This window comes from Meleagris gallopavo, chromosome 2 (assembly GCF_000146605.3).
Source record: "Meleagris gallopavo isolate NT-WF06-2002-E0010 breed Aviagen turkey brand Nicholas breeding stock chromosome 2, Turkey_5.1, whole genome shotgun sequence".
NCBI lineage: Eukaryota > Metazoa > Chordata > Aves > Galliformes > Phasianidae > Meleagris > Meleagris gallopavo.
The window spans coordinates 35,263,805-35,335,893 of record NC_015012.2 but is presented as its reverse complement, the minus strand read 5'-3'; the positions used below and the strand labels follow the sequence as shown (position 1 = coordinate 35,335,893).

General features: G+C 44.8%; 1 protein-coding gene across 6 annotated transcripts; it reads right to left on the bottom strand.

Moving 5' to 3' along the window:
• Positions 1-22,510: 22,510 nt before the first annotated feature.
• On the bottom strand, positions 22,511-65,804 carry LOC100545312. 6 transcript variants are annotated; one of them, XM_031552412.1, is made up of 6 exons: positions 65,769-65,804; positions 58,497-58,572; positions 56,772-57,262; positions 52,868-52,964; positions 36,870-36,923; positions 24,171-24,302 (listed from the first exon to the last, which is right to left on the bottom strand). In XM_031552412.1, exons 1-5 carry the CDS (start codon positions 65,787-65,789, stop codon positions 36,886-36,888), a joined length of 723 nt encoding a protein of 240 aa, XP_031408272.1. In that variant the 5' UTR covers positions 65,790-65,804; the 3' UTR covers positions 24,171-24,302; positions 36,870-36,885. The 6 variants fall into 6 exon arrangements, with proteins under 6 accessions (XP_031408271.1, XP_010705278.1, XP_031408270.1 ...); XM_031552411.1 differs by lacking the exon at positions 36,870-36,923 and having other exon boundaries at positions 22,511-24,302; XM_010706976.3 differs by lacking the exon at positions 52,868-52,964 and having other exon boundaries at positions 22,511-24,302.
• Positions 65,805-72,089: the final 6,285 nt, after the last annotated feature.

Sequence of the window (72,089 nt, the reverse complement as noted above, 5' to 3'; positions counted from 1 at the left end):
TAGGGGACAGAAAGAGTGATATCTGGAGTAGCTCTCCCAGCGAGAGGATCGCCTTGCCTTCAGGCAGTTTCCTCATTTTGCCTTTATGCTGGAAGATAACTGGGCTTCACTGTTGGGCTGTAAGCCAAGATACAAGTGGCTGTGCCCAACTTTCAAAGCGTGGTGCCCAACAGCATTTTACAACAGGTAGAGTTGTTCTATGGTGGCTATACATAGCAAAGGTTGCAGTGTCTATAAACAATATTGTTGTCTTGTTTAAAAATGACATAAAATTTACAGCAAATCAGATTTCATTGTTCTGTCTTCTTTCCCCTCTGTAATTTGCTGACATCTGTAAGGGTAGTAGGGTTAACACTAACCAGTTAAATCCTCTAAGAATGCAGAGACTTGCTTAACATTCTGCTGTGCTTTATCCAGCATCGATGAGGCTTGACTAGAAGAACTTTTTAAACTACAGGTCTTGCTCCAATTTGTATTTTGTAATAGTCACCTTTAAAGAAGAAAGTAATATCATGTCCCAAGCCACGAGGGGGCATGTAGCTAAATAACACAAAGGAGCTGGAACTGTGCAAGAGCCAGGGAAAGAGGAAAATGTTGACTTTTCACAGCTGCTTGGAGCTCACTAGGAGTAAGAATAGCAGCACTGGGCCAAGGCTCTATTCAACTTACTGTCAGTTGGATGTACAGAGGAAGAAGCAGAAATTGTGTCTGTATGTATGCGTGTATGCATGTTTGCCCTCTGTAATCACCTGAAAGGAGATGTACCAAGGGATTAGTGGGGAAATATTGATGATAGGTGGATGGTTGGACTAGATGATACTGGAGGTCTTTTCCAACACTGGTGATTCTATGATTCTGTGTGTGCATAGGTGATGAGAACAGAAGCAGAAATCACAAGCTGCATGGTACATTCTCTCTTCAAACTCACATTCTCTGTGAAAAAGGGCAGCTTAACCTCTTGCTCTACTGACTTGTCTTTTCAGTGGAAAGAGAAAAGATCTCTCAATATGTTCAGATGTGCTTGTTCAGCACATTTTGCAAAATTCAGTAAAGAGCTCACTATTTCTGTGTTGGGTAGGGTTCCTAGCATGGGCACAGCTCATGGAAGTGTTCCCAATATCTGATTTGGAACTATAATTTGAAGTCAAACTAGAAAAAAAACACTACAAAACAGATTCCAAGGATCTTTCTTTCGTGAGTTCAAGTTAGTGTCTGGCCAATGGATGGAGATGGTTGTTGTGGAACCAGATGTTCAGATACTGGGGAAAATTACAACCTTTATTCTGAAAGGAATGGTAGTGTGGAATGAGGGCTGTGTGTGAGGGAGTGAATGGGCTGTTGTCAGTTAAGCTCTGTTTTTAGTTCCTGCTTTGGATCCTATTACCTTTTGCACAGAAATTGGGTTTATTTCTACATTCCCTTCAGCCTAAAGCAATTTATAGCTCTTGTTCTTCCCCTTGTGAGTGGGTGGGAAGCTCTTATTTCAGAGTCCTTTAAATAACCAGACTCAATTTCACCCTCATAAATTTGATCTCCAACACATATCCCTTAAGTAAATAAGCAAATATTTTTTCTTAAAACCAGTTTGGCTTATTCCTAGGTTGACCTTTTGTCAACAAAACATGAAGATATGATCATGATTGGAAACACTTCTCTCAGGCCCATAAACCGGGCAAACAAAAAAAGAAGGGAGGGGAGAAAGGCTAGGGCTTAAAAACTTCATTTTGGAAATGTCAGCTGGGCAACCAAACAGCATGAATCATAAAAAAACAGTGAAAGAGGCAAGGAAACAATGTGTGAACAATTATTGCACTGAAAGAGCTGGTAATTCATTGTATACATAACAAATCTGTCTGTTAAGCTGGGAAATGGTATTTCACTTAATCCTCTGGCATGGTTGGTGGTTTTCCACACAGAGAACTGAGCTTGGATGGCATCAGAGGATAGCTGGGTGAGCTAGGGCACGGGACAGTCTTGCAGAGGTCTACAGCTCACGCCCTGCCGCAAATGGTTCACAGCAGTTTTGCCAGGCAGTATACCAGGGACATAAAGGATCCTCCCCCATGCTGCAGTTGCCAGTCTGCTCAGCAATTTTTGTCTGCTGCAGGCCTGGGAACAGCTTCTGAGAGGTATCCATCTTTCTCCACCAGTGAAACTGAAGATGAGGGGTGTTTACTCTCCATTCCCTCCAGAGGAATTAGCATGGGCAAGAACACCAGTTGTGCTGCCTCCTCCAAAAGTCCTCCAGATCTTTCCCACCTCCACTGGTCCTTAGTGTATATGGGTTAGAGCCATGAAGTGGCAAAATGCCCCAAAGCTGCCAAGTACAGTTGTGGTGGACACAGCATTGCCTCAATTTTCTCTTCCCCAGCCCAAGCCTAGGCAAGCATCGAATGAGGCAAGCGGCAGCATCATAAAATTAAGATCTTTCCAAAAGCTGAGAAACACCGTTCCCTAAACTTTCATGGTTTCACTGGCAATGTAAGGAAAGGCTTAGGGTAAGCGAAGGAGAAATGTGTTGATGAACTCAAGAGTAGTGTAGGAGAAAGCTTGCTGCTGCCCATACAAGTCTTCAGCAGCAATAGTGCGGGGAAAGTGGCCTATCTGGCACCTGGTTCCAGCCTCTCATCACGGGAGACTTTGCTGGATGAGCTGCACCCTGTGCTAGCCCCTGCACATCACCACCAGTGATCAACTCCAACGCAAATTAGGGGTGTTGGTGGGAGAACTGGGCAGGGAGTGTATGATGCTGCACTAGTAGGTAAAGACATCATAAAAATAAACTCAGAATCATGCACGGGGCCTGAATATCCTATCATCTGCTATGGCCAGTAGAGTAAGAGTGTCTGTCGCATGTCCACGTTAGAGCTTACTATGCCTTTGTGGGCTGTCTTGGCTGTCTTCCTTCCATCATGAAGGATAAAGAGAAGGAGGAGTTGAGAACACAGTTCTTAACAGATTCAGGGAAAGGCTGAAGCTGTAAATCAAGATCCTCAATACATTTCATCTCGTTTCCTTTCAGTATTTAGCAAGAAAACAAATGCATACACAGGAAATAAGGAACAGATGCACAAGCGCATCTTGGGACAAATAAAATAACACGCAAAATAAGCAGGCAGGCAAGAGTAGTAATAAAGGGTAAATAGACCACACAGGCACCATCAACATGGGGTTGCAACTCCAAATGTTGCCAACACTTGCAAGGGCCACAGCAAAGTGGCCAATTCTACTTCCAATTTTGGCTGTGACTTTCCCAGGCCAGAACTTCGACTATCAGTACTGGATGCTTTGATGACTTGGATGTGCAGTGATTCTCCTCAAGAATAAGCAAACATTGAGGGATAGGGGAGAGAACCAGAGACAACTGAGCCTACTTTCCTCCTACTGGGGCAAATTCCTTTTCCACACTGAGTATGCAAACCAGACAGAACTTACAGCAGAGACTGGAAAGCCATTATATACTCTAGCTACCCATGGGTTTGAGTGTGGCCAACACCTTCCCTCTCCCACCCTCCAGACAGAAAGCCATTTTTATACTGGATCTATTGAGACTGAGACATTAATTCCCTGTCCCCAGCCTTCCATAAATTCTAACCCAGCAGTGTCCCAGGGCACCAGTCCACAGTATTGTGCGAAATACCAGCCTGCAGCACCCACAGAAATACAACACAGCCTTGACGAACTCCTCAAAGCCAACAGCAGCCCTCAGGCATCACACAGTCCTAGTTTTACAAGGCAGGGTTTGTATCTGAGCACATGGGTGACCACACATTTACCTCACTCCCAGTCCCTTCTGCACAGTTTCTGCAGTTCCTTGTGTGTATTAGACCACGGTCTGCAAGGTCCCCATCACCCTCCAGGATACCCCTTGGACTCAGGAAGGCTGGATGGAGATGCCCTCTGAGTCCACGTGAATTAGAGGACTGGTGAAAAATATCCATGTTCTCCCTGTTTCCAGCTTGCCTCAGTGGTAGGGATGTGCTGGTAGATCCTCACGTGCTCCAGATGACTGCGCTTTGCTTTCCAACTAGGCCAAAGCATTTGATTAATAACTGAGTTAATTCCTGTGTTCCCAGACAGGGCTATCCTGAGGCGTGCTAGAAGCACACAGCAGGCTGTCCTTCAGTGTCCGAGCACTTTGGTAGGGTGTTGGCATGAAGGTCTTTGCAAGCCACTGGCACAGGAGCAGTCTGGAGAATATGTGGCACCAAACACTGCCCATCTCAAGCAGAGCGCAGCGTTAAGGCAGGAGGGAGGTGGCACTTTATACTGCCAGAAGGACATTTTGCTTTGTGCTGTCCAACTTTTTACTGGGGAAATATTTCTTGTTTCCTCCTTGTCTTGGGATCAAAATGACTACTGCTCCTTCCAACCAAACATCCCACCACAAAAACAACAGTCAAAGCTTTTTGCTGCAATGTGGAGGATTCCCTAAGCAGCTCTCTCTGGTAAGTCTTGGTCTCTAACCACAAGATGATACAAATGGAATAGACCTGCTGGGCTGCATCTAGTCCTTTGCTGTCACAGAACACAATGTCATAAAAGCCCTTTCAGAGATATGTCCTTAGCTCTGTGTAACTACTCAGGGAAACTTTTGAACAGCAAGAGTAATATTTATGCTAAGTATGAACCACAATCTAACCTCAAGAACAGTTTTTGGTTCTGGTTTGGCATTTCCTGAGCCAAATCCTAAATGCACTTGAAATCTCTAAAACCTCAAGTCTGCATTTCACGCTGTCTTACATGAGTGCATGCCTCCAACAATCTATCTCAGTATTTTGGAACATAGAAAATCAAGCTTGCATTTAGATGAAAGGTTCTGCCCAAGACCCCTGTGTATTGCCCACATGGCAGGTCCCCAAGAGCATGATAGGCTATAGAAAGATTTCTGGACATCATTTGGGGTCCTGTTGAGAAGCAGCCACCTCTAAACACATTGCAGCACTTACTGAATGGCTTCCAACCATGTGAGAGCTTCATTTGTGAGGCTTCTAAGGAAATTGCATCCAGTTGTCATTGCAAAAGAGGGAATTTAAGGCATGTACAATGTAATTATTCCCACTGGGAACTGCCAAAACCAGCAAGGATGGCACCCTGTTGCTGTGAAAAAAAGAAAAGAAAAAAAAGAAGTTGTAGACTATCTACTGCTGTGTGTGGCCAGGATTTCGATGTCACATCTTCTCTGAGCACAGCCCTAACCCTCAGCCCCCCTGCCAGCCTGTGGCCCTTGGTGCTGCAGGGGAGCACAGACCAGCCCAGGGGTCTGGACCCAAATTTTCATGGAGGAACAGTAACCTCATCTGGTGAGGCAGGCAGCGTGGCCAGGTGCAGAAATGTAATCTGGAAGTGCTTTGGACTTCCACATCAGGAGCAAGGCATGGTACCATGGCCAGGAGATCTCAAGACAGGACCCCAGCAGAGCCACCATGCTGCTGCTGCTGCCCTGTGGTCCAGGGGTCTTCCGAAAAGACCTGGGAAGCAGAACAAGGATCAGATCTAGGTTTAATTAATCTTTTTTTTCTACAACCAGGATCTTTTCCTCTCAGCACAAGAAACAAAACATAGGAAAGAATGAGCTCTGGGGGAGGCTGGGCCTGGAAGAGGCTCAAAAGAGCCTAATCTCATTCCTCTGTGTATGTTTTTGCTTTGTATAGTCTTTTGTGTACGCTTTTACTCCAGATGTCACCAGCAGAGCTGAGCAACTAAGCTGTCAATGACAGAGCAGTGGGAGAGGCAGCAGGGCTGACTAGGGAAAGCAGGCCCAGCAGGGTGGACATCTCATGCAAAGCCAGCATCACCACTGTTCTGCCTTTACAGAGGGCCTGTGGCACCACCTCAGCTTCACTGCTGTTTGCAATGCTATTGAACATATGAAAGAGAGCCTGGCTCCATTGTTCCATAGAGCCTCATCTCATTTGGCCTCCAGATGAAGAGGACAGCTCAAGGGAAAACACTGGATGGGGCTGAAGCCAGGGCTGAAGACATAGGGCACAGTACTGTCCTGCCAGCTGCCAAATTGCATAAAACGCCCCACTGATAATCAGTTGTACACTGGGATGGCCAAAACCCAAGCTGATCCATCTCCAGCATCAGCTCTAGATTGCAGTAGTTGTTTTGATCTGTTTTAACTAACACAAGCATCTTACTGACAGTACATTCACAGACGTTTAACAGCAATTAAACTCAGATGTGTCTCTCGCATGGGAGCTTGGCTTCAGTGAGTATGGTTTCAATAACCAAGTGGTATTTTGTTTACATGCCATAATTACGATACTAAAATCCATACACAAACCTCACTGAAGGCAACTGCATCTTTTAGTGCCTGGTCTGCAGGCCCTGTGTGCCTGAGTCCGACATCTCTGCAGGACGCAGAGGTAAATAGTGACAGAATGGATGAGGTGCATGTTTCCATTCAGTTAACCAACACCACAGGCACAGGGGAGTGGGGATCTTGGAGGGTGGCAGGATAGGTATTGCTTCAGCTCATGTGCTGGAAGCTGCTGGAGAGCTAACTGATAGCTCTGAAAAATGAGCACTAGCAATAGGGCCATGCCCCGGGCTAACGCCTAATGTACACAACTGTGTTTTCCTCTGGTGCAAAGCATCCCAATCTGAAGTTGTTAACACCAGAGTCATAGTGCAGATGAAGCATTTATGTTCATAAGTGGTTGTGTCACAAAGCTAGGACTCACATCTAGCATGAGGATATGTTCCTCCCAAGCACAGAGCAAAAGGATGCAAGGTCCTTAAACCTTAGCCCTTTCAAAATTCCCCAGGACAGAAAGGACTCCAAGTTGCACAGGGGAATTTATCCTGTGGAATACACATTTGTGGATTACCAGGGAGAACTTCAAAGAACTAACAAAGACACTATGGTTCAGTGGCTGTGGCCATAAATGGGGTAAAGTAAGCTCAGTGCCAGTTCTGGTTCAAATCAGCACCTCACTTTGCCTCTCAGGACTTGTGTCTCCCACCTTGTGACCTTCTTCTCTATCTGCAGCATGCGATTTTTGAGAAGAGAGCTCCAAGATGCAAGTCATAGCCAGCATCCCAGTGAAGACATTTTACCAAGGAAGAAATCAGAAAGAGGTGGTGAGGAGAAGTGTTTTAAGATCTTCTCTTAGTGATGAATTTGAACAATCCTTATCCATCCCATAATAAAGTCAGACCATGAAGTCTTGAACAGTTCTCTATCTTTTCACTAGATTGGGGAAAAAGAGCTCAATGCAGGCAAGTAAAGACAAAAATAAGCAATAATTCAATGGTTTAAAGTCTGTGGCCACAAAAGACAGTTAATTTCTTTGTCATGTTGATGACTTTCCTCCAAGCAAAGGAGCTGTGGGGAGAGGAACAGTCAGGGGTAGAGATGAAACGGTACCTCCAGTAATAAAAAGCAAAGCAGATCTGCCTGCAGTGAGTTTTCCTTTCGGACAGCCATGCCTGGATAATCTCCATTTCTACCTAAAAGATAGCAGAGCTGTCAGGACAGACTCCATGTGGCCACACAAGAAAGCAGAGACAACCCTTGGCTCTACGGAACGAATGTAAGGGGGAGGGGAAGGAACCACCAGCAGGGGAAAAGAAAATAACAAAATCCAAATCTATACAGCAAACAAAAGCACAGCTCCTATTTTTACCCAGTAATTTACAGGCCTGCCCCCCTTCCTATTTCATCCATTTTTAATCTGCAGCAAGTATCTCTGAACTTCACTAAGACAATAAATCTGGGTCCCTTTGAAGACCTTGGGTGGCAGTGCAACAACAATATACTTTAGAAACCAAACATTTTAAAGATTCGTTTTCCCTTTGATCTGCAGCATGGTACCTCCACTGCATACATATGAACCCACGGATGTGCATACGTCCTGCTGAAACTGCTGTGCTGTAATCTGTTGATCCCCTGCCAGTGGCAATGGACATCAGAGAGATCCAAGCTGGCCATCATACACAATGTACACCCTCACAGAGACGCAAGTGTGCACAAAGCCTTTGGGTGAAAGAACATCATAAAAGATGTGTCCTCTCAAAAACTGGTAAGCAGAAGAATTGAGGTGCAGTGAAAGAGTCGGTGGTTTAGTAGAAAGGACAGGAAGTGGTTGTAAGCAATTGTAGAGTTGGTTTATTTTTAAAGCAGAGTTAGAGAAAAGGAAAGAAATCTTATTGCGTGATATCTTTCTCAAGTCCCCAGGGACCATTAGCAGGGTCACATCTATGTGATCGACTATGCAGACCTTGGCCCTTGAACTAGCAGAATAAACAAGGGCAGCAGCTATTTGTCATCCTTTGTGTAAGCCTGCTCTGAACACTTTGCCCGTGGATTTTGCAGACAATAAAATCAGTGAAAAAATAGCGAGGTACCAATCACTTCACCATTCTGGTTTTCTATCTCAGCATCTGTTCCCTTGTTGGAGGCAGAGATCTCTTCATGTTCACTCATTGTCCAAGCAGAAATCCTCTGGCTATTGAATGACACTCCACAGAGGGCCCCCAGTCATCTTTCAGACATTCACAGCCTCTGCATCCTTTTGTTTTAGAGATAAAAATATATAATAAACTAGTTTTTTCTTTAGTTTAGCCTTGTACTGCCATTGTAATAGCGGTAATCTGAGTTCACATATCTACCACAGTCATTCAGGTGAAGGGATGCAATGCAATTTATGAGCAAAGCATCGATCACGAGAGTATCACTCACCTACTTCCCAGATGCAGCTCCTCTGGACCAGAAATACAACTGTAGATTGGCATTTTAGGACAAGAAATAGGAAAAAAAAAAATCATAGTTCAAAGACAGTGAAATCAGGATGAAAGAAATCTGTGATCTGTGCATGGTGTGAAATCCTGGGGAACAGCAAAAAGGGCTCATTGCCTTTCATTCTTGCTTACTTTCTTTGTAATCCAGCCTCTATCTATCTTGCCATTCTGTAAACCATGATTCAAATGTCAGAATACCAAGTCCTTCTGAAGGTGAAGAGCTCAGCTCTCATGACTATGGGAAAGCAGGCTCAAAGTGTGAAACAAGATTAGTTAAAGCAATGTCATCTTCCTGAGTCTGAAGAGAGCTTTAAATTTAAACTCTAAGGGGTAAAAAAAGCCTTTATTCCATATTAAGTTATTCATTCCGGGACCAAAATTGGTTTAAGTAACACTGCTTGACTTACTGGCATTTTATCAGAAATCCAGCTCAGATGTCTCTGCCAGGTCTTAGACAATCTCCAACGCTTCCCAGCTGCCATGTTGCCTTTTGCCCAATTGCCTGCTCAATTGCCTTTTACTCAGTAACAAGACCTTCAGTTTCTCCCCTACATTTTTTAATGGGGATACAGTTTGCCAATGTATCCGTCCAATAATGCATCAAAACATGGACCCAAAGGAGTAAAGGGGGAATGAGACAAAGAAAGGAAGGATGATCAAATCCATTCCCAGAACCAAGACGCTTTTTAGGCTCATTCCTGCCACTAAAGCCCAAGGCTTACTGCCCAGGGACAAGTTCACAGCTACGGGGCCAGATAAATAGGACAATAGCTGCAGCTCATTGAATCAGCAGTTTTCCCCAACCCCTGCCCTCCAAAAAGCAAAGGAAGGATAAAAACCCATCATCTGACACAAATTAATTTCCTGGAAAGACTGCTGAGTGAGTTAAAAGCACACGTGTGCACACAGCACCCTGAAACCTGACCCAGCTGCTACAGCATGCTGTCTGACATGGGCATCCCCAAACCTCCCCACACTGCACACCGTGCTCACCTCGCATTGCTTGGTGCTGACACGCAAAGGGAAGTGCCAGCGTTGAGGCAGATGCAGATGGTAAATCACAGGCAGAAGGGCTGAGCAGAGAGAGCTGTGTCCCCTGCTGCCCATTATGGGTCTCCCTCTATGGTAATTTTCCAGGTAATTATCTCAGGTGGCACAAAACAGGAGCTGGATATGCAGTGACTGGGAGCGGTTGGGGTGGTCAGTGTTTTCCCCAGAATGATAAATTCTGTTTTCAAACTGTTTGAGTGGAGAATAAGTATGGGACTAAGTGGTGCCTACAATCCCCTGGGTGGCATGGACATCAGAGGTTGTCAGTTTTGACCCTCCCTGCTCACAGCTTGCCCCCAGGTGCTACCCCAGCACACCAAGTCATTGCACAATGGTAGCTGGGTGCTGCACAGCTCACAGGTGTGACAACATGAGTACAAAGCAGATACCAAAGCACAGCAGATTGCTACCACTGGGAATAGCTAAGAGTATTCCCAGGTCCTGGCTGTTGTGCTCAGAAGTTCAGAAATTAGAGCTGGAAATTACTTCAGGAAATTGTTCAGTCCAACACCAGTCCCAAGGTAGCTATCCCTACACTGCTCCTGACATAGGTGTGTCCAACTTCTCCCATGAAACACCATTTCCATCACTTCCCTGTGTGAGCAATTGTCAGGGATGACCCAGGACATTTTTAACAGACTGAGCAGGAAATAAAACAAACACTGAAATGACTTGACTTCCTAGATGAAGAGAAGAGAAGGGAAGGAAAGGAAAGAGGTCAAGTAAAAGTAAGAAAAAGGAAGGGAAAACCAAAAGAAGGAGCAAAAAATATCTACAAAGATTGTCATTCTTGTCTCTTTGTATAATCCAAGAGCTACAGAAAGCCCAATCCTTATCTTGCCACACCTGGAGACCCGAGAGGCATCCAGATGGTCTACAAACGAAGAGTCAAGAGCCATGTCAGCTCTCCACGAGGCAACACAACCACTGGGAGCTTTTGGGAGGTAACGTGTGAGAGTGTGACTATAAAGCACCAGTTTGCCACAATCCAGTTCTGACCCCCAAGAGCAAGACAACTGCGATGGGGAAGTCGGTCGCTGGCGTGTGGCGCTGCTGCCTCCCTTTAAAGCACTGGTCCTCCCCAGGCTGTCAGATGGTGGTGGTGCAAATCTGGGCCTTGACTCCACAGCAGCTCTTTGGCAGTCTGTGTGCTCAAGTCCAAGGTTTCCAAGTGGTTACAGGGCTGCAAAGCAGAGTAACTGCGCACTGTGCACTTTGACATTACAACCACTGTTGATCTTGGCGTATTATTTATCCATCTTCCCAGCCATAAATTTACTCCCTGGACTCTGTGACTTGCTTTATAACCATACTCTCTGTGCTGAGACTGCAGAGCCCCTGGGACAAGACCTTTGCCTCCAAGCTTTCTATTTAGAGCTTTGCAGCTTTATGACACGAACAAAAAGAGTAACTTCCCAGATGGCGTAGCAGTGAGCACAGGAGTTTTTGAAACACTACTTTTTGGCTACTTAGAAAGTCACTGATAAGAGCGGGGATAAATCTCCAGCCCTCCTGCACAAGCCCTCACTGCTACTACATGGGGAGGAGGAGACCCTGATGGCCTGTCTGCAAATACAACCCACAACAAATCATGAAGTCTTTTGTCTGTTCTTCCAAGAAGGTCAGCATGAAAGCCCTCATTTCTTGATCTCTGTTTTCCAGGTTTAGATCCCTGAAGGAGGTGAGCAGTCCCACCATATATATTATCACCAGAGGCTCAGTTGTCTGCATAGTTCTTCACACCAGGTTTTGGGAGCTTGAGCAAGACCTAGGTTTGCCCTGCACACTTTAATGCTTGTCAGTTGGAGAGGCCCAGAGCTCGCCAAGCTCCTGCCACACACTGGTGAGCTCAGAAGGCTTCTGATGACAGCATCCATCGGCTCATACCCCAGTTCCCCTTCTGAAGTCAACGCTTCCTACCAGCCTCCTCCTGAATCTCTGTGAGCAGTGAGTCTGCTGTGGGTCTCTTTTCATTCGGGTGAGTAAATTTGAACAATGCTTTCAATCACTGCCTGCCTTGGCTCAGAGTGGTCCCTCAAGTGTACCATGAAAGGAGAAGCACATCTGGGCTGGATTACAGGGTGGTGCAGTGGCATTTATAACTACAGATTCCTGCATATGTTTCTGAGCAGGACGTATATGTTTATACGCCAAGACACAGTGAGCCTGCAGGGTTGAGTTCCTCCATTTCCACATGTCCTTCCTGGTTGCTCCCTCTTCGGAAGGCCTTATGAACATCTTCCACGGCCCAAGTCAGCACGAGGAGATGCTCTGAGCTGCTGATAATCAGCTCATCCACTGGGCATGAAGAACTGCTTCCTTTAGAGAAGAGAGGCTAAACTGAGGCAGTCACTTACACCAGTGAGACTTGGGGAGAATACCATGATTTCCCAGCATCTTACATCCAGTAAGGCTTATGTAGGTGAAGACAACTACAATAAATAAATAAGTACGTAAACAAATAAAACCAGGAAGGAGAGAATGAGAGACAGAGTAAATCCACTGAGATCAATAACACTACATCAGATTTACACTGGTTAGTAAACCAAAGGTTGCTGTCTGCTCTCCACGACATTCGTTTATCACAGCTCTGGAGATTACACTATGGTCACTAAAACCAGGATTTGGACCCCAAGGCTTTGGAAACAACCTCTTTCACTCAAAAATTTCTTCTTTAGTGATCTGCGAGCTGAGAAAAAGAGACAATGATGTGTGGATGGAAAAGCAATAAAAAAGAATTAAATTAAAATTAAAAGGCAGCAAGGCTCCAAAGAATTTACAGATGTCTCTCCTCTCCTTCTCCCTGCTTCTCCATGGTCAGCTGTAAATATTTATCTGTCAGGCTGCAGGGAAAGGCATGGCCCAAAGCACTTAATCACAATTCCAGCATGGCTGCCCTCCAGAGCACCCCGAACTTGGGAGGTGATGTATTTTTTTGCAGCTTTGTTCAAGGAAGACATCTCTGTCCTTGGATGTGCAAACACGGGCTTTGAAAAGTGGCTCACAACATCTCAAACTCTGGATTCTTTTTTGGTTTCCCCTTTTTTTTTTAGGATTCTTTTGTTGTTGTTCTTTCTGAAGAGCCTAATTTTCTGTTGTAACCCCAAGGATGAAGGTCAGCTAGCCCTCCTGTCCCAGCCACAGCAGCCCCATGCTGGACTGCTGAAGTGACGAAGTGAGAAGTCGGACTGCAGCAGTCGGGAGCTTCAAAACCTTCCCCAGCAGCAGAAGGATCAGTATATTTCTATAATTAATAGAATCACTATATCACAGAATCATTTTAGTTGGAAGGGATATTTAAACATCAAGTAGTCCAACTCCCCTGCCACGATCAGGGATATCCAGAGCTAGATCACATTGCTCAGAGTCCCCCCTGCCTGATCTTGAGTGTTTCCGGAGATGGAGCATCCACAACACCTTTGGACAGCCTGTTCCAGTACCTCACCATCCTCATTGTAGAAAACTTCTTCCTTATATCCAGCCTAAATCTCCCCTCTTTTAGTTTGAAACCATTTCCCCTTGTGCTGTCACAACAGACCCTGTTAAAGAGCCTGTTCTTTCTTATAGCCCCCTGGTGTTTCACAGGTGACAATCCCCTGTTTTCCCTATGAGACTGGCTGCATTTGGGTGGAGTCTGGCAGCTCCTATGGGGCATTCGACTCCATATGATAGAAATTTGGGACAAGTGGAAACACTGCTGGGGATGACCATCATAGGGGCTTTGGTTTTGGGGATATCCAATGAGAAGTACCTTGAAACACCCTGTTTCTCAAGCCACAGTGACACTTCACTACTCCTACTTTGTCCAGTCCAAACTGTCCCTGCTTTGTTTTTCACATCTTCCTACCCTTTTCTTCTGCATTCAGACCCAAAGTAGCACTGAGAGGCCATAAATTCCCAGCAAAATGCTGATGTTGAGTTTCCTCAAAGGAGCCTTTGTACTGAGCCATCCCCAAGGAATCGCTTTCCACTTTTGGGAGGAGGAGCTGGGAGAGGAGAAGGGGAGGACAGGACCATGGCACGCACAGCTGCAGCCTCTGTGAAACACCAGCAGCCTCCCTCGGGCTCTCCTCCCACTCTGCTTCAGCTCCACAGCAGCTCAGGGGCTGGAGCATGTGAAGGGATGGCTGCAGCCATTCGGTGTCCCAACTTCCAGCTGCCCTGATCGAAGCATGGCCTGGACTTCCTTCTGAGAGGAACCAAGATGTCCCCGAAAAGCTCTGTTGCTACTTCACCTTTGGACTCCAGACATTTTGGTTTTTCAGCTCTTTGCAATTTTCTGCAGGGAGCAACACACTTGTGCAAAGCAGATCCATGCATAACATAACGCTTCCTAACCGGCCCTCACTGCATTGTCATTGCCTCACCACTTCTTGCACAGAAATTGGCTTAGCACCTGGTTATTTGTTAGTCTGTCCTTATGTCTTCCTGGGCAGCGAGATCCTCTTCATTTTTTCCCCTCCTTGCTAATGTTTCTTGTAGAAATGCTCAGCTTCCTTCCAAAGCAAAACAACTAAGGAACTCCCTTCTCAGCAGTAATTATTGTGACCTTGCAACTGTGATGCAAAGGAAAGCTGAAAACATGCCCCAGCTCGATCCAAAAGTTTTAAGAACCAAAACAGAAGTAATCAGACTCCAAACAGCACACTTCTGTAGTTTTAAAGCCAATGCCGTGATATTTGTGCCCTCATTTGGGATTTTGCAGCCTCCAGGGCAGGTAATTCCATACCAGTAAATCCTGTGCTCTAACAGATTACAGCATTGTTACTCAGTGGGCTATGGGATGCTCTTGAAGCACAACTTCCCCTTCAGGCAGGCTTTCCCAAAGGGATGTTTGCTTTGATCAAAATGGGCTACTGGCTATGCATTGGATCAGGGTTTCCAGCCTCCATATTGGCCTTGAAGATGCAGGGTAAAGTTTGGTGCTATCAACTGGTTTCCATAAGGAACTTCAATACGCTCAACATCAGGATGGATGGGGCCCTGCACAACCTGTAGCTGTAGGTGTCCCTGTTCATTACAGGGGAGTTGGACTAAACAGCCTTCAAGAGTCCCTTCCAATTCAAACCATTCTATGACCAGAGCGATAGGTTTGGTCTGCTCTGAGGCTCAAAGAGAGGGTTTTTCTCCATGCAGTGCTACAGCAGATCAAGAAAAGCAGGAAAATTCAGTAGTTTGGTCTGCAGAAGAACTGCACAAATCCTGTTCACCTCAAATATCTTGTTGTCTCTCAAAGGCAATCATAAGTCTGCAATCCATAGAGCACCACCGTAATGAAAGCCACAGAAAACCATCAATGATAGAAAGGTTAGGTGATTTAATACAAACCATACGCGCTGCTCAGTGTTTTCTGAGTAATCCAGCTTCTGCGTGTCCTCGCAGAAAAAATGATGCATCATCTTCCCTTTTCTTGGCTTCGTTATGGGGAATGAATCTCCCCTGAGACCATAATTGCTTCAAACACTCTGCTCTATTTATATTTGATTTTATCCAGCGGTTTCAAGTAATTCTGATCCTAAATAACTGTTGATCTAGGGCTGTACCCTGTCTAACATCTGCTTCAAAGCACTTGTGTGCAGGTCTGTTTGAATAACACTACATAGGGCACAGACGACTTGGCTCATCAATTACAGACTCTATAATGAACCAGCCAGCACAGCGTTTATCTTGACAGAGGCATGTGACCACAACAGTTTTCATATTTATGGACTCAATTTCAGGCTAACATGTATATCTTTCCACTGTCTTTGCAAGACGAAATTCTGCTCTCAGTTGTACAATTGCAGGATCAGAGAATTTACTCTGAGCAATGGGAAGCCGTGCTCGGATCTCTCTCTTCAGATCCAAGCCCTCCATCCTGCTCACAACCACATGCCCAACACAGTTGTGATCCTGGTCCTCCCAGAGGTCTATGAGTTGCATAGGCTTTGCAGCCAACGTGCACACTCCTGTTATCTGGAAGTAAATCCCCATGATCACATGGGACCATTGTACCTGGGTGATGCAGCTCCTCCATGGGTCTTGGCCTGGGCTCCAGGCTTGGCACTGGAACTGTTCTCCTGCATGACCTTCATGGGAGCAGAGAACAGCCCTCCTCTGTGACCTCAACAGGAGCAGGGACAAACTCAGTCTGTCACAAGCATTGGGTTCTTCCCTTGACTACTCTGTGCCTCAGTTTCCTCCTCACAAGGTTACGGTAGCTCCCCCAGCATGAGTCAGAGAGAAGCTGAGGCCCTACTAACGCACTGTGCCCTACCTAACATGGGCCTTTCCTTCCCAGCCCAGTGGAAATATGCACCACAAGCAACGCTGCTGGCAATGTGCCTAGCAGTTCCAGCACCCTGAGGTCACCAGAAGGGGGCTGCACTGCTTGCTGCTTCTTAGCAGAGAAGAGAGGGGAACACTGGTGCTCTTCTCTGAGGGCACAGAGGCCCTCTTCATCAGCGGGCTGAAGCAAGGTCTTCTCCCTCCACTGCCACAAGGACAGAGAAACCACTTTGCCTGTGCAGCAGTGGAAGCCGGGGGCAGGAGGAGCATGTAAAGCAGACAGATGGCTGCACAGCCAGCCCGGTTATTACCGGAATAAATTGGGTGAATCACAGGCTAAGCAGTTGCTCTCCCTGCGGTAGAAGAGGATCTGACACCATGATTGAAAATTAGCAGCATCTCAGAGGCAATCAGGGCTGGGAAGCTTGCTGTGTGGGGAAGCGCCGCTCTGCCGGGTGCTACACTTGCACTGTGTTATTACTGCACTTTAAACCACAAGAACAAAATGTTTGGGACATGCTAATGACACCAGGAGAAACAGAAGCATTTTGATTTGGTAGTAATTGTTGTAATTATTTTCCACTAGAGCAGACACAAATATAATATAATGAGCCTGATTATTTATCAGCATTGTACACGAGAAAGAAAACAATACCAGTAAATAGCGGTGGGTTTATTTTGGGGAACTGTTTAAAGCTCGGAGAAGACAAAGCATCTTCAAAACAGGGCCAGTGAACATGCTCTACTGAGGTCTGACAAAGGCTTTTGGGGTTCAGAAGAGCTTTGTATAGCCCAGTTTTTGCTCTGCTCTATTTGCCTCAGTCACGCAGCTTGAAGCCAGGTCTGTTGGGCACCCTGCTGTTGAGCAGGAGCCTCTCTGAGGTCTGGGGTAAATGTCACGTGTTGGCAACAAAACCATCCATGATGGAAATCACTTGGGGAAAAAAAAAATGGTAAAGGTGTTCAATCTTTTATAGGGAGAGTATAGTTTTGTATACATTTAAGTGTTCTTGACCCAACACTAAAGACTGAAACAAGGCAGAAAACAAGGATGAGAAAACCTGTGAGCACTTCCTTGCACTAGGACCCTGATGCCAAAACCTTTTGTGTGGCTCAGTGCAGAGCCTCTGAGGTATCTGTAATCAGGAGGGGGTGAAGAAATAGAGAATGATGGCAGAAGACATGGGTTAGACAGAAGGAAGGCATACAGAGAGGCCAGAGAAAAAGAAAAAGGACCAGACAGAGAGAAAAGGGTGCTTCTCACATCAACAGCAGTGTAGTATGGGGCACTGAAGTGACACTGCCCTTCAGTGGGCAGCAAACATGGTGAAACTTGCTGGTGTAGCATGCCAGGGTGCTCCAAGGCTGCTCCACATTAAGAACAGTGGCCTGGGAGCAGCGTTACATATCCCCTTTCAGGGTCTCAGGGACATATCAGATTGAGAAAAGTCCTCATGGGACCCTTCAGTTTCTTCCTATTTCTCTTGTCAGTGGGGCTTTGTCATATCCATTTGTCACTCACTCGGCAGCTCAATTTCATAGCACTTTCAGTTCCTTCATTCACTTGACCTCAGTGCTATGATGCAGCAAACATGTTGGATAGGAACATGCCATCACTACTGGCCAACCCACTAACAGACTGAGCTATTATTACAGTGGGCAATGATGTGAGCAACCACAAAAAGGAAAACAGGATTTTGGGCTCTGCATGTGTCTGGAGCTATCTGCACATCCTGTCCCCAGTTAACTGAAAACATGTGGTCAAGGCCTGTTCAGGCCACATGCAACTACAGCCCCAGCTAGCTCCTGGAGTGCCTGCACCTTCCATTTCCTCACTTACTTCGTGAGTCAGCCTACTAAAATCTAGCTCAGGAAATGGTGAGATACCAGCATGATTAGATGTAGTCCTCACCACTGATGTTAACCTCCTCCTGCAGCACACTGCTGTTTCAGCTGCATCCTCTTTGGCTTGCTCACCGCTGTACAAGGGGTTATCAGTCACTGGAGGACACTTGTTCTGAGATTTTTCTACGTTCAAAAGGTATTGAATCACAGAATCATTTGTATTGGAAGAGATTCTTAAAGGCCTTTTGGTCCAATTCCCCTGCAATGAACAGGGACACTTAGTTACATCTGGATGCACAGAGCCCTGTCCAACCTGACCTTGAATGTCTGCAGGGATAGGGTATCCACCACTTCTCTGGACAGCCTGTGCCAGTGCTTCACTGACTTTTTTTGTTAGAAGTACATTGGGAGTTTTGCCTCAGGCCTTTATGGAACTGGGATTAGCCTTTATCCAGGCCATTTGTTACCTACTCAGGATATCCAAAACAATAAAATACAGTTAAACTTTTTTGATAATAACACAAAGAAGGCACTTGGTAAGAAAATAGAGTGAACGTGCCTGTTTGGAGGCACTCGCTCACTTCCAACCCAGGAAAGAACAGGAAGGTGAAGAATCCCCAGAGAAGGACAATATGGCACACAACAAACTGCCCTAAGAAGCCTTCCCATCGCCCCATCTTCCTCAGCTGGAGGAAGTATTTGTGCATGCAGCATTTCTTGGAGGGATTTGATTTCCTTCTTTCTTTTCATGTCTGTAGCCACGTAAATATTTAGCAGCCGCTGTGTCCTGTGGCACAGGGTTCCCAGTGCAACTCCGCACTCTGCAGAGCTGCCTCCAGTTGTTTGCTTTGAACCTGCCACCTGCTAGCTTTATTTGATGTCCCTGAAGGCCTTGTCTGAAGAACAGTACATACAATCACTTGCTATGTTCAAACGAGGTGGTTCTGTTTTGAGTCACTGTTGTCCAGGTGCCTCCTTCTTTTTAATTCAGGGGTGAAAAATCCTAACTGCCTCAAGGACACAGACCAGCCATCCGTAATTTTTTCTTTACTTTCCACTAACATTACTGGCGTGACACATTACTAAAGTCTACTAATTGTCACCACAAATGACTGAGACCGCAGAAACAGCAAATAAATACTCCTCATCACCCTTGCCTTCAGATGCCCTGTATCGATATTCCCCATCACTTCTACCTACAGAGACAGTCTCCAATGTGCCCCTCTTCAGCTCTTCTGTCCATGCCCCAGCTGGGCATCCACCAGTAATCACCCCGCCATGCCAATGCTTGCACACATATCCATTGCCTTTACTCTTCTGAAGTTTGCTTCCACTTGGATATAAATGCCACCACCACGGAAATGCCTCTGTACACACAGTCTGAGCCTACACAGCCACACTGCAGGTGCATACTCCCTCAAACTCTAACCTGATACACACACATAAAAGCATTCTTCCACCCCCCGCCTCACCACAACACACTGTGCAATTTCAGAAAGAACAAGGGAAAGCCTTACTTTGTTGCGGGGAGATGGTCCAGCCAGAGGAATGTTCTGTAGCTGAGGTGCTTCTGTGTCATGTTTTGGTAGCCTCCATCTTTGCCTGGGCTGAGAACCCTGGCTTTAGCAGCACTGCCTGATTTCACCTGCTTTCCCACTCAATCTAGTAAGTAAACATATAGATCAGCCCTCATCTGGAAACAGGTGGTAGGTGTTTTTTTCTAAGCAATTCAGCAGGTGTATGTGAGTGTGCTGCAGGGTGGGCTTCACATGTGTCAAACAAAGACCCAGGTGGGTACAGGACTCGGCTTTGTGAGTGGATGTAACAGTACAGAGATTTCTCAGTCCAGTGAAACAAACATATGTCATGTGCATGTGTGTGTATATACACATAAGAAAATAGCGCACAAGCTGATCTTGTGTGGTTGTTGTGAATGGATGATAACTCTCAGACTATGCATAGAACAACCCATTCTGCTGTTGCTGTGAGCTTGGTTCCCTTATATTAAAAAGGTAACAGACCAAACCTGATTCATTAACTAGAGAACACTATTAGACTGTAATGGTCCCACTTAAATTCCAGAGGGATTGCGGGGTCTGTTTTCTGCTCTGAAGGGAAACACCTGCATGTCTCAAGCAAGATCAGATCAGAGCAGAGAAAGATTTCAGCTTAGAAATTACGGGCTCCCCTCCCACTGAACCACAGCCCAAACCTACTGGGAGGCTGCTCTGCAGCCAGGAGTTCCAACAATCCCAAGGTCGTGAGGGCCCTATGCCAAGCTGACTGCATTCACAAAGCGCTTTGCTTGTACTGCAGCCTGTGTGCTGCCCCTTCCAGCAGTGGAGGGAACATTTGGACAAAGTAGTTTGGGAGCCACAGAACTAGAAAGCCTTGCATGTATGCCGGAGGAAGCAATGGGAGGCACTCAGGAGACTATAGCTCCCATTTCTCTGGCTTCTGCTGATGGCTTCCTCGCTCGTCTCCAGCAAGCCCCATTCCCACATGCCAGGATCCAGCATTCAAAGACAACCAATGTCCTTAGCCTCCTTTGTAAGCTACGCTGGTTGCTGCAACTAGAAAGAACCACAAAGACCATAGTGGATACCACCAACCTGTTTTCTGTTAGCTTCAAAGTTGTTGCTTTATCAAGGCTTCTTACAATAATGTTTTACCACAACAACTGTCCTGTTTTGTCAATAACGAGGAGGTCCAACTTACAGGAAAACTGAGGGATGGGCAAAATATAACGTAACCTAAATATACATTGGAGAGCTAGACTACAGCCTTGGGGACCCTGGCTCACCCAGACCAAGTAGCTGACTGCACTCTGCAAAGCACTGTGCCAGCTTTCTGCTGTACTCTGGCTTCAGCAGGGTACATATAGCACAGCTGATATGTGTTAAGCATAGCCCTCTGTGCACTTTTGCACTTATGAACAAGCACAGCCTGACAGATTATTAGGCTCGTAGAGACATAAGGCCATTGCATTTTGAACTGCATCTAGGGAACTAGAGATGGGCACACCAAAAAGTCAAGCTGTTTTGGACAGACAAACAGATGGAAGGAAGAATAAAACAACACCACAAAGAAAAGCAATCCTGCAGAGAAGGCAGCAAGCACACCTTACAGCCCTCAGAAAACAGGCCAAGGCCAATTAACAGTGAGCTGCAGCTGACAGAGGGGGGAGGATTTCAGGATAAGAGAGGTGGCACAGAGCCTAGAGGAGATGGGAGCTTAGATAGAAGAGCAGAAGGGGCCTCCTGGGAATGAGCCTAAGCAGGTCTGCTCAGAGAATTTAAGCTAGTCTACTCTGTGAGGCCTTAGAAAAGGGGTCAGGAGTTTAAGCAAGAGACTTATGAGAGGTTGGTTCAGATAAATTGCTAGGAGCACGAGGGCAGAGGCAGGAATTAGTTCAGGGGGATAGAAAGAGAAGGGGATAATGGTTACTAGTACCTGAAATGGGGTTCTTAGAGCAAGATAGAGAGAAAATGGCGACTTGTTATTCTGCTGAGGAAAGCAGAATGAGCACCTGGCTGCAAGCAAAAAGGCTGTTGAGAGACTTAGGGGGGGAAGAAAAAAAAAAGCATAAGACTTATAAAGGATTAAAACTATGAGCCCAAGCTCAGCTGTGGATTCACCCACCCTTTTGTTTGTGAAATGGAGACCTCCAGCCAGATCACATACAACCCCCATGCAATAGGCTGCTTACTCAGTAGCCAAAGGGACTCCTAGGTGGGAGGAGTGCCAGTGAGGGCTGATATACTGTACCAGGAGCACTTGCACAAGGGAGATCCCTTATTTGTGGAAAAAATAGGTATTTGTTACATAAAAGTTCTTGATTATTTGTTTCCAAAGCCATTCTCTTACAGGCATAGCTCGTGATTTTGGAGTGCCTGGGACTGACTGTCATGTACCACAACCTGCCTACTCCATCCCCTCTTATACCCCTGCCCACAGATGTCCAGAAGATGGCAAATACATGAAACCTACCAGAGGAGTGAATATAGCAGCTGTTACATTTTATTTCATTATTTTTATTTTTCCTTCAGATTGAAAAAGAAAAGACAGAGAGAAAAGTTACAAAAAGTACTAAAAGGCAACAATATGGGCAGGACATCCACATTCCCATTCACGGGGCCCCCAGGGAAGGCAGCCTGCAGCATCCACACAGGAAGGAATAGAGCTTCAGGGAAGCACCTCAAAAGCACAGGTGAGGGTCCACGAGGGCTGCATTCCTCCTGCAGAATAGTGGGCTGCAACTGCCCCTTTTCTCGAGCATGGGCACTTGGTCTGAGGAGGTGATGCATCCTGTCCTGCCCTGGTCAGCTCAATCTGGCAGCAGTTAAAAGCTGAGGTGTGCCATCCAAACAAAACAGGCAGTCTCTATAGGAGTGGGAAGAATCAGCAGAGGAATTTGCCTATGTCAGAAAAAGGGACTTTTGCAGGGAATCACGATGATCTGCCTGAAGCACCTCACCAGAAAACCCAAGCAGTCCTTTGGAGGCAGTGCTGGTGCAGGATGTGGTCCAGCTGTGATACCCTAGAGCCAAGGAGCAGGCAGAGCTTGGGCAGCATCAGGATGGACACCCCCTCACTGCCTCACCCAGCCACTCTGCTTGCCTGAGAGAGGCAGCTGGGGAAGGAGGGGTAGTGGTAGGAGATTCAGGTCCCCATGCCTAGGTGGCCTTCAGTCTTTTCCCCAGGGTCTCATAGCACAGAAAGTACCAGCAAGTGCTGGTTCAGTCTGTGGCCTCCTTCTGAGAGCTGTACTGACCCCTGGTCTCATCCAAAAAGGGGCAAAGACTTATATAGTGGAGCAGATTTAAAAATAAAACTGATTTTATATTATTATTCACAGTTGCTCCTCTTGATCCAGACAAGTAAATTACTCACTCCCACTTGTACCCAGCCAGATGCTGATTCAAGCTGAAGAATGCTGAGAAAATTACTCCCTCCCATGCTGAGACATTACTCCCTCCACCAGGTACTTGCAATAAAGACTTATCAGATGCAGCAAGAGAAAATGAGTGAGGAATTCCTCTGCCTCACTATGACAGGTGACAGCTTCTCCCATTAGCTGCTGCCTTGTAGCACAAAGCACATCTGTGCCTCAAGGCTAGACTCCAGTGGTAACAAGACTTATCATGGTTCCTAACTGCTGTAAGACTGTCAATAGAGACGCTTCCTTCTTGTTTCTTCTGCCAACAAATGGCTACAAGACTCCTTTCTCCCACTTTATGCTACATACAGAAATACCTGCTCCACTGGGACAGAACAGAGGTCTATCTGAATTTAATAGCCAGCCTAATGGGGTAAAAGACAACTTGCTGGAGATACTTAATTTGTTGAGTCTGATGACGCCAGTTGTGTTCAGTATCATTATAGGTGCAGCAGAGCATTAGACAATGCTATGGACAAATGCTCCATATCCTCAAACAGAGGCAGCCTCAGCAGAAAGGAGACCGAGGAGCATACAGGCACACTCATGTTCTTCTCACTGATGATGCCAAGAGAGAACTGGTGGGTACTCTGCTACTTTGGATGGCTGAACACAAATCCTCTATTCTATAACTTTATTTTAACCCTCACTGTATAACCAGAACGCTCATGCCTCCCATTTCAATCTCATTTTAGATGATATTACTGAGCCAGCAGACTAGCTGCAACGTGGAACTATATTTTCTATTTACCCCATCCCACATCCATCTCCCAGGGTCTTTGCTCAAGCAAGCCTGAATTTAATACAATCCTAACAGTCTCAGAGAGGGATCCTCTTCCTTTGCAGGCAGCCCGGTACAGCCTCTGTTTCCAATTCTGCCCTCCTTTTCCTGTGGAAGAATGGTCAGGTCTACACCAAAGTACTGTAGACCCAAGTACTCTTGGAAAATTGTTTGGACCTGATCACTTTTCACTGCTGCCATGCAGGTTATACTAGCCCCTGAATCCCTCAGGGATATTTCCAACTATCACATTCACATGTTCACCCTGATGGCTGTCCTCACAGTTTTGAACCTGTCACCTGTCTCATTTTACACTTGAAAAACAAAAATCTCTTCACCTGCTAATGCTCAGATGTGACAATGGTATGAAACCAGTCACTGCTGCAAAGCTGTATGTTTCCTGCTGCCAGGGAGACTGCATTGCAAAGATGTGTCACTGTCCCTTTCTCCCACACCAAACCCCCCGGGCGTCACCACATCCCTTCCCACTGCCAGGCAGGCGGTTGGTTGATAGTTCCTGAGGTTTTTGGAGAAATTCCTTCAGTAGGCACATGACGGTTCTTCCACTGGAGCTATTGGGCTCAGCGGCTTCAAGGTGCTGAGGGAACGGAAGGCAAAGGTGGATGGATCATACACAAAGTGAGGCGGCGGGCGGCCTCCGTTGATGCTCTGCGGGAGAATACAAAGAGTGATGAAGTCAGTACTCACATACGCTGCAAGCAGTGAGGTTTCTGCCTCAAACTCTCACTCCCTCTCTGGCATACCTCCTTGTATGAGTGGTCAACTTGTACTTGTAGCAAATAGCACCGGCCCAGGCTAGTTTCCTTGCTCCTACTCCTCCTGTGTAGAGTATGCCATCCCTCCTAAGACGGAAGTCTCTGAAATCTACATCACCAGGATTCATTGTACCTGTAGCCACTCAGTTATGCAGAACAATGTGAGGATAATCAGGAATGTATTTTTCAGAGTCCCATCACCATTGCTGGCAGAAGGCAATATATGGAAGAGAAAAATTCAGATTCACTTGTCCTTAAAGCAGGGACCTACTATGCTTTTAGAGCAGGGAGATAAACCAAGTCACTTCTGAAGACTCATTTCTCAGTTCTAATTTTCAACAGCTCTCCTGTAAGAAATTACAAATCACTGTTTCTCAAACTATGAAGTCCTAGACACACAGAAACTCTCCAGAGCTTTGGTTCCAGACTCTACAGTTTAGGCTTTCATCATTGTTTTTTCTCCCATCCCATTTACCGCATCTCTTCTTACCTGTAGTTTTTGTCTTCTCTTCCCCTCTAATTTATTTGACTTGATTCTTAAATTATCTCACTTCTAATCCATCTGCAGCCTCTCTGCTCTTTCCACATTGTAATAGACAAACACAATATTTGTTCCTGAAATCACTTCACATCCAGAAGTATTTCATTAACATTTCTGGTAATCTCCATGCTGGCAGGGAGCAAGTTTGATATTCAGAAGCTCCAGAGATTCTTCAGAATCCTGGGGAAACTAGCTGTGCCAGTGCTCAGCACTTTTGGAAATCAGACCTTCCAGGCCTTAAGTCTAGACTAGGCGGTGACACCTAAGCCAACTCTGTTTCACAATGGAGTGACTGTCCAGGCCTCTCACGAGGGCATTTCCCTGATTGTAGATTGTTTATAAGTAGAGGCAAAAATAAATGAAGACAGATTCCCAGAACAGTCCTGTCTGTAAGGTGAGTACACATATGTAGGACCTGGAGAAGGTGATGTTACCTGTAGAGCACTGGGACTGCCTGACCCATGGTTTAATTTGCACGTTACCACAACAAATTGATGAGGAATGGCTGGGAGATGCTTGGTAGAAAAAAAAAAAAAGAAAAATAATAATAATAATAATAATAATCCCACCTGAAGTCATTCAAGCTTGGTTTGTATCTTGACCTCTAAAAATAGTTCAGAGTATGGTCAAAGCAGATTTAGAGTGAGGATCCAGTGTGATATGATAGAAATGCTGCTCCTCACTAGGTCATCCTTGATCCATGGATCCCAGAGGAACAATGATGCCAAATAAGACAATTCAGCTCTAACACATAGGAAGTGTTTTCTATTCATATCTCAGGAACTTTGTTTTGGTGAGCAGAAGCACCAGTGCACTTCAAGCACAGGTCTTTCAGACAGCAGCAACCACTTATGAGATGGCACATGCGTCTCTTTCCAGAAAGCTGCCCAAGTGGCAGGGTCACCCAAAGAGTCACACCAAATTAGACAGCCCCAAAAGCTTCCAAGCCAGGCCTCAGAAGCAGCAGTCATGGCAGCAGGATCCGGAAGCCTCTACCTCCCAGATCCTGGTCAGAACTCAGCTCCATGGAGCAGTCTTCATATCAGAAATGGCCTCTCTAAAAGCCAGCACAGGCAGTGCATTCCTGCCTGTGGATCCCTCCTCTGCAAATTAAGATAGGCACTTGAGAAAGGAAAATGCCAACATGGTGCTTGGCATCAGCCGCGACTAGAGTTCCAGACAGCAAATCATGCCCTGCTACATCCCCCTGACACCCTGGCCAGCAACATAAGAAACAAGAGAGGCAGATTTAAGGGCTTTTTCTCAATAGCCACCTGCTGTGGGGTTATATATGGTGTGTGCTCTGGCAAGCCTCAGAGACGGAGGGTAACATAGCAACCCCTATTCAAATCTAAGGGGCAGAATAAATCAGCACATTTGTCCTTCTCCAGAGCAGAGAAGGTCCCCTGCCAGTGCCAAGAGGGAACAGCAACAAAGAACCTGGCAGTCCCCTCCATTTTGAGATGCCAGACAGGATTAGGCAAGGCAGCTGAATCAGTTCATTTCTGGCGAACAGCAGATGGAATAGAGGCTGGGGAAAAATGGGTTCAGAGGACAGATGAATATCATCCACAAAACTCACCAGGCTTTGGATAAGAAGGAGCCATGAGGCTGCTCTCTATGCCATCTGGGGCCACGACGCATAAGCAGAGCACCCTCTCAGAGCACCACAAGGGAGATGGGCACAGAGCAAGTGTGGAGGCAAAGTACAAGGACATGAGAAGACAGCAAGATGCGGAGACTCACAGGCAATTGGGCGGCTTCAAGTAAGTTCATATTGCACCCCATTGTGATGCCTCTCAAGCAGCAACATGATGATGGCTTTTGACAGCACAACCACCACAACTGCAGGCAAGGGCAGGGCAGGAAGGACTTCATGTCTAAGTGCAGGTGTAGGAGAGGCAGTAATGCAATTACCTCCATAAGACGACTGTTCCACAATTGTTTATAACTTCGAGCAGCATGGGGCTCTCTTTTGCCTGTATGGCTGATGACAGAGCAGCAGCTCTGCTAGGGACCTTGATGGAAAGAAGAATGAGCACCAGCACCAAATTGGCCCACTCTTCACAGAAGTTTGTGTCTCCTCTGGAGCTTGTATCCTGCTATGGGGATGACTGGCCCTGATATGACTTAGTCCCTGACACCATTTGGGATCTCAGCATGCGGTGGTCTAGCTTTGATGAGCAATACAAAGCAAAACTCCCTAGATCTGCTCTCAGAACAAGGGATAGGGCTGGCTGCCAGAGAGGGAAACACGTTCCTCCTATCCTGCTGCTTGATCCAACTGTCTCCCTGGAGTCAGTGCAAGTGTCCAGGCCATCCTGCCCTTCTCCTCACATACCCAGCACCAGTCTGTGATGCTAGGGATGTCGCTTTGACTAAGGCAGGCTGTTTGGATTGCTCCAGCTACAGCAGGCCCTGGGGAGCTTGCCACAAACCTTCCTGACAGCCCTCGCTGAGCAACCCCAGGCTGACTGTCTCAGCAGCTCCCCAGCGTACAAACACTCTGCATTTGACATTAAAGCCCAGTATGATCACTCTAGTGGTATTCTGGCAGCTGGGTAACTTGCATAAAATGGAGCCTAATATGGGCCCTGTGCTAAAGGGGATCATTAACCAGAGCTCTCAATTTGTTAAGCAATGTGTTTACACAGCTGGAAAACAGCCCGAGAAGTAAACCACTGCTGGCAAGAGGGCAACACATGGTGGGGTGTATGCTCTGTCACACTCACTTGTGCCCACTTGCACACAGTTTGTGCAGACTTACCTGCTCTCACACACCTCATATTTCATACCCCCTGTACACATGCATTTTCTCAGTCACTTGTCCACGCTTCCCTGTGCATGCGCCAACTTCCGAACTACAGAAGGAGCTGTTCCCACCCATATGGACCTTGTCCACTCACACCTCAAGTCAAGCAGGGCCTTGGATGGGGCTGAGCTTCCTCAGCATCCCAAGGGCAGCTCAGAGGAGCATAGCTCCTCACTAGGCTTATACAACTGTCTGGAGCACAAGTTAGTTTCAGTACCTGTAAGCATTTGTACACCCAATTCAAGTTAAATTAGCCCCAAGTAAGCTAACTTGTGTGTTACCCACGTTTCAGGCAACTGCGCACGTACAGCCTTGGTCACACGAGTTCATCTGCATGCACAGACATGTGCACATTCCCTCCTTCATACACACTTCCCACTTACAAACAGTATTATTACCAATAAATACAGGTGGTAAATAAGCAACTAGCCTTGAAACACATTAACAAAAAGTACTCCTCAAGATGGTATGAACTGTGACTGGATGCAAGTGTCCCAAAGATGACCAGTGAGATAACACAGAAAAAATGTACAACTTCAATAATATCAGCAGCTCCCAGAAAGTAGAAATGGACAACTGCTCTATAAATGCACCTACAAAATAACTGTATATTTTGGCAAGGAAAAAGTAAACAGAAAATCCAAATACATAAAAGGTAAATCTACTAATACAAAACACTACATTGCTCCCAGAAACGTCCCCCTTGCCACAATGACGTCTAGAGAAATATTTAAGGTGCATAGAGTGAAATATATTAATTTTGGACTGAAAACTCCATGGAAATGTGGTTTTCTTATTTAGACAAAGAAGAAGCAAGCACAGCCCCAAGTACACTTTCAGATGTGGAAATAACAATCACAAAAGGAGAAGGAAAAAATGAAGTTATCTAACACAACAATGGCCTAGAAGGGAGCAGTAGAGCTAGGGATGATACAAAACTATGATCTGCTTAATACTCTTTGGTTCTCTTTCATAAGAGCTCTAGCATCCTGGCAGCATCCAAAAATCAGACCAGTTTGTGCACCCTGCCAACCCATTCCCTATTCAGGGCCAAGACACCACAGGAATCCCTTCTCTCCTGCCTTTGGGCCCCAGTAGCTGGGAAATGCTGCTGAACTTCATTGAAAGAATTACGCCTTCCAGTGGTGGACACCTCTCAGTGGTGGGTGAATGATCCCTTTGCAGTCTGGAGACTGACTTATTGTAAGTCCTTTGGGGTGAAAGGCACCATGTAATTGCAAGTTGTAAAGGCGCATCCGATTCCCACCACCACCCTGTGTGGAAAGGAATAAATCCCCAAGAGAGCCTTGGCAAAGACAGATGCCCATGATGCTGCTGGTTTGTGAGACAGCTGCCTTGCCCAGGGTGAGCAGAGCCAGAGGTAGTGCCCACATTCAGGCAATGCACAGAGAGAGCAGAGGCTGGATGACTACGCAGTGCAGCATGGACAGTGCTTTTAATTCCATTTTGCTCTCCTTCTTTTCACCTATGCCAAGTTGTTAGAAAAGAAACTGGTGACACTTCAGCCTTGATGTGGGAAACAATCATGATGTGAGCAAGAAGGGGGGACCCTGGGCCTGCTTCTAGTCACAGCTCTGATCTTGGACATGGTCCTGACTAAGCAACTTCCCATCATCTATGCCTCAGCTTCTCCTGTGTAAAACAGGAGCATAATGCGTTAACCACAGTCAGGCAGCCAGGATGAATTAACATCTATGTGTTGTAATCTTCTAATGGGAAGTAATTTTCTTTCAATTACAGTCTTGCTTTAGGCAGTTTTCAAGACATCGTCATTGACAAGCAGGACCAGCTTCTCCAGTGGAGCAGCTATTCACATCTAACTGCTTCTTCATAAGCCTCTGACAATTTATTTAGGTCACAAGCTAGGAACAGACCAAAAAATAACCTTTCAAAGGCAAACTCCTTCCCATCTGTCTCCTCACTACCTCCAGGTTCAGTTTGATTTCAGGAGATAGCCAGAAGATAGACCTTGACGTAATATCAATTTAGAACTACTCTTCTCCCTTCTCTTTCAAGAAAAATAATGATCCATTCCTAATGCTGCTCCAATGAAGAAGAGCAGAACTTTGCAGTCAGCACTGTTTTTCTCTTTTGTCCATTACCTCTCCTTAAAAACTGAGAGGAAGGGAAGGCCTGTCCTTCTCCACCAACATAAGGCTGCCTAACACCTGCATCCTTCTGTGCATTGCAAAGACCAGTTCAATAGTTTACAAACACAACTCCATTTCCCTTAAACACCACCAACAAAAAAACAATTATCAAACATTTGCAGAAGTGTGTGTAGAGTTGTCAGATGGCAACTACCAGAGGTGCCACCAGATAGGCAACATAGAACTTCTTGTAAGGCACTTCAAAGGGCCAGGCAAATGCTGGTCATTTGCTCAAGAGCAGAAATAGGCCAGGTCCAGTTCCAGGTCCTCACTGGCACCAGCGTAACAAGTCTTCCTTCTCACCCCCACACATCTTTGAGATGTGTATCTGAGAAAGCTGACTACAAACTGATTTTGCTTGCCTTACACTCTGAAGGATGGAGAGTGCACAATGAAAAGGCACAGATGGGTTACTTGGAGGGGCAGATTTCAGTGCTCACTGGCCAATTTGGGGAACTCATCATCCCAAGGTGTCAGTGAAGATCATGTTCTGAAGGCCACACAAATCTCTCAGGAACAAGTTGAATGAATCCACATTTCCTGTAACTACAGGATGTGTCTTATCACCACCTTCTTTCCCAACAAAGTATGGCCTGTGCTTCCCTGTACACACCTGCAGCAGTTCCTGCACAAAGACCATAGTCCACATATTCCAGAGTACAAGGAGAAGGCACAAGAACACTCTTGTCTACACATAAGTAGAACCCTCTCTCTCCTCCCCAGCTTTCTCTCTTCAGCCTTCTCTGCATGGTAAGAACATCCTCCCTACCTCAAGTGAATGCAGCCAGCTGCCCTCACAGTACCTTCAGGCCAGGAGCCCCAGGTTGGGTTCCTCCTTCCAGGCCTGTATATGGTGCACACTTGGGCATGTGTGGCTTCCAGTTTGCGTGGGGTCAGGGTATCCAGCCAGGCAGGCTGGCACAGAGCAGCACACCGCTTTCAATTTAAAGGGAACCCAAATTAAAACTGCAAAGTGAGTATTAATTATCCTGGCATGAGCAGGCTGCAAACATATGCTGACGCAGTGCTCTTGCCTCTGGTCAAACCGCTCCAGCTGCGGAAGCCAAGCGCAGGAAGTGGGTGTATCATGGGAGGTATGTGTGAGAAAAGAGGATTATGGCACTGGGGACTGGGAGAAGGAATGGATGCCAGGTTCCCACAGCCACGTAAACAAAGGGGAGCAGGGAGCAACAGCGGTGAGCATGGATGCAATGGTAAAAGACATGCTTGATCTACCATCTTGGACTTGAAAGTCTATCAGAGAAAGATAGTGGAAGAGCCACTGTGACCCTCCAGCTGTCTTCTACCCTTCTCTCTCTGCACCACCATACAGGTATAACCAAAAAGCTACCAAATCCATCTCTCAATGACATGTGATTTGCCACCCTGCAAGCCCCTTCTTAGCCACACACCCCAGCTCCTGAACCACAGCCACCGCCTCCATTCTATGTCTCCTCACCCTTGCTCCTAAACCGGACCCATAACCCACGCCATACTGCAAACACAAGGGCAAAACTGAGAATAGGATCACAGAACCCTGATTCACCAACTACTCACTGCTTTTCCAGTGCTGTATGGATTATGAAACTCTCAATTACTCCTGAGCATCTATTCTGCAAGCACTTACACGGATTAACGGGTGCAGGGGCATACATGGCATGAATTTATGAAAAGCAGGAAGCAATGAAAATTCTTCTATTTAATGGAGCAGAGTAAAGAGACAAGTCCCTCCTCGAGATGCTATGGAAAGTCTGAAGGCTAATTAGCCTTTGCCATAAAATCCAATAAAGGCAGTGCTAAATAAAACAATGTCTGGAACCAGATATTTGGGATAGTTTTTAAACAGACAGAGGCATTCCCACCTCAGCTAGACTATATCCCTCCCCACGCTGCCTTCTGTCACAAATTACTGAGATCAAGGCCTTACGTTCTCCAGGGCCAGCCATCAATACACAAATCTTCAGCAGGTAGTTCACTGGCTTGGCTGAGAGAAACATGGAGGGAGCTGGTTTCCCCAGAAGGCCAATAGATATTCACGCTCTCACCTCATGGAGAGGACCTTCTCCATTTTGTTCAGCAGAGAGTTGCCCATTATCTGGAGAAAAATGCCTGTCTAGGTTACTAGAGTACTAAAAGCTCCATGAGGGGACTCTGCCCAGCAAGTAATTCAAAGATGTGAATGGTAAGGGAGGTGAGCCTCTCTTGCTGCTTCTAAAGGGCAAGATTTGGTTTAGGCACTCAGACACATACTAAACACAACCAGGAGTGACAGACAAACTGTCAGCAAGCCACCCGAGATATCAGAGCTGTTTAGACTGCATGGTATGATATGAATAAGGATGCAGCTCAAGGAATGCGGTCTGAAGATCAAAGCCCATTTTCTGGTTTCTCAGTTTAACTCTGAAATTGCAATCATGATATTTTCTTCTGCTCATTTAGCAATGCTCGCAAAGCGCCTTGGGAATCTACAGTGGAAGGAATAACATGTTGTACGTATGTACACACACAAAGAATCTTCTGACTTGTGAAATCTTTACTGTTTACCATGCAGCCAGAAACAGGCTTGCACCTAATCTTGCTCTGTCAACTTGCATGCCTCATATTTATGAATATATCAGGCCTCTGCCAAGACAGCTCAGCTCTAAGCTGAGAAGGTCCTCTGTTTTAGGAGGATATTCAGCGTGTTTCTGCATCGGTCTTTTAGGCTGCAAACGTGAGAGATAAGCGTCAGGGAAGTCATTCCTGGGATCTGGCCACTATTCAAGCAGGGGATGTTCTGAAGAACTGATAAAATCAATGCAAGAGTACAAGTGGTTTATGTTCCAATTTAAAATTCTTATTTTATTTTTTACATAGCAGAAAACACCTATCTGATCAGGCAGATTATCAGATTGGCTTTGAAATCCTTACTCTCTGCCTGTCCCAACAAGAGTTCTCAAGCTAGCCAGGGGCTCACCAGTTGTGTCTTCTACCCACCTACTGTGCCTGAGATAAGCCCAGCTGCTGCCCCTGAGCTAAGCTCCATCCGTCTCTTTCAGAGACTACATGCAGGAGTTCATGATGGAAAAACAAGGTACGCGACTGAAGTGGGAGCCTTACCCCAAGAGGGCCTGGACAACAGAAGACTTGTGATACTATAGATAGATTCTAGAAAATGGGTCTCTGCATTCTGCAGAGCTGCCTGCATCTGATCAAGCAAGGTCAAGGGCTGAGAAAATTAATGCTCATACAGTCATCCTCCTTTCAAAACTAAGGACATGCCTCCACGTAACACTCAACCATGCACATGTGCTCTACTTATTAAAATATGCACACATACATGAGCTCCTCTCATTCATACCTAAGACCCTCCTTCCACTTACAGACAAGACACTGGCTGACACACTGAGATATGAGCAATCAAATCTGCATACAGACATCTGCTTCACTGTGCAACACCTCTGTGTGCCACGTCTACCCCTCACTTTGCACTGAAGCACGCTATGTTACACATGCATCCATATACATCCATACTTCATACACACACTGTCACCTCCAATTTATCCCCACTTGCCTACCCATAGGGCCTGATTCTCCTGTTCCCTTACTTAGGGCAGATGGGCAGAGGGAGAGAAGGGAAATTTAATTAGTACTTTCTCCTTACCTGACCTCTCACAGCAGTTATTATCCAAAACGTTTCAAACATCACTAAGCTGCTGCTTAGTCTAGGTTCTTGGGCTTGTCATATCTCTGTTCCATCACCTCACTTAAGAAGAGCTGCTCAGAGAGTGGAAAGGCTGTAGCCTAACACCACTGGAAACTGAGGTACAACAAATAAGGACAAGGTCGCATCTTAGCATTCAAACAGCATGCAGAAAAGCAGAAGCCAGCCTGGGTCACCTGCTCCAGAAAGGCTCCCAAGGAGTACAAACATTTTCAAGGACTGAAAATGTTCTGGTACCAGATGGCAGAGACAGTCTGTCTCTATCTAGCCCTCCTCAGCGAGGCTCTTCCAGAAGAAGGAGGAGGAACAGCATAGATGGGATGATGCATGAAAGTACATCACTTTGTGTCCTTATATATCAGCAAAGCCCTGAGACATCAAGATAATAAAAATATCAGCCAGGAAGAGTGTATTTTTAAGAGCACGTTATCTTACAACCACACGCGACACTGTCTTCAGCAAAAATAGCATGAAAATGTTTCACTGACATCACAGTGCTAAGCATGTCTACTATCTAGTTGGTCACTTTTCCCTTCAATGTGAGGGTTATGGTGACAGTAAGACATGCAGAAAGCAGCAGAATATAGCAAGAAAATAGATCTCTGATTCAAATCTTTTCAAAAAAATAAATAAAAATAAAAGATAAAAATAAAAATTATGAGGCAGCACTGCTTCTCTGCTGGCCTGTTCCTCAACTCAGTTCATTCACTGCATCTTCATCCATTTCTACTCTGTCTGGATGTGGCTGCCTACCCAAGATCACTGCACACTTTTTACCTGTGCTGAAACAGGAGCATTGTACACCAGGACTTTCCAGGGCTATAGCAACACAAGTTCATGTGATGACATTTCCTGTTCAGACATGCAGACAGTTGTCAGATTTCTCCTGTAATAGCTCAACAACCTATTTGTGAGATCTCTCTCAATTTCTCCAACCCCCAGTAGCAGAGTCACAACACCAAACCTCTGTTAGCAAACAGAGCAATAGAGAACCAGGCTTATAACCTGGCCTTCTGCTGTCACCCTTTGCAAAAAGCTGTATTTAGTGCCTTAAGTTACTGAGTGCTAGGGAAAAAGCCAAAAATCACAGAATGAGGCTGGCAGGTGCCTGTGGAATAAGCATCTAGTTCAAAGTCCACATTCTGAGAGTGGTTAGTTACGACGTGTTACCCAAGGCTGTGTCCAGGCATGTTTTGAGTATCTTCAAGCGACTCCACAAGCTCTCGGGGCAACCAGAATTTCCTGTGTTTTAGTTAGTGCCCGTTATCTCTTGACCTTTCCCTGGGCACCGCTGAGAAGGAACTTTGTGCCAAGCGTATCTCACTGGCTGGACTGAGGTTTCCCTTTGTGTGGTAAGCACAGCAACATCCTTCAGAGGTATGGATCTCCCTCAGCTGCTCCCAGAGCAGAGGCACCTCAGCAAGATATTCGGCTGGGGGCCTGCTGCCTCCTCCCTAAGCTGTGTACACAGAAGTAGGCACTTGCAATTGCTTGAAAAACAGGAGCAAAAATGCTCATCTACCCAGCACCTCTGCTACCACGACAGATCAATTGGAGACTGAAGTATCATTTGCTATTGTCATGGAAACCGCACGAACAACTCAGGTAGCGACACACTGTACCAGCTCAGCAAGGCTGGCCAGAGAGCGTGGATGCTGTGCCATCTGTCAGAAAGGTGTGCTCTCTATTTCTGCTGTTTATTTTAGTGTGAGCTGACATGAGCTCAGCAGGGAGCGGAGGGATGATTCTGTCTCTCAGATTCTCCAGAGGCACACAGAAAGCTGCAATAACGAGCTCATGGTGCGGGGGGAAACAGCTCTGAGGTGCCCTTGAAATCCCAGGGGCTGCAGGGCTACTAGCAGTAGCAGTACTAAAGTTAACTGTAGTCTAGGGACACCTAGGAAAAAAAGAAAAAAAAAAAAAAAAAGAATAAGGAAAGTATGAGGGACAAGGCTAAAAGGTAGGTGGTAAATACATTGGAGTAAAACACAGCAGCTGCATTAGCATAGGTCAGGTACAACCTGATGCTCAGAATCAGAATGCTCAGAGGGCACAGGAGAAAATAGCTCAAGTGGAAACAATTCAGGCAGCTGCACAAGAGAATACAAAGCAGATTGGGATTAATCGTGCATCAGAAGCATCAGATCATGGTAGAGCTGGAAGACAGGACAGAAGTGCTATAGCTCTGTGCATATGAGGGGTGAGAGAAACACCACCAGCTGCATACAAGGCTCTAAGCCAGTCTTACTTGCTCCTCCTCTCAGTAACAAAGTCACCCACAAAGTGGTGATGGGAAAGGGCACTCAACTGCATGCAACAGTAGCAATTCTGGGTACACAAAAGCATCAGTCCTTGGAGAGTCCTGGTCTGCTATTCACCCCTCCTGCAAGGCATCCTTGCTGGTTATAATTGCTATGTAGTAGTTTCACTGCAAAATTCTTCACTCCAAGCTGGTTTGTTCATGTATTGCAAATATGAGAAGGATCATGTGGGGTTCTGAAGACTTAACCGCTTATTTTGGCTGCAATGTACAAGGCACACCTCCCTGCAGTGCCACACAGCACTGACTGAAAAAAAGCCAAAGTATCCACAGAGGAGACAGGCTGGCTAAAGAGTCAAGGGATGGTGTACTAGGGAGAAAGCCTAAGAGGTGCAAACAGCACAACATGGAAGAAACCTAGACCTGCTACGTTTGTGTGCACTCAAGAATAGGAGATGCTCAGACACTGCAGTGTCATTCCATCTGTAAAGCCATCCAAGCAATCTAGACTAGCGCTGTCATCTGGAGATCACCCATCCCACATCCCTTACAGCTCTGCTGACATCAGTGCAGCACATAGCTACAGTCCTTGTCTGGACTACCTACCAATACCTCTCATCCATGTTAAGCATCACTGGATAACTTGGATCAACATTTCTGCTCAAGAGGGATCCAAATGACACTTTACAGGATGGCTATGCATAACTGCATGAATTCATAGCATGAGATGTAGAGTTCCTCTCCAATGAAGCAGGAACCCCTGGTCTCCAAAATGGAAAATATTGTTAGCTTCATTAGATCCCAATTTAGATCTGCAACTACCATTTATCCTCTGGATTTGTAACTTTTATTATGCAGCTGATCAAGCCAAAGAAACCTCCAGAGATAATCTTCTTGGCACAGGTTTTCAAGGACTATCACCACATTCAGAAATATGTGGAAAGATGAAGTGCACCACAAAAGAGCAACTTACACGAATTTTAATAACTCTAGTCTTCATTCCACAATTCTTCTTCAGCAGCATCTTCTGAAAGAGAAGTAGAATCCAGGGATTAGTAGCAGAAGCATGAGGGAACAGAGAGAGAGAGAGGTTGTAGGAAGTCTCTATTAATACCTAATTACCAAACAAGATGGATAGATGGATGGATGGTTTAAGGGAGATATGAAAGACAAGAATATATGAATCATCGGAAGTGGCCATCAAGGAATCAGCCTAACCTGAGATTCTTTTGCACAGCCTAGACAGTCCTCCAGCACTGGCCAGTGTGCCAGGTTTCAAAAGAAAGTAGAAGGAATGCCACAGAAAAAGAAATGAAACAACTGCTTAAAAAGAAGTTAATTCCTAACTTCTGCCAATTAGTGGTTAGACTCTGCCCTGAAGCAGGTGAATTTGTCTTCCTTTTATGAAGAAAAAAATAGTCTTTTTAACGTATATGTGGATGTTCCCATTATTTAACAGCAAATTTTATTATGTCTACCTATTTAGAATTACAAAATGAAGCAAAAGTACCTGCCCATAGTCCTAAATCCCTTTGCTATACAATGAAGAGCCATTAAAGCTGTCATAACATGAACCACATGACCCAGCATACAGGATATACCTAAAACAGTAATTACTCTGTGTAATTTCAGAAATAAACAGGTGAGATGCAGTTCTACCCCAGTTCTGAGGCAGCACTTTCAAACTTGGCAAGTGAACAAAGTAATTCTTTCCCCTCAAAAACAAACAAACAAGCAAAACAAAACCCTCAAAGTGGAAAAATATGGTTTGAAACCACTTTCTCCATTAAAAGTACTTCAACTACACTGTTCATAGTTAAAATCTTATTATGGGGATACATCAGGCAAGAGATTCTCTGTCAGCTTTTGAAAGAAATATTTTCCTAGCTCCTGTTTTCTACCTTTCCAGTTGGAAAGCTATGTGATGTGTGGAAAAACACTTCCCTCCCACAAACACACTTTAACAAAGCAACTGAAGCGTTTCTCTAATTGTATTAATAATACAGAAAACTTGTGGAAAAACATCCCTCCATCCTACTAACACTGACAGTAAATAGTAAGTCCTTGCTGCTTTCTTGCTCCTGTTGTTTCAAGTCTTCCTTCTTTTTCCAGTTAAAAGAAAAAAAAAAGCAACACAGTAAAGGACTAGAAACTCGAAAAAGCTTAAAAAAAAAAACCAAACCAAAACCAAACAACCACACAACAAAACACACATATGCACCCCCACTTCCAAATTCAGAAAAACAGGCAAACAAACAAAACCTGGCAACAGTGCCCAAAAGAACAAACACTTATTTCTATAGGAAGTACTTGTGCAGTAGGAATCCCACTCTCCCAACAGCTTCTGCCATTCTACACTCCACAAATATATCTTTGCAGAGCTAATCTACACACCCTCCCCTAAGCTGGAAAGGGGGCTGGAAATCCACGTTTCTACACACATCAGCTACTCAGATCCAAAATCCAGCCCTCAGCACTCAGTGCACACCTATATTGTCTGGCAAAGAGAAGGACTCTGCAACACATCTTGAAGCCTGTGCATGTGTACTTTGGGGTCTGAGGAAAGTACAAACATCCACAGGAGTGAAGGTAAGTGCTACAGTGATTTCTGCAATTTTTCTTTTAATTTTCTTTAATTTATCTTTTGCAGATAAATCCCAATCTTATTTCTGTTAGTCATCAGAGGGCTCATTTGTGGCCACACCCAATGCCTCTGCCCCTCAGTCTGACTTGGAAAGGCTGCCATGTCAGCACAGACCCAGGGTTTCTAACCAGAAAGGACTCAACGTGTCTCTGCACAAACCAGGTAAGCTACATAACAAAAGCCACAAGTCCATTGGTGGGATAAAACGTGCAAGAGAAAGTGGAGTCAGGTAATGAAAGTGAGAATTGGAACTCATGATGCCAATCCCTATTGTTTGAAGGAGGAACACTGTTAGAGCAGGACATATCCTGCCATACCCATTTAACTACAAGTTGGAAAATCTGTGTGGTTGTGTAGACTTTCTGCTTCTTCAGACAGCTGTAAAGCTCGGCTTCACAGTACTTGGGCGAATCCCCAGGGATGGAGGAGCAAGGCAGCAACACTGCATTCTGCAGGGCTTCAGAAACACCATGGGATCCTCTGCTGAAAGGGGAAAAGCACAATACTTTCCAGTCTATCCCAATGCCTAGCAAGGTCCCATACTCTGATCCCCTTATGACTCCATGAGGGTGCCACAAAACTCACTATTTCCCAACTACACATTAACAGAGGCAGCAAAACCTTAAATAAATTCACTCTTCTCATATTAGGACAACTAGAGAGGAACAACAGAGACGTAATTACACCTTTTAGAAGAGATGACAAAGACTGACTGAAAAGCCTGAACAAGCCGTGGGTGGATGACAACCAGCCAGACTTCACTAGGAGGAATTCAAATGCTCAGCTGTATCTGAAGTCCTACGCTTCTGGCAGAAAACAGAGGTGCTCTTTTCACTGAAGTTGTCATGCCAAGCCTTAATGGTAAAAGGATCTTAACGCTATTTGCTACAATTCAAGGACGTTACATTTTGTAGTAAGAACAAGATGCTCTACAGAACAATTTGTGTTAGCTGTAATCTCCAGTGTGCTATTTGATAGACTTGATACTAAAATCCAAATACAATACTCCCTCATCTGCAGTTTGTAAACGTGGAGCACAAACCTCAGCAGAGGAAACCCTCTGGAATAGTTGGGTTTTCCTGTTACTACTTAAACTGGAAGCATGGCAAGACACTGATGCTGCGCTCTTCCAGCTTCACTGCAAGAGTCCAAGAGAGTCAGTCAGAAGAAAAACAAAAAACAAAAAACACCAGGAGGAGGAACAGAAGAGACAGAGAACAAGCAAGCCACACGATCCTGCAGCTGAGAATGAATAAACAGAAGGCCAGTTACTGAATATTATTCTATTTAACCAAATTGCTTTCACCTCACTTGCAGCCACACACTCTCTGTGCCCAGCACAGTAAAGCCATGCTTTAGAGAATGTAAGCAACACATCTTTGTAGGGCTTTCCATCACTTGGTTTTCTCTCCCCTTGCCAAACCTGAGCAAAGTTTTGCAGAAGGAAGCTGCAACGCTGTAGTGCCTAGCAACAGCTGGGGACTTTCCACAGCAGCCTCTCCTCATCCTCCCTTTGGAGCTGGCTATGAGACAAAGCAACTCATTAACTCCTATATACATAGATACAGGCAGAGCTGAAATAACATTTATTTGGCTACATGATTTGCAGTAGCCTACAGCCAGTGGGAACAGCCCATAAAAAAGGTGACACATTCAGTTTATTAATCAGCTTAGTAACCCTGGGATTATTCCTAACTCCTGGGCCAATCTGGAAGAGCAGTTTTGTTTCCTCACTTTTCAAGAGCTATGACAAGAAGAGCAGAGATTTGCTGGAGGTCATGGAGAATGTTAGTAGCAGAGTTGAGAGTAAACTGTAGGGTTTGGTTTCTGAGATTCTTTGCTCCACCTGCAATAAAAGAAATGGAAGAAAAAGAGGAGAGGCTCACCCTCTCTGTTTCAATTAAAAAGTCCCTCCCACTGGTCTCAGACAAAAGCATTGGCATCAGAGCTGAAACCTACAACCTGGGAGCACTATTACTCATATGGTGGAAAGTTTGTTTTATGATCTGCCATTGTTTCCACTTAAGAGAAGGAAACGACATAGCTAAGGAAATGTGGAAAGCTTTTTTTTGAAGACACAAGAGTTAACGCTTCACTCTAAAAACACATTTGAATTGGAACATATTAGGGTTAAAGTCCCAGAAAACAGCAGAATCAGTTCAGGCTAAGAACCCTCCCACCCATCCCACCTCCTGTTACACAAACGCTCTCTGCTCATAACCCAGCAACTCTCTCCCTCTTGGATCTGGATCTAAAACGAAGCTGCAGGAATTGGAAACGATCACTTTGAGGGTTACATGCTTACAGAATAACACACTGTAATGAGCTCTGGAACTGGTACGCACAGCTTCGCGGCGTGTCATCACCATCAAAATACCACACTGGCAGCAGAGATGAACCACCACCCCTGCCTCACGAGGTGCACAGCCCTCTCATTCAGTCTCATTTCAGGAAAAATCTCCAGTTAGGCAGCAATGGTCACAAACCTAAGCCAGACAGCGAGTGCTGCACACATGTCACTGCTTACACAAAGTGCAGCATCACACAGATGACTGTAAAATATATTAGCAAACAAAGCATATAGATATCATTACTGCAAGATCCTTCTAGGAACAGTGCAATCCTCAAGAAAGGGGAATTTATGTCATGCTATTGAGGTTCAAAATAAATAGTTACGACTCTGGCTATGAACAGTTCAAAATCAGGTACCACAGCTTAATTTTCAAATAGTTAGGAGCCTGGTCAATCTGTGGAGGCTGGAATCAGTGTACAGTGCAAACTATCAACTTGTATATTAGTAAACACCTTTCACCTCACACCTCCTTTTTATATACACATCTCTGTTTTTATAATGCTTTCAATTTTGTTATCTCCACAGGACAAAACAACAGCTCTGTTGCCTACCTAATTCTATTTTATTATTATTTTTTTAATTATTATCATTCGTTATTATGCTTCATTACCTAGTTCTAGCTTTAAACCTAAGGGCCTGTAAGCTGTTGCATACAGCTTAAATATTGTTTTTCCACACCAGTTTAGTTGATTTGGTGCAAGAGTGCTTAGAATCTTCCAGTGCAAGTTTGCATTAAATCAGCACACTTCAAACTCCATATACTGATATGCAATCACCTTGTTCCAACTTAAAGACTTTGAAGGGATTTTCCCTTCTTTAATGAAAACAATTTCAAAGCAATAACAAAATAAAACTGCGTTTACCAAGTTTGCTACAATTTAACTTCAAATCAGGCTTCTGGAAGAATATTAAGCAGAAGGAACAAGGCAGTCAAAGCCTGAGTGTCTATCACAGAGAACATAAAGATAGAAACAGACAGATGATGTGGCTTTGTTTGGAAAAAAGAACTGAAACAGGAAAAACTACGAAGCCCCAGGAAACATTACAACACACATAAACTGCACTCTTGAGGACAGAGCAGAAGACTGAGGTAGAAGGAGTACAGGAAGGAAGAAACCATGCCTAGCAATGATTTGGCCATGAAAGACCAAAACCAACAGAAACTCAACAAATTGGCTTCGTGGCCTGAGAAGGGAAGGGCAGAAATGGTCACAGCATGCTTCTTGTGACGAGGTGAAGTAGACACCAGCGCAGAAGCAACACTGCATGAGCTCCAGCCCAGTGCCACAGCAGGTGAAGGCACCAAGGTGGCCAGAGTAGCCCATCATGTGGTCCTTCCCCCTGGGAAGGTGTGCAAGAGTCGGGAGCCTGCTCAACCTCCTCTCCAGCAGCCCCAAAGCCAAATTTTGGCTGTACTCTGCCTGCCATGCCTGAGGAAATTTAAGGTGCAAGGCTGGGGTGCAGCTGCGGTGGGCAGAGGGTGTTCAGATCCTGAGCAAAGTGCATGCCACCTGTCCCCATCCACCATATGGCACAGAGTGGCCAGCCCAATGGGCCACAGGGGCAAGAGGCTCCTGAATTAAAAAGAAAGGGATTGGCTACTCCCAATGGTAACGTTCCCATAAGTGAGGCATGAAACCCTACATGCCCCAAGCTGAGCCCAGTAGCAAGGCTGAAGCTTCTGACACGTCCTTTCTACAACAGCTCCAGCCATCTCTTCACAAAACCACCACTGACAAGCGCAGGCATGTCCCATCCAAGCAAGTGCTGAGCCACTGGCCCAGGTAGCAAGGGAAACTACAGCTCCTCTCATTTCTCTTACAGGGTGACAGGTGCCTGCAAATACAAAGCCAGGTCTTCCATTCTGATCAGCTTAGAAAGATAGCAAGCAAAAGACTTTTTAAGCTGTTTTAGAGGCTGATGTCAGGCTTTCTATTTAAATTCCTTGGCACTGAGCAGTGCTGCTATGTGATGAGCATCACCTCTTAACTCTGCAGTGTAAGAGCTGCAAGAAAAAAAAGGGTAGGTCATTGGCTGTACAGGAAAGCAACTCCAGCTGGCTGTAGTCTGGAATCAGGGGTATAGCACAGGGACATGCAGGCACCACTAGGTGCACAAACTAGCTATCTTGCAAGTGGAGCATTCAGGCTTCCAGGCACACGTGACTTTAATCAGCAGAGAAACAAGGGGGCAAGGCCTTCCCAGCTGTCACCTGAGGTTGCTCTGCATGCACATTACCCCCTGTGCAGCCTTTGACCAGGGATGCCCTGTGCCAAGGCAGTGCCCACACGTGCAAGACTATCACAAAGGTTCTGCCCCATCCCTGCAGCATTAGGAAAGATCCATTTCAGCTACAGCCTTAAATCACAACTATCATCTGTCAGAAACTGGACACTGCTCCACTAGAAGTTAAGCAGCCTTAGGGCACTCTAAAATACAAATCAACCCAAGCGGTTTGGCCAGCAGGCTCTTCCTACAAAAACTAACTCCAGCATCCAAAGGCTGTAAATTTTGTGGTAATATTTTGGAATATCCTGAAAAGCCTCTGAACTTTCTAGAAAGTTATTTCTATTTCATATTCCATGGAATTAGTCACTAAAACATTTTAAATTCTTTTTTGCCACACTTATCTTTAAGCCAAAACTCCTTCAAAACAATAACACATTTGGTCTGTGAACATCATTATAAACAGCCCCCACCTCTAACAGATGGAGGAGCCCCAGTTTTTCAGGCAACACCCCTGGCCACCAAACAGTATGAACCCAACGCCTCTATTTCAGTGTAAACACTGACTGCTTAGTGCCTCTACACAGAGAAAATGCTGATAGTACTAAGTGACTGCTAAGAATAAATTCAAACAAAAAAATAACTCACAAAAATGTGTACTATGGGGGACTTGTCAAGGATCATATACTATGAAAAATCACAAAAAAAAAACACAAAAAAACAAAAAAAAAAACAGAGTGGTCACAAAATCCTCTCCAGCATGGTGCCATTAGTCTCTTTATTTGGAGCATTACTGGGAGGCACTGGGCTGACACTACTAAAACCAATGGGTGAGAACTGACAGCAAATATGAAGTGGCCCTAAATCACAGGTCAGTTTTAACTGCAGGTACAGTACATCTTCCCACGACGGATCACTCTCTAAACAAGAGCAAACCAGTCAAATCTAAATTGGGAAAGATGCACAAATGATTGCAATGGAGTGGCACCCTAATGCTCAGGGCAATGCCTGCTGCAGAAGGATCTGAGTCAAAGCCTGGCCAGCAAGGTCTGCCACCTGGCAGAACAACTGAATTCCCACCACTCCCAAGGCCCAGGGAGCAGATAACATTATTCTGCTTACAATCTGCTCTTTGAAGCTCTCCCTGAATATCACACTAGAGCCACAGCTAATGCAAACACTGTTGCCTACTTACACAATTATGGCCTACACAAACAGACTTCTTGCCTGTCTGGAGATGACTCTGGTTTTCTACTGCTCCTCGGTCATCTTTGTGGCATATGATTTCTAAATATGCTCTTGATCCATATGGAAGCCTTCTCCCCCTAAAAAGGGATCAAGAGGCCAGATTTGCCCTGGCACTTCCACCACTAGCCCTTTGATTTGAATGGATAGGGGATATTGGGATAGGGGAATGGAACACTCTACAAAGAGCATCTCTGGCTCAGCCACCACTTCCCCTGCTGGTCTGGCAGAGTCCGAGTCTGCTGATCCACAGGGTACATCAGATGGTTCATCTATTCACTCCTCGCCAATCCCAAATCCCTTGCTGAGTTTTCTTTGAGGCCTGAAAAAAATAAAAATAAAAATGCAGAACTCCATTTGTTCAGGAAACGGACCTGACTGAAAACTCCAGCACCTGTGGAGTAACAAAAATATTAAGAAGGGGCAGGATTCATTAAATTCCTATCACTCACCCATACACACCAAAGCTACAGAGCTCAAATGCTGGGCTCACCCCTCCTGCTCACTAGAGCTTAGGAGGGGAGGAAGGGTTTGGTTTCACAGCTGGCAGGCATGGTAGTAGCTCCTGAGAAAAAGCTCACAAGGATTTAAATTCATGGTTGCCAATGTGACCATTTCCTCCCTTCACTCCCAGCTTTGGCTCCAAAGCTGTCCATGGGGAACATCCAGTCATCTAACATATCATCTGATGTCTCTATACTTTGTCTCACTTTTGCAGTTCCAACTTGTGACCATTAACCAGAGCCTTGTCTTGGACACAACTCCAAAGCCCTCCCTTCCCACAGAGTTTTGCCATAGGCAGAGCGAGGGCAGAAGGCACTCTGCCCCCTGCAGCAGCACTGGGGGCTCAAAACAAGCAGCCTCAGCCCCTCTTGATGCTCACCGTTCAAATCCTGCCTCCTCAGGATTAACCAAGAAGGGGTTAAAACATTAGCACAAGTCAGGCCATAGAGTAAACACAGTTTCCTGTGAGCAGGAAGACACAGAGAGGGCTCTGAAAAATTGTACAGCTGTATAGCCTGGGAAAGAAATAAAATCAGTGAAAGGTACAGACTTGTCAGACGTGACATTGCAAAGACACAAAGAAGAAGAAAACTCAGAGAGGGCTGTTCCAACCCCAAGGGACACAGGCACACCAGAGGGTGTCCCTGACGGTCTACCAGCATCCTCAGCTGAGAACATGACCATGTCCTCCCTCCAAAGGTTCTGTGGTTTCACAGGCCAGCCACAGAGCTCCTCACACACCAGCCATCCAACAGGCTTAACATATGGGGCAGCAGGTTTCAAGAAGAGTGCTCACTCTCATAGGTTCTGCCCAGCAGAGTCGTACACATGGAGAGCAAACAAAAAAGAGCTCAACTGTTTTGGAGATCTCGATTTTTAAGCCAATTCCTTCAAAATTTGAAAGCGAACCTGAATGTTTTAGATGGTGATATCAGGCATCTGTGGTTAAAAGGATACATGACTTTGAATGCCTACTCACCAGCCCCCAAACCTAGCTAACTGTACCCTTTAAGGCAAAGGCACTTTTCCGGAGGTGTAAAAAAAATACTGTATCCACCTTTAACCCACCACAGAAGATGGCCAATGGAGATCAGTGGCTTTGTCTGGGCAGAACCCAAAACACACACCAGCACCATAAATTCTTAGACAGAAGATTACTTTTAGTGGAGCTCCTCAAAGCAGAGCAACACAGGATACACTGGCTGCTCTAAACTATCTCAAGTGGTACTGATGGCACACATAGCCTGTTCTTTATAATGGAAATTCCAAAGGTGATTTAGAATTGCTTCCCATCACCTCAGCAGCTGAGCACAGCAAAGGATACCATTCCTTTGGAACCCTTGCCTTGGGTTCAAACCAGTGCTGCCAACAGCACACACAAAGACAGCTTTATGTATAATATATATTACATAATACACAAGGTCATATCTTCAGATGAGAACTTGGATTTGTGGACAGCAGAGAAGATCTGAACAAGCCAAATGCAGACTGACTGCAAAAATAGCTCAGAGAAGCCAAAACAAACCTGTATCAAAGAAACAAACAAGCAAACATCCCAAACCATGGGGCTGGTTCAGGCTCCACAGAATCTGAACACAGGTTATAGAGTCCCATTTTTTTCAATTCTGACACACACTGCACGTCATGTCAGCACAGCTTATTTCAGCATCTTCTTCCTTCGTGACTATGCTTATTTGTGAGATCCCGTTTGTTTGCAAGCACATTGAAAATAATTTTACATAAGTAAGTACTATATTAGAAATTACAGGTCAGAAGATGATTAGCAGACCAGAGAGTACTTTTTTTTTTTCTTTTTTTGATCTTCATGTAAACATCTTGGAAACTGCAGCAGTAGAACCTTAATCACTACAGAAAGAAGTGATAAAGTAACCCAACCATTCTCAAATTTTCCACCTTATCATCTACATGTTCTCCTGCTCCCTGTTGAGCATCACATACACAGTAGCGACAAGCAAACACCGTGAAGTGGTTGGTTAGCTAACAGGATAAAGGCCTCTTACTCCAAGCAGTTAATCCATTTATAAAGCATGTAATTAACCACTGTGCTTATAGAATGTTCTGCCTGCCTATGATGTGAGCCACGTCCCAGTGCAGCAGTCCCAGCCCACACCTTCCTTGCAGCACAGCACTGAACAGCACATGGGGCTTTAGGTGCCATTTGTGGGACAAAACTCTGAGCTTGTGATGGAGCTTGATCTACCAACTCTGATAGAGCAGGCCTGGGCCCTGTACCAACACGAGCAGCTTGCAAGGATTTCATTGGAGCCCACAATCTCTGGCTGGTTCTTTGCCTATCCTTCTAAGTAGGTAGGTAGCTCCCTTCATTGCTGGTGATGAGCACTCATGGACCTTGATATCCCACTGCATCCCCTCTGTCCACACCCTCATGGCTGCATGGGGCTCCAGACAACACAAAATCCTCTCCAACATGAGAAGTGATGCAACCAGTTCTTTTACCCACACGCTTCAGTGCTCAAGAGCTTCAGTATTTCCTCAGATCTGTGAACACCAGCACAGGAGACACGTCACTTTTGCCAATCTTTTGAATGTCTCCTATGAAAAAGCAGTCAAGTATTAGCTCAGAACCAGGAGGAGGCTGCTACACTTATAAGCAGATGTTAGCAGAGCATGGCAACCCTTAGAGCTGCACCCATTAGGAAATTGCTGGAGAACTGCTGACTTGACATAAGCAACTGCACTATCTGCATCGAGATCCACTTTCCAAATACTTGGAAATAGATATTCAACTTAACGTTCTGTAAGCTCTGTACCAGAGCCTGTATAACACATGCCAGTGTTCATGACATCAATTTCAACACATAGATCGTTTAGGACTTTTTTTTTTGTCCTCATGCTTACAGAGTGGTCACATCGTAGGATCATGAGAGCTCTTCCACTCACCACACTGGATAACAGGAAAAGTTCAGATCATCTCATTAAGAGAGTAAAGAACAGAGTACAGAGGGAGGCAGACCTGAATGTCTGAAGGCTAGCCTGCTGTGATCCTCTGTGGGGAGAAGAAGGTTGATAATAAAAGCAAGAATTTATATCACATTTATATGAATAGTTTTGAGACAATTTGTTTGAGTGATTGGAATATTAGCACTTGAAAAGCAAATGACTTGACTCAGTCATTCCCTGACCTGTGGTGGTTTCCCCTGTTGCAAACCACAACATCTGTAATATAACAGGTATGGATTTATAGCAGCAACAAAAATCAGGCATCTGACTCTAGTTTAAGGATAGCTCTATCTATTACAGAACTACACAGATCCTCTTAGCTTTGCATTTTGGAAAATGTTTTGTTAAACTGTTCCTTGTTTCTTAGTCCCATTATCCCCACATATCACCATGTCAGAACCCATAGGAGTGTCTGATGAGCCTGTGAAGCAACATACAAGATAAGGAATTTCTAAACTCTCCACAGATAGGCAAAAGACTCATCTATGCTGTCAAAAATGAGCACATCAAACAGCACTAGCAAAGTAACCTGTGAAATAATTCACGGTTTAATCATTTCTATAACTGCTCAACCTAGTTTTCCACGTTCAAACACAGGAAGGTGGAATTATTCCACACAAAGATACGCGAGGATTTTAAAACACAAGCATATTTGTAAAAATAAAAATTAATTTTCAATTTTCACAGCCTTATCATTTACATTAAATTCCTAATACTGTACAGAATCTTGAGCTTTGCAAATTCATTTCTGAATGAACCTGAAGAGGTACTTTAAATGAGCTAGGAATGTCTAAGAGATTGAAAAATAACATTTTCAAAGAGGAAAGCCAGCAAGCTTAATAGGGTTTCTTTGAAATATCTTCATTTACGTATTTTTAATTTACTCGTGGCCCCCAAGACACAGCTATGCTTTTGAAATCTTGCATTTAGAAAAAAAGTAGTGACACATTTTTGGTTGGGGCTCGAGGTGTTTGTCTCTGACTTACTGATCATTATTTCATCATAATCAACTGCAGCTCATCTAGAAGTGTATGTCTGGGAGCAAAGCTCTAGAGAAGAACAGGAAGCTTTAGAGGTGAATCTGCACTGGTTTAATGCTTTTTCAATTTACATGAGAAGTAGATGCCACTGTTGAGTGCCTCCTTCTGTGAGATGAGCCATGGACCAATGCCCAAAACTCTCACTGACATCAACCAGCTTAAAGACAGCAAAAGCAGAGCCCAGCAGCACAGTTCTCATTTGAGCCAACAATGGAGAGGCTATTCAGAGTTAAGGCAGAAAATCAGAGCTAAGCCCCAGCCCACGCCAAGGACAGCTGCACTGATGACAGCCAGGCTGACTATTCTACTGCACCAAAGCTCTTCTCAAAAAACAGTATTTCCTAGAGCGTTTACTCTAGTCACAGACTTGGCCTTAAAAGCTCAGCCAGCTTCTGCCTGCTCAACAATAATGGCCGCTGTGGTTTTCAAGTCTCAGACTTGCTCCAAGACAGGCTGCCTACTTTCAGTCTGTGGTAGCAAAACTGAAGCACTTGCATTAATAAATCAATCAGAAGACATCTCTGTTTCTGCTGTTTCCAAGCCTGCACCACCACAACATCCTCCATCCTTCTTGCCCTCTCTTCCTAGGAGGACACAGATTGCTAAGGTACCTGGGTCACTTCTCAAGCACCACTGGTAATAACAGCTAAACAAGGAAAGTGTCTTGACTTGAGATACAGGGCTACACAGCACCAGGAGAGAGCAGAGGGAAAAAAAAACAAGCTCTTACACTCCATCTCTTGCTACCATGACTTTCATAACTTGCTCTTACAGTGTGATTTTTAAGCAGTAACAGCTCCCATTATCTTGTGGGTGCTGACTAGTCACTTGTGTAAATGCTTAAGATGGGAATTCAATGCTACTAGTGGCAGCTGGGGAGGAACAAAGAAAAGGCCTAACCTATTTCTTCCACTCATTCCAGGTTCTCATCTATATAATCAAGTCAAAAAAAAAAGCAATCAGAATACTGACACCAGCATCCCATGCTGTCTTGGCTACAACAGGAACAAACCCTTGGGTCCAAACAGCTGCTTACTCTACCCTTTCCAATCCCTTCAAGTTCACCTCAACGTTCCTCAGAAGAAGTTAACTGTAAATCTTTCTCTTCTTCAGAGGTTGTTACCATAAGCAAAAGATGCAACTTATCACGCCTGAAGAGAGATCCATTCATCTGCAGACTGAATACAACACGGGCAGTTACAGCATATGGCAAAGCCGCCTGCTAACTCCTTTTCTCCCCAGGCAACGATGAGATATTTGTATCACAATGAGCCACATGCTGAGGGAGGAGTGGGAAGGGAGAGGTATCTGGCTAACAAACAGCCACACTGGGACCCAACCCAGGCACTCCTTCTAGTCCAGACATGTCAAAGAGGAGGGAGGTGAGGATAATCCTGCTCTATTCTAGAGACCACTAGAAAGAAGGCCTTGACCTTCATTTACAGGCAACATCTATTAAGTGGTCTTGTTAGAAAGTAAAAGAAGTTGCAGCAAAACTTCTTAATTTGCCAGCCCCTTAAGGCTACTTGGGCCGAATTCAGAGAGAGGGAGCACACCAGCATTATCCTGCACTGTCGTGTCAAAGCGAGAAACAAAAAATCCTTGCAAAACCTTCTTCAAAAAGGGCCTACAGCAGACAACACAAAGGAGACAGAATATATGCAAAAAGATGGTCACCCTTGGGTACACAACCCAGTGCCCACGCTGTGGCAATCAACCATTCACCCCACTACACATTTTGACCAGCTGTGTCATTGCTGCAATTACAATCTCTGGGTTTTGCTGCATGATTTTTGCTGCAGCCTGCTGGCAGCCCACCATAAACCACTGCCAGTAGGTACAGGACACTGGGCTTTGCCTTCTTGTAGTAACAGTAGGTATTAGTTTCAGTGGTGCTCTGACAAGAGATAAAAAAAACGACACAGAGGTCAAAAGCCCATTCATGTACAGACTGATGCTGGCACCAGAGATGGGAGCACATTCCCTGCCTGCCTTTCACTTTCTCAACTAGTTCACCTCTTCTAGATACCCTGGGACAGCCCACTTGCTCCCTCCAGGAGTACCTACTCCTCAGTATTATTTATCTACACCAGTAGATAAAACAGCACGTAGTACCATCCAGAACATCTCCCTAAGTCAAATCCCAAGGACATATGCCACTGGTGCCCATATGCCCATTTGATCTCCTCTCCCTGGTCTGCAGCCAAAGAACCAGCTCTAGCCTAAGATCTTCTTACCAGGCTTTGGAGCTAAGAGAAAAAAGAAAGACAGCTGAGTTGGGAAGGTAGCCAGCAAGCCTGCCAATCTAAATGATAAGCCCCTGGCTTTAACCTCAGGCTCGTAACTTACTACCACTGGTGCCAGGTACTATTATTGTCCCTTTGGGAATCTTGATACCAAAAATAAATTAAAAATAAATAAATAAATAAAAATCAAGATTCTTAGTTGTTTCTACTGATTTCTATCCTCTTCTTCCCCTTCCTCACTCACATATCTCTCTCTTCCCTTCATTACGTTCTTCCATTAACTCATTCAAGCTCTCTGGTATACTCCAGATCACCCTAACCAAACTAGTCACCAACGATATTGTCTTTCAAGGTCCAAAGCAGCACTTCAAGGAACCAGGTTCCAGATGTTTCAGCAGATATTCTCACTACTGGCTCATGCTTGGATGCAACCAACGGTACCAAAGCTCTACAGCAGTCCAAATAACTGTATCACTTAACATCTCCTCGCAAGAGAAGGCACAGTTACACAGATAGATATATAGGGGAAAAAGAGAGAAAGATTTCCAGACAGAAGCACCCATACACAGATGTGCAGTCTGCATCCTGGGAGATATTTAAAAGCCGTCTGGACCTGATCCTGGACCACTGGCTCTATTTGGCCCTGCTGGTGCAGGACAGTTGGACAAGATGATTCTCAGAGGTTCCTTCCAAACTCAGCCATTCTGTGAGATTGCTTAACCTCTATCATGCTGATCTGTGCCAAAAGTTTAGGAGCAGAATGATTTATCTTACTCATCTTGCCTTTAATGTTTAGAAGCAGGCACCATGGCAGGAGGTGAACTTCAGCCTTACTATCAGCAAAATAACAACATCACTTGCCTCCCTCAGGAAAGGAAAGGAAAACATTCTCCTTCCTAGAAAGCAGGTATGCTAAACTCTGCATGGCTTACTACTCTATTCTGCTCTGATTCATCCAGCCCTGACAGCATGCAGACACTTCCACGGCAGTATGTTTTTGCATGGATTAGAGAGTAAGACCATCCAGGAAACACTCAGGATGCAGAGAAAGATATTTACTGCCTGACAGAACTGCAATCACCTCCTCTGAACACCATGAGGTTGCTCATGCCTTCCCTTGTTACTGAGTCTCTCTACTTCCCAGTCCTGGGCATTCTCAGAAGGCACTCTTCCTCCCCACACCATACTTTATCATCAGATTACAATTTCCTGAATCCACAAACCAGACATCAGATGGAGGGCACTGTGAGACAACAAATCAGAAGAGAACATCTCCTCTTTCAAAAAGAGGAAAAAAAATGAGAGATCTACTGTGCCCCACACGGTACGTGTCCGGAATCCCAGAGCCTCCTGCAGCAGAACTATATCCTTGCTAGATGATCAGTCTAATACTTCTTTTTTTTTCAGCCCCTGACTTTCCCATGCTAGGATTGTCTTGCAGCAGCTTTTGTTATAGCATTAAATAAATAGCATTTGTTTTATTGGCTGCTTCATGGCCAAATATTGGCAGGGGTGAGATGGTCAGAGGCTTCAGTGCGGGATGAACAGCTGCCATAGAGTATTTTTTGGAGGTGAAAAATAAAAGCAAAATAGCAGAAGGTTACCAGAAGCAGAATTTCTCATTCTATCATGGCGCAACTGGTTTCTGCAAGAGTTTCCTTATTATATTGCTTCAAGAAGCAAACAACTGTACTTGAGGACAAAGAACTGCTATGGCTCAGCTTTTCACACCTGGAACAGACAAATTCTGGACTGGGTCCACGAAGAAGTGGTGAAAACCATTATGTTCAGCACAGATCAATGACTCAGTCACTCTGGGGAGCGAGGCCTAGGACAGAGAGAGATGAAAATATCAGCAATGCAGGAGTGGGTTTTCTGGCATCCCTGAGCAGTGAGAGGCAAGCTCAGAAAAGGCAACAGACGATAACAATTTTCAGTAACTGACAAGGGCTGGATTCAAATGGAAACATGAAAGGTGAAAAGGACTTGTGAGCTCTCACATTCTCTATCTGGAAGCTATTTGTCAAGTTTGGGAGAGGCAGGCGAGGGCAAAGCCCAGCTGTGTTAAGGATGTAGAAATTTCACCCTGGATCCATTAGCAGCATGAAGCCCAGACCTCAGTGGACCAGAGTGCACATGCTGAACCTTCCTTCATCATTTTATGGTGCATGCCCATAGCTTGCTTTCCTGCAGCTTCTGTGCAATTGATATCAGCCCAAAAGAAAGCTTTCAAAGCCTGCCAGTGCCTGCCCGACCAAAATGCCAGCATTCAAGTATTCATCAGAAGAACCGTTGAGCTTGATCATACAGCTAAGTTCAGATCAGAGATAATGCTGCCCCAGGTCACTTCAATGCCAAGCCAAGACAAAGCCTCCATCACCCATCATACACTGAAACTATTCACTCACCAAAACAGTGCAGTGTCTGCAACAAGAAATTCAAGTTTTAGGTGCATTTTTCTCTTTTGTGCTAGCCCTTTTCATCCTAGAATCTCAAAGCATTCTAAATGATACATTAGGCCTCCATAAGACAATGAAAGTTTGATATTATCTACTCATACACACAGGTAAACCATAGTAGAAGCGTTTCACTTGTTCAAAACTACCCAATGACTCATAGCATAACCTAGGTATGCAGATTCTGCTTTGTACTTTTAAACGATGCTTTCCCTACCAACCACCTACCCACATATAAATGAAAACAGTTTGTTTACTCATCTTGCCAACCCACAGCTGCTCTCAGATTACGATCTCCCTCCCTGCAAAGGCTGCTCTCTGAAATCCACTCTCACCATCTTGAAAAGTCAACAGAGCTCCAGCAAGCCCCAATAAATGGCACAGGAGGAAGGATCATCTACTTCCTCTCTGTTTACAGAGCATGTCAAGAACAATCAATCTCACCCTCCGGACCTCCTTATATGTCTGTCAAACTTTGTGGTCCTTCTTGCCTTTACCTCAAACCATCAAAAGCTCTCCATGCTCTGCTTGACCTCGAAAATCAGCACTGCCACAAAAGCCAGATCTGCTCATGTTAACAGGGGGCCAGTCTTTCTGAGACACACACACAGCCTTCGTTAAATGGCAAGTGGTTGGCAGCAGGGCCTGTGTGTAATGAGGTTGCTATCTAAGAACCATGATCAAGGGGCAGCTAGGAGAAGGCATTCACTGCAGCAATACAGGCATCTGCACGAGCCAGGGTATTTCAGCCCAATTAAGGGAAAGAAAAGAAGAAGTCTTCTGAGGTAATTTTCCAGTCCTTTGGAGAAGTGAAGAAAAGCGTGTATTGAATTCCCCTTCTTAGCCTCAATAGAGAAGAGATGAAGCGGGTAGCTAACCAACCAGGGTGGGTAATGCTCCGGCAACTGTCCAAACTGATGGCTGGGGCACAAAAGGGTAGAATCACACTGTCCTGTGAAGCTGGAAAGACATGGCTTGGCACCTAACCAGAATGGGACGTTTTAAACATGCTCTTATGCAGCCTCTCCTGCTGAGAAAGGCTGAGCTGAAAGGTCCAGATGGTGGAGATTTCCATTTTATCCACAGGCCATGGAGGTAGAAGCACAGCAATACCCTAATCCCTTAAATGCACTCAGACTTCCCCCAGCCCACTTTTCTCTCACAAAGTTGTTCTCCTTCCTTATAAAAAGGCATAAATTCACTGGAGCTGAGGAAGGCATGTCTTCCTGCAAAAACTGCCTTGTTTGTTCAATCCTAAAAACAGCTTAAGCATCCCAACACAGAGCCACTCCATACCACAACTCTCTGGACTAATCTTCTATCACCATCCAACTGAAACAGGATTTGATGCAAAGACAAAGCACTCACCATCTCTTCACCCACACCTGAGCAAATATAGCATGCACATATACGTATCTTCCTGTCTCTGAAGGCATTTGCTTCTAGAACTAAATAATTTTGCCAGTTACATGGAACTGCATGAATGCTCGGGGACAAGTGTGGCAAACATCTGCTGTTCAGAAAAGCATCCATCTGATCAAGTCCCTCAGCTTCATTCTGGCAAATAAACACGTAAGATAGTAAGGAAACAAATCACAAAGCAAGAGTGGCTTGATGGACAGAATCCAGGTGGAGCCTTAGAGTAGCCAGTTAATATCAACTCTGCTCATCTGCACTGTTTTGATAACTAAAAAGGCACATTTATTAAATGTCTGGGCATTTGGTATAAAGTGGCATTTTTATTGGAGAATGAAGACAGATGAAGAAAGAAATTCATAGCTCCTGTTGGACAGCTAGGGGATAGGGATATGACCAAGACCTGCCCAACTTCACATACGGATTCTGCAGAACTCAAAATCAAAAACAGATTTCACATCACTGTCCTAAGAAACAAGTCAGCAAAAGTCTGAATCTACACCACTTCTCTCATGATTTTCATAGCAGAAAAAAGTACAGGAGACAAGAAAAGACACACAGTGAGTGAGACTTTCTGGATCAAGGAAGAAATAATCATAACACTTCAAGAGCTTACCAGTTGAAAATAAACCAATTAAAAATATAAAAATACAAATGATCAAAGTCCTACAAAATTCAGGCTGCATCTCCCTTTGTGTTGGCTTGCCTACGCTAAAGTCTCCCAAAACGTATCATTTTAAAATAAGCTTAAGAAATGGAAAATAAATACATAGTTGTTTCTGTGTTATTCTTTTTTTTTTTTCCCCCCCAATTGGTCCATCTCATAGGCTTAATGGGAACATTCTTCATGAGGTCAAATCTAGTACATCCAGCCAACCAGAGGCAGCAAAATTCTTCCCTAATGAGAGGAAATTCAGAATTCAAAATAACTGTCTTTAAATTACTGCAATTTACCAGGGTCAGCAGATGTCTGCAGATACTCTTTCAGACTGACACTATACCAGTGCAAGAAAAACAAATAATGAAGACCAGTTTGCAATACTAACTCTACAGCAACACCTCTTTGAAGAGCAGCAACAGACAGGCACTGTGCAGGCCAACTCACATCCTATACCAAGCACGTCACATGTCTCTTACTCAGCTGACCCTGGGCTAACTATACCTCAGTCTCAGCCCCTTATCCCAAGAATAACTGCAGCTAACGCAGTTTGCTTTTGTAAACTATTAAGGACGTAAAAAGTATAGTTTTACATTGCTGTAAAACTCGCAGAAAGCAGAAAAAGACAAGTCCAAAGAGGTCAAGAAACTCACAGATACTTAGTACCTAGCATCAAATCTACACCTACTTCCACTGCACAGATGCTCATTTATAACCCCTGAACAATTAGTTCCTATCAGAGTAAATGGCATGATTCAGTTCACGGCAGCAGGAGTAACCTGACTGAATTCCAGTGATTTTGTTCCAATGCCATACAATAATTCAGACTACGTGTTGCATTCCTAACATGTACCAAGATAGAGGCACAACTGTAGCAAAAGCCATTAAAGTTGCAGCAACTTTACCTCTTAGAAGAGGTATCTAAACTAATTTATCCTAGACAGACTGCAGAAGAACTGCAGAACCAATTATGCCTCTGAAGGCACAATCACAGGAAACAATTTCTTGAATTTACTGAGCCCTGCCTCAATAATCCTCTTCCACTTTAGCTTATAACACCTCCTCTCAAGTGATGCCACTTTCCTGGTATGAAGTTCTGCCTTACCTGCTGCATTTTTTCCAGGTCAAGGCTGGGCCTGCAGATCTTATCCCCATATCCTTGCCGATGTCTCTTACACGGCATGACTTGCTCAAGGCCTGCCCCAACACTCGTCAAGATTAAAGGTCTAGAGGCTGGGTTGCGCACCAGAGGCTGGAGTCTCTTGGGAGGGGAGGCACTGAACAGCACAGGGCTTGGGCTTGCATGCAGACCATCAACCTGCTCTGCAACAGGCTGGAAGGACATGGCGCACAAGTTCTTCACTTCTTCGTCACTGGAGGAGGTGTTGTTGCTGTCACTGCAGCACGCAAGCCTGCTGACCTGGGACCACTTCCGCTTCTCAGCGGCAAACTCTCGGTTGATGCGCTCCAGCTCCTCTTCTGAGCTGTGGCGATCCAGGCTGGCATGGAGAAGAGCCCGGACCTTGCAGCATTGGTTCTCCTGGTTCTGGAGCTGGTTGGTGGCCAGAGGGGTCAAGGTACAATTCCGTCTTCTCTCTGGTGGGAAGAGAGAGAGAGAAATGACAGAGCACATCTCTATCTCATGCCATGAAAAGGGCCTCATTTCTCCTGACCCATTTTCATTACTTCCTCCCAAGAAAACTTCTGAGCTGTTTTCCACATTTTCTTCCCAGAAGAAATGTCTCTGCTGAATGCTTCCCACAGAAGTTTCCAGATCTTCTTTAGACCATACTGCTCACAAACTGTTAGCTGGAAGTCTTGTCGCACAAGAACATGGACCTGCTGCCCACCTTACCCCCAAAAGGCAGAGAGAACATGGTCCTACACGTGTGCTGTCAGGCCCTTACCTGCAGCTAGAAATATTAAGTTCCAGTGACCAGTTCTCAGGGCAGAGGAAACACGTAAGTTATGGTATTCTAAGAATATTCTAATTCTAAGAAGCATGTCTGTAGCTCAAATAGCAGATTTGGTTTCTGCAGCTAAAGGTTCTCCTCCTGTTCCAAAATTTTTCATATAAAAGTGCCTGCTTTCAGCCATAAGCTCAGCATACTCTACCTGTTCTGGAGGTAAGTACATGAGGACAACTTTCAATTTTGGCTGGACATGCTCTATGGGTCAGGAATTTGAGTTCTCCTGCCTTAGTATAAAAATCCACTTGAATTTGGCCAAACTGTGATAAAACATAGGGCATGCATAAATGGCACAGACTTACTGCAGCTCAACAGATGCATTTCTTGCAGATAAAAAAAAAAAAAAATCACATCCAAAAACAATGGCAAGACACCTCAACACCTTTCTTCTATCCAAAATGCCTGGCTAGATTCAATAACAGAGCCATCCAATACCAGCGGTACAGGAAGGAGCTAATTAGACAAATGAATTCAGGATCATAGGGAATGGGAAGTCAAAACTGGAAGCAAAAAGGAAGATAAAACCTAGAACAAAGACAATGCAGATGCACAAGTATCAATCAGAAGATACATTCTCACTCCCAGCTCTGCTGCTGACCTGATGGAGATATTGACCACCCCACATCTACCAGCTTAACATGTGGTTAACAGTATCTATCACTGATAAGAAAAGCGTGACTACAGCATCTGATATCACCAGCTTCTCTCTGTGAGGTTCCAAAAACTTCAAGGTGCCTGATTTAACATATCTGGTTGTGGTACAGTGGGGACTGCGAAGGAGGCATTTGCCAGAGCACACGTGAAAATCAAAACACACTTCAACCGTAGTATTCCAGGACCCTCCTATCTTGTCCCTTTACCTCTGTCGATTTGAACAAGTTCCTGGTTCTCTCCCTCAGAGTCATCGCTGTCCTCATCACTTGGGGGATAGGAGATCTAGGGAGCAAGGAGAAAGAAAAGGCTTCATCGTGAATACTGAGTATTGCCTTGCTGCTGCCCAAGCCACTTCCCCCACCCTCCCCTTCTCATATCCTGCAGGCATCCACCCCATCTAACCACACACACCCCACCACAGCACCTCCCTGTTAACACATCCTCATCTCCCAACCTCAAACTCCCATCACATCCTCTTACTTGCAGCAACACAGAACAAACAACCTATCACTATTTCCACCTTACTGCACCTCCAATTCTTTCTCCAAGCACAACAAATGTACCCTGTCCTTAGCTCCCCAGATGCACTGCTTATAACTATCATGGCCTACCACATCCACATCATATGGACAACTGAATCTTCAAAACCCATCACCGTAGGGGGGAAGAGAGAAGAAAAAAAAAAAAGGAAAAAAAAAGACCATCCTGTCAACAGCACTATCATCTCGCAAGGCACCCACAAGTGGATGTGGCATGTTAACTTTAGCCATCTTATGTATGTACCCACACTTCCCCTTGAAGACACACACAAGCCACAAAAGAACAGGCATCTCACTTTCCTACAGCATGACTCTGAAGAATATAACACGAAGAAGAGAAACAGGCTTCTACAGCAATGTGACAAACAACATTTTACTCTCCCTACCAACACTAATACTTAAAGTTTAACTGAACACCCTTAAATATTTGCCCCAAAAGTAATGACAACTCATGTATTTTGCCTATCAGGAATTTTCAGAGATATTTGCATTGAGTCAGCCAATGGACTTGAGCAAGCCACTTACTACATACCCAGATACCACTTACACTACATGTGTTCTAACACTAAGCAAACTTGGTGGCAACCTACTGAGAAGGACTGAGATCTGAATCCAAATTTTTGCAGGTCATATCAGAAACTCATCAGGAGTTGGTTATATGTAGAGGAAACCCTACCTCCCTAGTTCCTGACTTATGATCTGCTGCACAGGGCATACCTAGAAGTTATTACACCTGATCAAACCTTGGAGCTACACAGCTTACTATGTGTTTCTGGCAGGGCCAAAAAGAAATGAGTCAAAGGAAAATGCAATACTTCAACAGAAACATTCACAAGAGAGACTTCTGGAATAACAACATCACTGCAAGATGAGCTTTATTATCCCTTACACCTTTTTATCCCAAATAACAACAAATATTCCGATCATCCTTAGCTTTCTCTGAGTCTCACAAATTACCTGGCCACAACAGTATCCAGTGACAATGGGTTTCAAAAGTTACATGCTGTGTTTCCACTTGAAAAGTGTTTCATGAGCTGCGCTTGACTTTTATGTAAGGTGAGGCAGCAAGCAACCATTATACTGATACGGACTCATCTCCCCTCCACCACTGTTCCCAGGGAAATGTCCTTGGGGTGTTTCAGCCTCCCAGATACCCAAAAGTGCAACTACACTTAATTAGGTGCCTCTGAGTGAAAGACATACATAACTGACACAGAGAAATAGCAGGGAAATACTGACTGATACTAACTTTGACAGATATTAGTTCAACTCACCTACTTTGTCACCATCCTCTAGAGATTTTTAATCCCTGAAGAAGTCTGCTGCCAACTTCTTTTTCTTTCTCTTTTAGAGCTACCTTTTAACCTTCCGTATTTACAAGGCCTTTTATGAAGCCATAAAATATCTTTCTACCTTGTTTGTCTTTTTAAGCTACTTTTCCAGCTGTCAGATCATGAATGGGAAAAGTGGCCAAGATTTATCTGTGTTTCTAATATTCTTGAAGTAAACAGAGGGAGTTACTTTTCTATCACAACTACAATTTTCTTGCATACATTCACACATACACATTATTTAATAAAGGCAGTGCTGAGGAACACTGCCAAATCAGAGTTCTAGCTGTCCCCAGAACAGGTATAATACCCTGTTTGTGCCCTGGGGGTGGGCAGCTGACACTGAGATACCATTGTGCTGGCTGCTGAACAAACAGTGGCCTTGTCATCGGAACAAAAGCTAGGGCTCCAGTTCTAACCTGAGAGGTACTGACTTGACTTTGTTGCTCATTTGCACATTAAAAAATAAATAACAAGAGCTAAATAAATAAATATATATATTTGGACATCGCTGGAGTTTCAGTGAGCTTTAAGGTTTCTGCGTGGGAAACCCATCAGCTCTGAGCTTTATGCTATGAGAATGCCAATACATGACACGGTTCTGCTTCCAAGAGAGGCTGTGACACTTAGCACATACAGGTCAATGAGCCACTGTCCAATGTCACTGGCCTGAGATGATTAAAACAGGAGTTGGATTTGAGTCAACGATTGACATTCTGAAGGTCTTTGTGTCTGCTGGTCCTGCATTTCCAAAACACCCAGCCCTCCCCATACAAGTGCAATGCAGCTAGCCTGCTTCCTGCACAAGTGCAATGTAGATGATCCCTAGTTTCACCACAAATAATTAATCTCTAAGTTCCTTGTCCCACAGGCAGCCCAATGCTGCCCTTCTGAGTTGCCCTGAACACATGCTATACTTCAACATACACAAGCAAAGAAAAGAAGATCTCCAATTCACATGGATGTGAATGTTTACAAGCATGGCACAAAACCACAAGAACAGGTGCCCATCCACTCTCTACTCTTTCTTGCAGAAATGCAAAGATCTAAAGTTCAAAGACAGAAGCCTCCTGTTGATGTGGATTTCAGCCTTACACCTGGGTCCTCCAGCACCAGACATGCATCCTGTCAGGTTAAGGACTCTCATGCCAGATGGAAACACAAACTCCCCCGTACATTTGATTTTGCACCAACCTCCAGTAAGTAAAGGTGGTTTTGTGTACAATAGCCAGGTGATATTTAAGAAGAAATGAGTGCAAAACATTTAACTTCGGAAGAGATTTATCATAAAAGACAAGCAAGCAGATGTAAGAAAAAGCTAGAGACAAAAATCTGTCTCTTCCCCACCGCTGCTTGTCATATGAGTAATGACAACTAGCTGCAGCTAGAATTGCTCAGTCACTAAAAGGCCCAACCACCCTTAGAGTCATGCCCTGAAACACTGTTGTATTTGCACAATAAAAGAAATCCTATTAACCTGCAGCTCCTCCTGGTCTTTGCTTACAGAAGAGAAATTAAGCTATGATATGATCAAAATTAGTTACATTAATAATCATCTATGAGCTTACAAAAAGAAAAGGCAGCCTTATTTTTATGGCAGAATATATCTTTCCCAGCAGTCTTCACTTACTGGCTGTACTACCCTAAAAAATTAAGTATGAGCAGAGTTGTTTGATATAGTGGAGGAGATGTGCATGAGGAGCAGCAAGATAAGCATCCAGCTAACCACATGCAACCTGGAAGTGTTAGAAGTGTGCAATGAGCACTTGCAAGCACAGAAGAACACCTTACAGCATGTGGAAATGAGTGCAGAAGCGTTTGCTAAGCCATTTCAATAAGCAATAATCTGGGTGTGCAAAATATTTCAAAGATATTTCCATGCAAATGGGGAGGAGACAGTTCCTTCCCTCTGCTGACTGTCTGCTCCAATACTATGCAAGATCTTCACGATGCAACTGCTGAACAGATCTGTGACAAGCCATGAAAAAGGAGCAGTGAGAGGAAATGAACTAAGAGCCTCTCCACTCACTCACTTGTTCCCTTTAAGCTGGAAAAAATCCTGTTCTTCCATAACTAAGGTGCTGACTTGGTCTTAGTTAAAAACATTTTACTTAAATTTCCCCAGTTACTTTTCCAGGTCAACAATAGCAGCAGTTGCCATGGGACACTGCCTGATCTTGAATGAAAGAGGTGCCATCATTCCACCTCTGAAGAAAATCTGAATTAGAGTGGGAAAGCAAGGGAGATGATGAGATGCTAAAAGGTCGTTACAAGCCATGGAACAGCGTGAGGAATAGGGAAGGAGTGAGTCAAACAGACCTTCAAATTAACTAACTTCCTTTTTCTCCCAAGTTCTTTAATTTTTATTTTAGAGATACACAGAATTGCAATAAGCACTTAATGCTAGCAAACCAAGCTGTAATACTTGCTCTCTCCTCAATCAAAAGCAGTAGAGTTTGAAATGAAAGGTTTAGTTCAGTCTTCAAGCACCTACAAGAGAAAAATGACTGCCCAAACTAGATATGGACTTTACAGCTGCAGTCCATCAACAGGCAGGCTTCCAAGCAGCACAGTCCTACTTCAGACAAATCTTTCTCAATTCTTTCTTGATTTTGTTTTTAACTTTCCACCAGAGCTCTGCCTCCAAACTTTTTTCCCCCTCTTTCCCGCAAATGGCTAGGATTCAAACCTAGGATCTGTAACCCCTGAACACTGCTTTGCTTGACAGAGCAGCTATCTGGCTGAAACTGGTGATGGACTGGTGAGACACGGCCCTTGTTTTCCTGGCTTGTCCGATGTTGAATATAGCAAAGCCATTTCTGTTTTTTGTTTGGCATTGTGTGGCAATGGAGCCACGCAGCATTTCTCTCCATTTCTGTGTTACTCTGTTCATGCCTCTGCTGATGTGATAAAGAGATTTATGGCTAAACCATATCCAAGTTTCATGGAATTCTCCTAGAAGACTAGTATCCACCTGTTATCCTTCTTATCCAACGCACAGAAACAGCATTTTAGGTACATAGCTCAGAAAGGAATTAGCAAATAAAGCAGCGTCAAAATAATGTGTCAGGAACACGTCAGAAAGAAGCAACCTACAAAAGATTTGTGCTGCAAAGAGATTCCCTAGCAAGGAGGTCAGCTCCTGACAACTCATAGCACGAAGCCTTTGCATTTCCCTGGCTTCCATCTTGCAGGATCAGTGCTATTTAGCAGCGCTGACACCACAAAGCACAGCAGTCAAGAAGACAAGAAGGAGCCTGAAGGATTAAAGACTGAAGCTCTCCTTCCATTACAGGGCCTCAACCACCCTGCACAAAGATACAGTGACAGAGCTCCGTCTGCGATTTACAGCCCAGGTGCTGCTGAACCTCATCTCCAAACAGATTAAAAGCAACGCTACTTATCACAGGCTGACAGCTCTCTCAGGCAGGAGGGGAGGACAGTACAAGGAACACCAAGAATGAGAGGGACCTACAGCATTGACCTCATCTGTCTCATACCTATGGACAGGGTAGGATGGGTGATGACTGCTCACACTGCTGCTAACCATCCTGCTTAGCCTACAGGGATTTCAATACACTCCTCCCAACTCCCACCCCACTCCAACAGGCCTAACTACATAGCTGTGCTGAGAAGAGTTCCCTCCACGCAGGCCAGCTTCTCCGACAACTTACAGCAGCTCTCCAGCATCGCACGGGTCTCTTCAGCAGTGCAGCCTGACAGGAGCTGGCATATACAACACATCTGGTAACAGTTTTTCCATTTTCTCCTCTGCAGACCCAGAGGGCAACTGCCATTGCCATGAGATACTTCACTAGCTGAAGAGAACTTGCTTGTGTTGGGAGACCTCACTCGACACTCACCTCTGCTCAGCCATAAAGAACTACATTAGCCAGATTTGCAAACACAAGGAACAAAGCCTTACAGTCTGGAAAATGCATTTGGAGCACACGAGACATTTCAGGCTTCTCCTCCTCTTAAAATCCCACATTAACCCTTTTGAGTACAAGCAGATGTGAGATGCATCATTTCTATGGTTTTACACCAAAGCCACCTTGTTTTACAACAGAGCAACCCAGTAATACAACATCAGCTCTCAAAATGAGATCTTTTATCTATAAGATCAGAAACCTTAAAGGAAGAGTCCATGAAAAACTTTGCCCTTGCTCTCCATGTACCAGATCCTTTCCAGGTGACATTACGTGATTCTCAGTGCTCTTGAGCCCGATCCATAGGAGCAGACTATACAGCACATGCATTTACACGTGGTGTTACATCACAAGTGGATGCACAAAACAAAACCCAGTGTTGTTCTTGCAGAACTGACTTGCTTCATGCACTACAGAGAGCAATCAAGCATACTAAACTGGCAGCTCCACAGACCATTTCAGGTGAGAGACAGAGGAAGTTGCATTACGCTGAAGTTCTCTGCAAAACCATAGCGTTCCCTAAGAACAGCTTGCTCCATCAAAGTCAGAATAAATGGTCTTTTATGAAAAAAAAAATATATATATGTATATATATATATATATATACACAAGTTGTTGATTTTTTAAGCTCCTAAATTTTGTTGCTTGATACGGTCCATTTCATATATTGTTATTCTCTTCTGTTAATTACCCTTTGGCCATAAAACTTTCAGTTCTTCTTAATAACCAATTCTCAGAAATGAAGTAAATATATAAATGCACACAAAAAACCATCTGGCTGCAGACAACCACTTGGCTTTGTATGTAATAACTGGGTAACAGGACATGGAAGGATTATTTCATATTTTCCCTACATAAAACAAGATCTATTCTCAGCAAACTGGAGGACCTAGCTGTCCCTCAGGCAACTGTTCTCAAGATAGGAAATTAACTATTCAACCAATTTAAGTTTTCTTCTCATCATGCCAATAAAGATCACAGCAAACTGACTTCTGTTGACAAGAGGTAAGGACAACAGTATGAAATATGAAAGAAAAAAGAATGAAAGAAAAGAAATAAAGCACCTACATCAGAGAAACAGCATGACCCTGTAAGAAAGGAGTATAGTGAGATCTGTTTCTGAACAACAGCAGTGGGAGGAGACAAGACCTTTAGGCTATTAGCAATTGAATTCTTCACTCTCCTTGAAGCCACTGGCTCAAAACCAGGCCTGCAGCCTGGTCAAACTGATTAATCAGCTGCCCAGGGCCAATCAATACATTTTGTTCCCTGCACGTGTCAGATACCAAGGTTTATCTATTCTCACTGCAAATCTGAATGAGTGTTGGGGTATCTGGGCATACTTTATGCAGACATCTCATCTCCTTTCATAATTCTAAATTCAAATGAGGACCATTTGCCTTGCAGTCAGGTAAGAAACCTCATCCATCCCCAAAATAAGTTTTGTTTATTCCTGAAGTGGGAGAGAAACACTACTAAGCAAAATCTCCTTATGGCACCTAGACTCAGGCATTGGCTACTTTTTCCCCTCAAAGGTATTTCCAATTCTGAGTTCTTAAGTTTTGTCATATGAGCTGATTTTGGAGCAAAGGTTGGGAGTTGATTCCAGGAAAGGCTGCAAAGGGCTTTTCCCAGGTGTGTTCGCCAGGGACAATGACAAGCCAATCCAGACACCTTACCATTTGAGGAACACAAGCCATGGCCCCCACAGTCTACCAAGCATGAAGAACACCTCCCCAGGTTTTGTCACATCACAATGACAACATTACTTTGGAAGATGCATGTCAGTAGGCAAAAAGTGTTGATCTCTGCTCTCAGCACCACAGCCTAAGTCTTGGCAAACTGAAGGGGCTTTACTACTATGAGCCGGAGTAGTAGGCCAGCTTTCTAAACTTAAGAGTACTAAAGGAGGAGAGGGCTGTTGACAGGCTGGACTGCCCCAGCTGCTTGCAGAGCTGCCAGTTGCTCTCAGAGCTGTCTATGGGCTCTTAGCCCCCACTGTCCCAGCCGACACAGAACAACTAGGAAGATCCATGATTGGGATTACTGCACAAGCAGTTCACGGCAGCTTTGCCACAAATCTTCCTGGTAAAGCACTTACTTATGTCCAGATCCTCCAGGAACTTTCTTTAAGTATCTACAGCGTTTTACTCTCCATCAGGCTATCAAGGCTAGCCTGCAGAGGCTACCACGTGATCTTTACATGATACCCTCACACAAACGATGCTCTGTTGTTGCAGTCCCATTCTTCTGGGATGGTATCAAAGACAACAAAAAAAGTCCATCTTGCCCACCATTTGGTGAGCCATAGTAGGTGCAGAGGAGGAAGAGAGAGGCAGCCAGCTTCCAAGATGCCCCAACTTCAAAGCGCAAGCCCCACAACAACCAGAGTGCATACTGAGGTACACATGGAGTCCAAGTCAATGTGCAGAGAGACTAGCCCACAGTAGAGAGAAGATTATAATGGGCATGAGAGGTTAAAAAAAAAAAGAAGAAAAAAAAAAAAAGAATAGCAAAAGAGTACAGAAGGGCTCAGCAGCACCAGGAGCTGTGCATCCCCAAGTAGTGACCAAGCTGCTCCAGAAGAAAACAGACCTCCTTAACCATGCTCCACATGTGTGCCATGGCCCTTACAGCAGGCCTGTGTATGGGCTTGCAAAGAGACAGTTCTGCATGAGTCAGATTGGGCCACGCACTCTTTACATAGACCTTTAGGCCTGGGTCACAAAGGAGAGAGGCTGTGTCCACGCAGAGTCCATACTTTATGGGGAATGCTTTCTGTACAATCCATGGCCACAACTAATTGACTTCTCTAAACCCTTGCCTGGATGTTCACATGGAGCAGCTGTGGGTGGTGCTGGTTCCTTTTCAAAAACAGCTGTGTTGGCTGACTGTGCTGGTCAATGATGGTGAAAGGACACGTGGGCTCTGCCCACAGCCACGTATAACACTCACTGCAGCAGAAAACAGGCCTGAGTGCATACATAGCTGTGATGTTGGTTGCTAGGAACAGTTGGGTCACCCAGCAACCCACATCCCTCTGAATAGGGGCTCCAGATAAATGTGGGGAGACAGAAGGGCTGGCGCTGCCTACACTGTGGGTGGGAGTGTATTTCCCAATGAAAAATGAACACAGCCCTTGGTTCCCATACTGAGACATCCCAATAACACTCCTGTGACCCCAGACACGTTCCAAGAGCAACCAGAGATTTTGACACTATGGCAGAGCGGTCCCCTGCCCAATTACCACTCCACAAAGATGTCCTCAGTGAAGGGAAGCTTTGCAATTCAAAACAAACAAATAAAATAAAAAAATTTAAAAATGAACCCACTGTTTTGCAAAAGCCATAAAAATGAAGTGGACCTGAGTCCACTTTCTATTTTCACTTCAAATATAAGCCACATTTCTGCTCAAGAAAACATCCTAAACAGAGCAATTCAAGAGCTTAAGATGGTGCATGACAGCAGGAAATTAAGTAGAACTGCACTGTCCTGCAAAGTAAAATGGATTAATCTGTTTTCACTGAAACGCAGAAGTTAAATACATAGGATTACATTTTCAAAAATTGAATTTTCAGAATTCAATTTTTCATTCAAATAAAAACCAGAATTGGGAAATACATGGGAAAGTAATGAGATTTCTTTGTGGCAGTGTATGTGTGGAGTTCTCATTTATTTGAATCTAGCCTATATTAATTTATAAATGAGGGCCACTGAAAGGATGACTCACTGAATCATCCCAATCTCAATGAACTTCTCTTTATGCCATATTTACAATACCTGAAATCTGTCTGAAGTCCCACTCTCTGGAATTAAGTTGTTACAGGATTTTACTGGTGCTGGATGACTGCACAGAGAAGATGACAAACCTTGAGGATTCAGAACTTAGAAGCTGAGTAGAAGGAATTGCAAACCTTTTATTTTACAAGGCCTCACGCAGAAATCTCAAAAACCAACTGAGTGGCAGGGACTGGCTGTTGTGCTCCATCTCGGATTAGTGTTTGTCACAATATTTTTGACCCACTAACATCATTTTAGTCCAAATTATCAGTATTTTAACTTCAGACCTCTCAGCTAAAACTGTACTTACACACTTTCATGTAACTGCTTGTCCTCTTCCTGAGTGAGACTAAGACAAGCCAGAAGCATCTAGCGTTACCAGGTGTTAATAGGTGGAATGGTAAAGTTTTGGTTTAAAGCAGACTCCCTCAGCCCTGAAGCGATGAACCTGTTCAGTGGGATGTGCTGAAAATCCACAAAGCAGAGAACAGCTTCATACACCACAGGAGACAGACGAAGCTAAGATCTCATTGTGCCAAGCTGCCATCAGCCAGCCTGAAGGCTACTGGCTGGCTGAGCACGTGACAGGCAGTCAGCTCAGACAGACGGAAATTAATCTGCCCTCATTCATACAAAGCATGAGCCTTAAACGGATCTTTCAGAGCGCACCCACTGTGCATCAATAATAAGGGAGCTACTTGGCTCTATTTTGATTCAAGAAGAAAAAGTTTAAATAGCCCTCCTGCTCTGCAGAGTAACCAGCTCCCACTGGGACAGGGTCTCACATGTCACCTCCTGCAGGCCTGAGGCTCACTGTGCACGACCAACCAAGGCAACCAAACACAGGCAGGGCCAGGATGATGCCCAGTCACTCCTCAGAGCTGGCCAGCCCAAAGACTCATAGCTGAGTCCAGATGCAGATGCAGGTCCCCACCACTGCGTAGGCACGTGTGCAAGCTGCAAGGATACGTGAAGAAAGCTAGCATGGTGCCTTTGTTAGTGCCCAGTACACAGCTCCCTTTTAAGCAAGCGTGAGGCTAGAATTTCACAGAACCGAATGCAGTTCTCTGTGACTAGGACAGACCTGCATGTGACTTCATTTCATTTCATTGATTAAGGAAACGACAAACATGTCTTAAACTCTACCCCATCAAAAAGGAGCATGCCCAATTTGCAGGTAATTCAACAACTTTTATAGATTAAAGTATCATCTGCATTGTCTCCAAAGCCATTTGAATTGACACAGAAGCTGGAGTGGAATTGCCACCCTTCAAGTGCTGAGCTCTGTTCAGCTGCATGTTCCAGCCAGCTAATTTTATACACCACAACCCAACTGCTTCATTCTGATAACACATAGGGCCACTAATTAAGGATTTAGTTTGACTGGCAATGCACAGACTTGTACCAAGCAGATGCTCCCTGCCCCAAGGAGCTTGCCTGTAAGCAAATCTTACAAAACCGACACCCACACTTTACCCACTACACAAATATGCAGAAGCATAAGAGTTGAAGAGGGATTCAGAATGAAATCATTTGTGCCAGAAACCCCTGCCCCAAACTGGGGATAAGCATTTCATTTGTAGCAAGCCCTGTGAGCTGGGCAGAGAGCATTTCTTGAGGGCTCAGGACTCTCTCATAACTCACATGCAAACCCAGGATACACATCTTAAAAGCCACCTTGAACAATTCGATTTGTATTTCAGGATGGGCTTTCAGGGATATCAGTCTAAAGCTATGAAAAAAAAAAATAGAAACTCTACTAGATTGAAATACTGGAAAACCAGCTAAAAATTCTGATCTTGAGTTACGGGCGTCTCTCATCACCCTGTTTGAAACATTTCACCAGGATGTGGCACAACTCCTTTTTGTCACTCCTCTCTGCTGTCCCACAGACTGCTCTGAAACAGACCCAGTTGCCAGCTGTTACCAGAGATGATCCCTAACCTGGTACATTTAGAGCTGTTGCTGGCTTTATGTTTCTAGCCAAACAGCGTAGGTTTCTAAATCTGGCCTAATCTCTAGTCAAGAACACCAGATGATCAAAGCAAGAGGTCTGAGGAATAAGACTCCAACTTGCATCCTGTCTTGGGCTTGGCTGCAGCAGCTGAAGGACTCCGAGCCAAAGGGCTGAATTGTGAACCACAACAGCTCAGAAGCTGCCACTGAGGTGCCTCCACTGCAGAGGAGCGGATGTCTAGCAAGGACAGAGCAGGACCAAACACAAACCCTAACTATCAAGCTTCGCAGCCCAGTCACTCTGACCAGGAATTGCTGGCTGAGCGCACTACCCCAATGGAAGGAGAAACATCAGTCAGCCAGTCCTTCCTTTCATATCATGGTGACTTCTGGTAAAAGGATAACAAAGGGACAAGAAGTTTCTCAGTAACACCAGCACACCTCTTAAGTCAAAGCCCTCCAAGCAGCTTTAGTGTTCAACTACCTAAAGAGCAACACTACAAAGAAAGAAGGAAAGTCCATTAATATAGCAGCTGATACATGTAAAATCCTGGACTCACTACATGAGGCCACTCAGCTTCTCTAGGGAGAGAAGTCTAGAAACACTCATCACAGCCACACTTAGCCAATTCAGGACATGCTGCCAAAATGAGATCTTCACAGTGGGCAGAAATTTCATCCTGAAAAAGTTCCCAGAGCTGGGATGCCAACTGGAGGTCAGTCAGCTCTCCCAAGTTACAAAATTGAGTTGACAATTCACCCAAGGACAGTCTCCCAGGACTTTGCCTGATTGCAGTGCTGCTGCAAGCCTGAAACACAACAGCAGTTTGTTTTCTCTTGAATTTGGGAACTTCCAACAAAGGTCATGAAGTGCAAAAGCAAGTGGGTAGTGAAGGAGAACAGCCGCCAGCAATACTGCCTTTAAAGCTCAGGAAGCTCTTGGTTTGGGTGGTGGATGGAGATCAGTACTTAATTCTACTCTCATTGGTTGCTCATTCTGCATTCGAGATACTATAGGCCTGACTTGATGCTCACACTTCACTAACTTTCCACCAGGTTTCAGTGACAGTAGGACTGGATCTTTTAAACAACACATGTACCATACAAGCAAAAAAAATGCACACACTACACAGATTACATACACAGACTCATGCAAGGCAGCAGAGGACACACAAGCCCAGCCAGAGTCTGACAGCCCCACAGACTGAGGCAGGAGATGGAGATGGTGTGGGTAGCTGGACTCATTGCAGGGCCCATGCGCAGCGCAGCCACAGGAAGCCATCTCTTTACCTGCAAAGAGATCTGGCCCTGCACAGAAACAGAGTGTGCATGCTCTAATTAAGTGGTTCATGCACTGGTACAAGGCTCAAGTAAAAGCAGGCTGCTGCATGTGATCCCCAAAGGCCTACAAAACATATATAAACCCACAGTTTGTAAGTCTGGCTTTCTGCCCGTACACATGTATACCAGTCATTGTACCAGTCACCACAGCAGGCTGCAGTGCTACCTCTGAAGGTCTATGCTTGCAAGGAACAGCTCAAGCTTGAGTCTGCTTTCTCCACTGAGACTGCAAAAACGCAGACCACCTGTTGGCAGCACACAACTTTGGCACTACCATGAGCAAAATGGCTGCATGTATCCCATCCTAAGGTTTCCCTGCATGCACTCCAGCATCCTGAATGCTGTATATACCCCCAGCAGCTCTGTCAGAAGGGCTTTATGGCTTCACAACTTCAGGCTCTAAGAGACAAACAATGAAGCTAAGGGAGGTGATCACAGCCACTAGGTCCAGAAACATCGCATTCAAAAGAAATCCCCAATTGCCTCTGCACAGAGGTATTCTGCACACACAAAGTAATGCTGCTATTTTGTTTCCGAAACCAAAATCTAACCCTGCCTCCCACAAGACCAGCTGAAGTACAGAGACAGAAAATTTTGAGGCAACATTAGTTCCCTTTCTAACAAAGTTGTCATCAGCCTGTCCACAGTGACTGTGCAGAAGTGCAGCCACGCTGCAATCTGCCTCTGTGTAACACATACAAAAGGCTCCACTGGAGCCTGGTGTGCAGATTCCCCAGCCCCCATCCCATGCGCTGAGGGCTGCTGCTTTTCCCACATCCCTTCTTTATTCAGGGCCAGATACTACACTGCAAGCTGTATGGATGCAAGTCCAGAATAACTGCTGATTTGAGTGAGAACCTCTCAGTTCACAATACTTTTGCCAACTCACAATGTGGTAATTCTTCTTACTGATTGTGACTCCG

Coding starts and splice junctions, on each gene's coding strand:
- LOC100545312 (XM_010706976.3), bottom strand. CDS start 65,789: ATGGCTTGTGTTCCTCAAATG. Junction 58,573..65,768: donor TGGCTTGTGTTCCTCAAATG/GTAAGGTGTCTG, acceptor CTTGCTCCCTAG/ATCTCCTATCCCCCAAGTGA. Junction 36,924..56,771: donor ACCTGGAAAAAATGCAGCAG/GTAAGGCAGAAC, acceptor CTTCTCTTTCAG/AAGATGCTGCTGAAGAAGAA.